Source organism: Enhydra lutris, unplaced genomic scaffold (assembly GCF_002288905.1).
Source record: "Enhydra lutris kenyoni isolate GAN:26980312 unplaced genomic scaffold, ASM228890v2 scaffoldscaffold89, whole genome shotgun sequence".
Taxonomy (NCBI): domain Eukaryota; kingdom Metazoa; phylum Chordata; class Mammalia; order Carnivora; family Mustelidae; genus Enhydra; species Enhydra lutris.
In genome coordinates, this window is record NW_019154173.1 from 3,012,070 (window position 1) to 3,084,158 (window position 72,089).

The 72,089-nt window shown below is 40.9% G+C and overlaps 2 protein-coding genes across 2 annotated transcripts in view; one reads left to right on the forward strand and one right to left on the reverse strand.

Moving 5' to 3' along the window:
- LOC111162144 (FERM domain containing 7) overlaps window positions 1-4,583 on the forward strand; it is a 32,360-nt gene extending 27,777 nt beyond the window's left edge. Inside the window, exons 9-12 of the mRNA XM_022526336.1 lie at window positions 657-820; window positions 2,176-2,244; window positions 2,352-2,427; window positions 3,501-4,583. Of these exons, the coding sequence (XP_022382044.1) occupies window positions 657-820; window positions 2,176-2,244; window positions 2,352-2,427; window positions 3,501-4,583 (1,392 nt within the window). The remainder of the gene's footprint in view (window positions 1-656; window positions 821-2,175; window positions 2,245-2,351; window positions 2,428-3,500) is intronic.
- Window positions 4,584-6,869: 2,286 nt separating this feature from the next.
- LOC111162159 (serine/threonine kinase 26) lies at window positions 6,870-59,339 on the reverse strand. The gene is made up of 12 exons (XM_022526351.1): window positions 59,223-59,339; window positions 58,972-59,122; window positions 27,432-27,662; window positions 19,365-19,421; window positions 14,767-14,875; window positions 14,526-14,683; window positions 13,147-13,332; window positions 11,674-11,822; window positions 10,525-10,618; window positions 10,027-10,089; window positions 9,808-9,944; window positions 6,870-8,670 (listed from the first exon to the last, which is right to left on the reverse strand). The coding sequence occupies exons 2-12, from the start codon at window positions 59,011-59,013 to the stop codon at window positions 8,646-8,648; spliced, it is 1,251 nt and encodes a 416-aa protein (XP_022382059.1). The 5' UTR covers window positions 59,014-59,122; window positions 59,223-59,339; the 3' UTR covers window positions 6,870-8,645.
- Window positions 59,340-72,089: the final 12,750 nt, after the last annotated feature.

Genomic DNA, 72,089 nt, shown 5'->3' on the forward strand with positions numbered 1-72,089 from the left:
AAGGAATGAGGGAAGGGGGGAATCAGCAGAAAACAGGGCTGCATGCACACATGCGCAAATGCGGGTCATAAAGTGGGTTGGGGTATGGGGAAAACTTAACCTTTAGGTCTGAAAGGCTAAGCTCCCCTGGAGCAGATGAAGACATGCTAAATGAGCAACACAGAGCATCACAGAACAAGGCAGCATAGGGAGGGCGAAGTGTTTCTAGCTGGTATGTTGGAAAGACTGCTATACATGTAATCATCCTATAAAGCCTACCATCTATAAGGAAATCGCCTCCTCCCCCTGTTTCCTGTTGGTCATTTATAACTTCTTGTCACCTTGAAACGATGTCCTTTGATGTTCATTTTAACCTAATTTACAACTTCATAAAAATGTTCCTGGCAGAGAAGAGGGGGTAAAAACGCATTTGAGGTGTGGGGGCTCCAGAGCAAGATTGGCTTCTCAGAGAAGGCTCTGTTTTTGAGCATTGGCCATGTCTGTTCCTCGGAAGGTTGCCAATCGTTTGGTTTTAGTAGGTGTGAAGACTGTAGGGAGCCAAGTGGAAAATCAGAAGCTGCATGGGCCCCTGAACCAATCGTTTGGAAAACATTAGGAATCGAAGTTCTTTGATAGTCTTGAAGGATGTTTGGCTTGATGGAAATTGGTTTACACAGGTGTTGTGCAAGGACACCTTGGAGTTCACCATGGCCAGCCGAGATGCCTGCAAGGCTTTCTGGAAGACCTGTGTGGAGTACCATGCTTTCTTCAGACTTTCTGAAGAGCCCAAATCCAAGCCCAAAACCCTACTGTGCAGTAAGGGTTCCAGTTTCCGCTATAGGTAATGAAATATTGCACATAAGCAAACGGGACACACAACTTCTTTTCAGTAGTGTGGAAGGCAATGGGAGCCATTAAATTCTAGAAGCAATAAAGAATCCCCTTTACTGCACCTTCTCTGTGTGACACCTGAGGTCCATATTTCCTAAGGGGGAGGCCAGAGGAGGGAAGCACCCTAGTTTAGGGGCTAGATCAGAATATTGGCAAGGATCGGCGGGAACTTACGCTGTTTGAGAAGATGTATTTAATGAACCTATAGTTTTCCTTATATCGCAACTTACATGCAAGGTATGGGAAGGAAAGCTCAACACCATCTGTTTGGTGATGGTTGGGCAAGAGAGGTGGGGAGACAGTCTTGGAGGAGCTCAGGGAGGCCAAACTCCGAGCTATATGGTGGTAGAGGCTCCTCGGCGCAGGTGACACTTTGGAGGAGTGGAAGCAAGGTCAAAATAAGATCTGATTTTTACGTGAATGCACCAGCCTAGGAATTCTTTGGAAGAAGCCTTCAAAACTCTTAGCTAAGATTTAAAACAAAACGAAACGAAACAAAACCCTCCTAATTGAATGTTTCCCATAGGGGATTTTCAAACAGTGGAATTGAGATCTCAAAAACATAGGTATTTTTTGATGGAATCTTTCCAAGATGTGTTTTACAAATCTCCACCTTCTTAAACAGATGATACTGGGCATATTTTGCCCTTTTCTTAACGACCAGATTTATTATAAACGTCACTTATGATCCTCTGCGGGCAGCTGTGGTCCAGTGATGGCCCCCGGCTCGGGGCGGGGGAGGCACGTCAGTCCCCGTACCTCAGTGATAAATGGCTCAGACTTGTTGGGTTTTATTATTTTTAGTAATATTTTTATTATTATTTTATTTTATTATTTTTCCTGATTTTTTTTGGCTCTTGTGTTTCTCCCAGCTGTCAGCTGGCTTTCTTTGCTGGTGTATGTCTCTCTGGAGCAAGAGTCTTTTACTATTTAGTTAGCTGTTTTTCTTCTGTCAGGAATTGGAGAACCAGCTAAATAGCTTTATTAGAAATTGTATGTAAATTTGCAGGTAGGGAAAAGGCCTTTATAGGAAAGTCAGTTTGTTTTCAAGGCCAGAATTTTTAACTGTGATATAGTCCTGTTCCAAAGCTTTTAAAAATCTTCTGGGTTCTGAGTAGTTGAGGTTGCTCTAGGCCTGATAGTTGAAAAAGTGGGTAGTTATCATTACTGTGATGGTCAGCCATTCATGGCATATGTCATTCATGGGGACGCTTGACTTCAATAGTAATTGAAGCTTTGGAGTTTTAGTAGTCTACTGGCTTATGAGTGGTGTTAATAAAATATCTATCTCATTCTTAATCACAGTGGAAGGACCCAACGGCAGCTTTTGGAATATGGAAAGAAAGGGAGGTTGACGAGCTTGCCATTTGAGAGGTACGGGATTTTCTCTCTCTCTCATGTTGATTTGAAGCCGAATGTAGAGATTTCTATGTATTCTCTATGTGCCTGTAGACCATTTCAATTCCTTTTCTGGATTACAGGAAACATTACCCATCTCAGTACCATGAGCGACAGTGCCGGTCCTCACCAGACCTCCTCTCTGATGTGTCAAAACAAGTAAGGTTTCTGAGAATCCCTTCTTCTTTAGATAAATGTACTACATCTACATGTGAAATGCTTTTAAGAATTGATTCTGCCAGAAACCTCCCGGTGTGTGAAAAGGTGACTCTGAGTAGGCTAGCCTCCTCAGGAGGTCTGTTAGCTCAATCTTTCCAGCCAATAGAAGACCATTTAATAAATTACCACTGGTGTGCACCTTATGGACTGAAAGCATCTGGCACATCTCTAAATTGCAACTTGTATTGCTAACGTCATGTAAAATGCGGATCCAAGTGAATTTCTATGGCTTTGAATTTTTTAAACTAAAAGCTCTTTTTTTTTTTTTTTTTTACCTAATGAAAAATTTTAAGGCTTAGAGGAAGCTTTAAGGTCTTGGGTTAACGTTTTAAAGTACTCTTGTCGTGTAATTTTGTCACTTAATTTACGAACAAAGTGCTATTCTCCTGGAACCGTGAGATGATGGCTTCATTTGAGTTTTATAAGCATTAACCATGTTAATTATTTTTCTTTTGCTCTCCCTAAAAAGAAAAAATTATAGGTCTCACAACCTCTCATGTCTTCGTTCAAATCATAGGCAGTTTTTATCTCAAAGGCCTCACGGAGGTATAATGCCATCTAACTATGTGACCCTCTGGTGCCATTTGTAGCCCTCCTTCCCACCATTTTACAGAGAATAGGGAGGATGCTAGAGCAGGGAGGTCAGGAGATCCACCTGAAGTCCCAAGGCAGAGCCAGAACTCGAAAGCAGAACCCCTGGCTCTTTTATAAATGAGCTACTGAACCATTCTGCCTGAAGTACCATGCCAGCGGAAGTACATGGAGAACTCAAGAGGCAAGGAGTGGGATGGCAGTGAGAAAGGAGACTGTCGTGGGTATTCTTTAGCACAAGGATTGGGATATGGTACAAGGTATTTCCCTTTCTGTATACATTCACCAACTTGGACTAGAACATGGAGTTGAGATGACCTTGTGAAAATACCTTCGTGAAATACAAGGCGAGTTGAGATCCCTGCCCCACCCCCAAGCAAATGGCTTTTCTCTTCTTTCACCAACGTGTCCTTTCTCTCAAGGTGGAAGATCTGAGACTAGCGTACGGCGGTGGGTATTACAGAAATGTGAATGGAGGGCACGCGTCGGAGCCCGTGCTCGACGGTAGGAGGAGGAACTCTGCAGTGGAGGTGACGTTTGCAGCGGAGCTGGAGCGTTCCAAACCAGAGGCGGATCCCACACTGTTACACCAGTCCCAAAGCAGTTCCTCTTTCCCTTTTATTTATACAGACCCTGTCTTTAGTACTGACCCGGATCCCAGAGACTACTTTGAGGAAAGGAGTCCTCTGAGCTCCTTCCAACCAAGCTGTAAGTTTGCTGACAAGCACATGAGCACATCTTCTGGCCTTGCAAGCAAAGTGAGTCCAGCAAGGCAGCTAACTTACACAGATGTGCCCTATATTCCTTGCACTGGTCAACAGGTTAATATTATGCCTCCCCAAGTCTTTTTTTATGTGGACAGACCACCCCAGGTGCCCAGACGGTCTCCAGTCATGGCAGAGGAAAGGGAAAGGCCAGACAGCTGTCTAGAGCCCACTGCAATGAAGCCAGCCAAAAGAAGCCCAAGGAATGTCAGAATGAAGAGCTTTCAGCAAGACTTTCAAGAACTCCAAGAAGCTATGGCCAGGACTAGTGGGAGGAGCAACATCAACGTAGATCTGGAAGCAGAAGACCCAAATTTAGAAGATTCGTTTGCATACAGCATTCAAGACCAAACCCCCAAGCGATCCCAGAGCCAGTCAGACATGAAAACGATCCGTTTTCCTTTTGGGTCTGAATTTAGACCTTTAGGGCCTTGTCCTACTCTGAGTCGAAAAGCTGACCTTTTTACATATATGTTTGCAGAGCAGGAGTTTCCAACAGTTTTAATGGATCAGGGAGCAGCAGAAAGGTACGTAGCTAGTGAATCCAGTGATTCAGAATCAGAAATTCTTAAACCAGACTACTACTCTTTGTATGGCAAAGGAATCAGGTCGCCCATGGCCAGAATCCGCTTGTCTTCTGGTAGTCTACAGCTTGATGAAGAGGATGAAGGTGTTTCTTTCAATACGCCAACTGCTGAAGACAGGACTTTGTTAAAACCATGTAATTACTTTTTAGCTTGAAAGTGTGAACTCAGTGAACGTTTCTGGGCCAGTTCCACGTTGCCAACTTAGGTAAAAAATAAGGAACCTTCTGCACAAACCATTTTCTTAGTTACCCTTCATTGGTAATGAGGGGATCGGCTATGTTTGGGCACCTAGCTCAGGAAAGACCCAGCTGCTGCCTCGTTCCTCAAGCTCCCCTCTTCAGTTTCCTCTGAAGGGGCTCCAGAACATACCCTCTCCTCACCAGCACTGTGGTGGGGCGAGGTGGCTACTTGTCATCTGCATTATACATTTCCCCATAGAGACATCGGTGACTGTCAACACTGTATGATGTTGACAGTATGGATTGGCATAGCATTGGCCTCTGATGTCCTTTAGTGATTTGGTAGATTGTGACTGTGTTGGTCATTTTGTTTTTAAGCCATACTGTGACTAAAGGTTCCTGTAAAAATGGTCCTGTTGTATGTTAAAGACTTCAATTTTTGTAACATATGTAAGGGGGAACATGGCCATCCTATACCTCAAGAACAAGATGGTGGCATAGAACCTCCCATCAGATGCATCTAGGACTTGGAAGCATTCTAAACCCTGGAAATTCATGAATTGGTCAATTTCTAAAGCCAGATAGATGCCCAATGACGATTATGACGTTTGACTTACTACTTCTCTACTCTTAACTATTATATGTAGTGACAGAAGTTTACATGTTGGTTTCTCTACTTTCTCCTGTAAGACTTTATTGTTTTGCCATCTCTTGCTGCATGTATGTAGGCAAGGAAATGAGATGAATGGCATTTTAATAAAGAGTGATGGAAATCCATTTACTAAAAAAATAAATTGCAAGTATGATCTTCATTTTGTTTTAGTCAATTTCAGAAATGACTGGTTCTGGTCTTTTATCAAGGGAAGGGACAGAGAACAAGAAAAAGGAAGGAGACAGGTGAAAATGTAGAGTTGGGGAAGGAGAAGTTGTAGAATTGGGGTAGTTGATGAGAAAAAGGATAGTGCTAAAACCAGACTGAGTTCATGAACCAAGATTCTATTCTTGACCCATTCAAAATTTCCCTACTATTCCCCCTGGAAGGTCCAATATTCCATTTGAGCACTTTTGTCCATTGATTTTAATGTTAAGTACAACATATTTACAAGATAATGGTAGGTACTAACTTCAAAGAAATGATGCAATTATATAAGCAGGCTATTTTTTAGAACATTTTATTTATTTATTTGAGAGGGAGAGAATGAGTGAGGGAGCAGGAGTGGAGGGGGAAGGGCAGAGGGACAGGGAGAAGCAGATGCCCCATTGAGCTGGGAGCCCAATGATGCGGGGCTTGATCCCAGGATTCTGGGATCATGACTTGAGCTGAAGGCAGACACTTAACCAACTGAGCCACCCAGGTGCCAAAATGCAAGCTCAATATACATTTATGTAATATATAAATAAATATTTAGAAATATAAATATATATGTAGCAATATATAAATGTATATATAGCTTGCATCATGGTTATTACTTTCCTAGTCCTTGTATCAGAAAAATTCCTTTTAATACACCTTTCTCTAACCCTTTCCCACACTCTAGCACTTTCTTCCCTGCTCCTACCCAGTAACATGAATATAAAAAAGTGATGTAAACATAAGAATATATTGAAGCCTAGTCACGTATATGTTAATCGTATAGATTCTTTTTTTTAGAAAGATTTTATTTATTTGACAAAGAGAGACACAGCAAGAAAGGGAACACAAGCAGGGGGAGTAGGAGAGGGAGGAGCAGGCTTCCTGCCCAAGCAGGGAGCCCAATGTGGGGCTTGATCCCAGGACCCTGGGACCATGACCTGAGCCGAACGCAGATGCTTAACGACTGAGTTGCCCAGGTGCTCCAATCCTATAGATTCTCAGAGCTACAGTTAAGTTCATCCTTGACTTTTTCCCTAGGAAAAACTCAAATTCCTTTAAGCTCTCAATTTCTGGAAGTCTTTGTGAAATTTCTTTTCCCCAGAGAACTGTAGGGTTCAAATCTGTGTATGACTTCCTAATTAAACTATAGTTGGGGTGACCACACAATGTATTGTCCAACCTAGGGCATTTCTGAGCGAAAGACAACTCTACCAATAATTGTGCCGGGACAGGGGGACAGATACGCACTGTAACTACCATCAGTGCTTCAGTGAGAAGAATACCTTCTAGTTTTCAATGGAGATGTTGGTGTTCAAGTTCCAACAACAAATTAAAAGGCAGAGGAGACAAAATTTCAAACAATAAAAATTCCGCCTCATATCCCCACCTGGAGAAAACAGACGCTAAGGACCATGAAATTTAAATATTTATTTTTAAATCCCCCACAACACTGGAGTATGCTTCACCTAGACACAGTTTATAGAACTAATAACTCTAATGAATAAGCAATATGATTCCTATCCATGATGCAGCTGTGTTGTAAAGTTTCAAATAATCCATTTATAAATTCACTGCTTTTGTTTTTACAAAAATATTCATTTAACCCACGATATGAGTTGCAAAATTATTTCTAGACCTCTAATAGATTACGAACTGAAACTGCATTTCAGTCACATAGAAGGTGAAAATTTCAACTGAACCATTACTTCAAAATACAATGTATTAAAAGTAATTGTTACAGTATCGGCACCAATGAAAAGAACTTTCTTGGCATATGACATGACCACGACTTACTCAAGTGTCTGAATTATTACAGAAAGAGAAGAGGTAATGGCCACTTTGAGTAAAAACGGTATTCTCTACTTGAAGAACACCTTTCTTCTAATATTTGGCAATTATTCAGATTTTTAGAAATGACTTCGGTGCAAAAACCAAACTGTGCAGATCCAAACAACAAAACGTTAACTACCAAAACTAATTAATATCAATAATTCTACAACTACTGAAATATAGCCCCAGTTCGGAACTTAGGCAGGCGTAATATATATACTGGGCTTTAAAGAAAAAAGGTATTACCCATGTAACAGTACCATAAATATAACTGAAAATTAACTGTACAGTCTAACAACTTCTCTATGGACATAGGTCATCCTGTACTATGGTTATTTTCATATGAACTAGAAAATGCTTATTTAAATAACCTTTCAAAAATGAACAAATGATGCTTTTTGTACTGGATAATTACGAAGAACAAAAATGTATAAATAGTTTATAGGACACTTCACTACCATGACGATAATATGCTGGTGTCTAAGGTATATTCATACCTGTTGATCAGGTACTTAATCACATGAATAACAGCTCTTACTTAAGCTCCCCAAATCCAAGCATATAGTATGTGATATGAGTTGAAGACTTTAAAAATGAAGCCTGACAAATTCCTCCAGGATTGCCAAAAACCCATCCTTGGTTAATTAGTATTGCTTGAAGTTTCCAACCATGTTAAATAAGGGTTAACTGCCTCTTCTGCAAGAGAAGGTCAATACTACACACCAAGAGGTACCTCCGCTGCTACATGTCGCCTAGACATGCTTCAAACACAGGGCTCTCAAATGCGATCATCACTGAGCTGCCTGGAAAATCAACCCAAGTTGGTAGAGGGAGTCAATACTTTTCAGGTTTCATTTCCAAGAGCTTATTAAAAACTTCAGTTTTAAGAAAATATGACTTGTTTCTACCTCCCCACCAATAGTCATTTTTAGAATATGCTTGTGTTTTTTTTTAAGAGTTTTGATGCTTGATGACTTGCAAACATTCGGTATTTAGGATGACTTTGAAAGACCTGTACGTTTCATGAGTGTACAGTTAACTAAAGATCAAAACTTGAAAGGTATTCATCCTAGTAACTTAAGTAATAATGATACCTAAAAGCAAAACTGTATCTCAACATTTAGTAGAATACAGGTGAAACTATAGTATTAAAAGTTATTCCTTACAAAATAATCTCTTTAAAATATAAAATGATAAACACCATCACAAAATAGTTGAAGAGCTTCTTCCAAATCTTCAATGTTGCAAAGATCCAAAAGGCACATGGAGCTCATGAGTTAAGCACTGTTAAGCTTGAAGTAGCTTTGGTGGGTTTCTCTGGGTCCGTATGAAATAGAAGCCAGTAAGAAGTTCCTTAGGGGGATTCATCTGCTGAACACCTATAAAATGAAGAAAAACTTAAACCTATATACAAATACACATTTGTATTTCTCATCTGTATGAACTCTGCAATAAAGGTACTGATTCAGCAAACTAAATTCTTTTACTGAATCTTATCAGGTAGATGTTAAAATATAAAGAAGTTCAAAAATCTCTTCTGTGGAGCACCTGGGTGGCTCAGGTGGTTAAGTGTCTGACTCCTGATCCTAGCTCAGGTCTTGATCTCACGGTTGTGAGTTCAGGCTCCGTGTGGGGCCCACTTAAAAACAAAATCCCTTCCGTTTCTGATTTGACAAATTCCAACTGACTTATCTAAGGGATTTTGAAGGGGAGCTCTAGTGTATGAGGACACATGGGCTTCATCAGATAGAAGCTCTATCAGAATGTGTGATTTTATAGGCCGTATAGTTTGTTCCAACTTGATCCCAGTGGCATCACAAATACAAGCAAGTAGAAAGATGCACTGAGAAGCAATATATAATGGGACTGAGACTAGAATTAGGGTTGCTTTATTCCGTTGGAGCTAAGGAAGTGTATGTATGTTTGTGCTTGCAAACAGAAGTCTGGTTTCAAAAGAGAACTTAAAAATTAAATGTATGAACTTTACTGAATGGGAACAAAGTTAAACCAACAATTTGAGACCGTGTGGAAAACTAAAGTCAATCATACGAACCTTTTGTAGGCTGTACTGACTTCCTCTACTTACAATCCTTCCCTTTTCTTATGGGGGCTAAATGTAAGAACTTCAGCACTGGAAACTACGTGAATAGTAGTGTGATGAGGGTACTGGCAAGAATGAAAGCATTCCTAAATGGTATTTATAAGGGCCCAAATAAAAATACGCTCCGTGACCTTTTGTCTGTACCCCTACTAGCGGGCAAACTAGCGGGCAAAGGAGAAAAAAAACAAAACAGGCCATTTCTTTCAGGGGGAAAAGTACCTTGTAATACCCAAACAATTCCAAAAGCTCGTGTTTAAGATGAGCAAGAAATAAAATAGTTTTAAGCATACGACTATTAAGAAGGGACTTAATAATTAAGAATAGCCGAAATGACTGAATCAAGGTAATCATATTGTAACATAAACATCCCAGAGAAAATGTAAAAATAATTTCTTAAATGACATTTGAAGCTTACTTTTGAAATTTTTCAATTAATTTCTTCACCATTTTATCTGTGATGCCAGGACAGGCGGCTTCGGCCACAGCAATACTTTTCTCAAGTTCTTCAATTGCCTGATTCCTGCTAGTGTTATTCTCATCCTGCTGTTTAAGCTGTGGAAGATCAATAGTAATAACATTTGAAATCGCCAGACTTCTTTACATAGATATCCAAAGCTAATGAATCTGTACTTACTTCAGCAAACGCAGGTGTGATTATCATAGACAAACAGCTCAGCGTTTGCACGAGATCTTGCTCCTTGGAACAAACAATATAGATTATGCAGATGAAATTGACATAAGTAGTCACGGTTTTCTTACTCTTTAACAAGTGAGGACTAACTGGAAACCTCTCTCCCAAAAGACCCAATATAAGGCACGTTTCCATGCTTCCTTCCCACCCATCCATCATCCAGAAGACCTTTAACCTCCAGGATTACAGCAGATACCCACGATTCCACTGGGTTTATGCATGTCTAGGTTGCATTTAAAAACATACCGATGGCCACTTAAATGACTCCCATGACCTTTACTTAATGAGCTCAAAACTAACGGCACATGAAGCATTCTATGAACACAGTGAGGTAAACGGGTTTAGTGGTATTAAATTCTAGTAATTTTTGGCCATCACAATCTCACTACATTAGTCCACAAGAGTCCTATCGAGAGAAAGTGATCACCGCCATGCACATACTGCCCCATTCTGGAGTTTCTTTGGATCAGGCTTCTTTCGCACGGTGGTAAAGCTCCATTCGGGATGAGTATTACTTTCTCTGCTGGTGGATTCCCTAAAGAGATGGCCCAAAATACTAATATAAGTTCCTAAATTATTCAGCTTGGTGAAGATACCAAATCAATGCAGCCAAGACTCTGAAGAGTTGTTCCGATATATAAAAAAATCACAGTATTTAAAAGCATCTGCTCTCAGTTTTGGGTGGAGACTATCTACTGAAGAAGGGCAGTGGTCCTCAAATCCTAAGCATGCATCAGAATGGCATGTGGAGACCTCTCACCACATAGAAAGGCCTGCCCCCATCCCTCCCCACTGACCAGATCAGGATCTCTTGGAGTGTGGCTTTTGCTTCTTTTTTAAAGTTCCATGGGCCACTTTCATGGACAGCCATGGCCAACAAACCAACAGGGGCACAAGAATCAGCCTGGTATTTTTTATTCTTTTCAAAAGTAGGGCAATTTCTCATAAACGCAGGACTCTGAGAATATTATCGTAAGAAACTTCGTGTTGCCTTTGTGCCGATTCAGCCAGTGGAAGAGTAAATTCTGGTGTGACCTACAGACTTCCCTGGTCTACATTAAGTACGGACTTAGAATCTTAGATGTCAATGTCAATGCTGCAGTTAGAAAAACAGTGGAACTTTTTTAGGGGGGTAGAAATCATATATAGATGAATATTTAAATGTATCAGTCTGATCACAGTTTAGTACGTGGCCAAGGGGTGGGAAAGGCCCAGAGGTCAGCTCTCCAGAAGGATTCTGCAGGTTCCCCCCCGCTAAGTATGAGAAGACATAGCACCTTATCACTTGAGGCAAACTAATGTAACACTTTTGATCGATTTTTTTCCCAAAATTTTGCAATATACTCAAGTATCCACTAGGGGTTAGACCGAGACCATTTAAAACAAGAGCAATTCACTTCTAAGAAAAAAAGTTTCCAAATTCATTGTACTCCACAGACTGTGATTTTGAAAGATTTCCACAGTTTCTAAAGTAAAACTCTAAAATAAGGTTTGTATTTTATGCTAGAGAAAGCACAGTGGATACTAGTTAAAAGACAGGCAATATTAGAATGAGCTACCTACATAAAAAATTAAATGATTTGTACATACGAATCAGAGCCCTCGGAATCAGATTCATCATCACTGTGGCCTTCTGCCTTCCATCTCTTAAATCGATCTATCAGTTCGGTCAGATAAGAAGTCTTCTTTGAATTTTTTACAATGAATTTGTGTTTCAGAAGTTCTTTTGCTGTAGGACGCTAGGGAAAAATAATAAGGATGCATGAATACTTCCAGGCTCTTTATGATTACAAGGGGTGGTAAAAAATTATTTCAATTATTAAGCAGAAAAGGTACACCTGGAAAGCAGGTCTACAAACATGAGGACAACTAAAATGCTATGGGCAATAAACAGCTAATTCTACTTTTTGAAGTGGTTCAAGGCAACCAAATTAAATTTACTACCTTGGTACCTATTTGTTCAAGCCCAGTGGGCAAAGCGGTAGCCTACCTACCAGCAAACTGGCAGGCAGGAATCTCTCAAAAGCAGAGAAACACATGGCAGGATTTTGAAGATAAGTTAAAAATTGAAAAACGTTTCCAAATAGTGCTTTCAAATACTCTTATTATATTTACTGTAAGTTGAAAAAAATGGATGACAACTAGCAAGGCTGTAATTTTATCATCAACTACACACATATGATCCCCAGATTAATCCTTTCTCCAACACCTGTTAATTCATTGAGCATCTAAATGCAAGCACCAGGGGCTGTAGGGGCTATTTCTCCCCTTGGGCTTTGTTAATATCAGAATATTCATTCTCAATTTAAAAACAGTTACATCGGGGCGCCTGGGTGGCTCAGTGGGTTAAGCCTCTGCCTTCGGCTCAGGTCATGATCCCAGGCTCCTGGGATCGAGCCCCGCATTGGGCTCTCTGCTCCGCGGGGAGCCTGCTTCCTTCCTCCTCTCTCTCTGCCTGCCTCTCTGCCTACTTGTGATCTCTGTCTGTCCAATAAATAAATAAAATCTTAAAAAAAAAATAAAAACCGTTACATCAAGAACTTAGTTCTTGTACAGTTCTAGCTTCTAGAAGTCACCAGGCAGCTTTATTTTAGAAACAGTAAAGCGACTGTGATCAATTCTGCCAGGTAAATGAGTAGAGTTCGCTAGACTTCAGTAAAAGCATATGACTGCATATGCTGGAATTTCTCAACATTAAATTCTTTAAAAAGTGAAATGCACACATCACTTTTCAAAAAAAATGAAAACACAGTTGAGTAAAAATCACTGTGGATAGTTACACGTGTACTTTAATAATGACTTCCTGTAACAGGAACTTTATTTCTCAAATTTCTTTCCCTTTGAAACAGAATAAAGGAGCTAGGGACCATGAGAAAGAGCAAAAGACACAGGGGAAGGAGAAAAGGAAGAACAGAACTAGCAAGAGAGAAGGAAGAATCAGGTTCCTAGAAGGATCTTAGGCAATTTTCACAGTCACTGTATTCCTTACTGCAGAAAAACCCCATTTGCTTATGCAGATTTAATAATCAAAACCAAACAGTAGTAATAGCAATATATACTCACAAATGACGGATCTTTGTTCAGGCAAGCATCAATAAACTCCTTAAAGGACTTAGTAAAGTCTCCAACGAGAGTTGGAGGATTGTTTTTTGGAATAAGGAACAGAACTCTCATCGGATGCATGTCAGAGTTAGGTGGCTCTCCTTTGGCTAGTTCAATAGCAGTGATTCCCAGTGACCAAATGTCAGCCTGATATAAGAGAGAGAAAAAAAAATTAGTTTGACTTTCCATTCCAACAGACTGCCATGAAATAGCCTATGGGTCACAAGACTTTAAGTGTCTTAAGAGGGGCACGTGGGTGGGTCAGTTGGAAGAGTGTGACTCTTGGGTCTTGGGCTCGTGAATTCGAGCCCCACACTGGGGACAGAGAGGAAATCAATCAATCAATCTTAAACAAACAAACAAAAAAAACCAAGGTGTCTCAAGAAATGTAATGTAAATGTAATAAATTTTTATTAATTGAATTAATTTATTTTTTAAAAAATGACCAAATTTCCTTATGGTTTGCCAGATACCACATTCTAAGCACTGAGAATTCAGGTGGTGAATAAAGCAGACAAAAAAATCCCTGCTCTCAAGGGGCTTGTGTTCCAACAGAAGAGACCGAGGAGTAAATAAATAGTATGATGTCAGATGGTGCTAGGTTCTGTGAAGGAGAGTAAAATTAGGGTAAGGGAATAATGAATGATGGGGTCAAGGGGCTGGAAATTTTACACAGGATGGCTAGGGAAGACTACTCTGTGAAGTAATTTTTAAAAAACATTTATTTATTTATTTTAGAAGGGAGGGACAGAGGGAAAGGGAGAGTATCTCAAGCACACTCCATACTAAGTGCCAAGCCCAACACGGGGCTGATCCCCCAACCCAGAGATCATGACTTGAGCCAAAACCAAGAGCTGGAAACCCAACTGACTGCGCCACTCAGGTGCCCCTACTGTGAGATAAGGTTTAAGCAGAGACCTGATTGGAAGGAAGGTTATTCCAGATAGAGGGAAGGGTGAGTGCAAAGGTCCTGAGGCCGGAGTGGTACTTGATATGTCTGAGGAATAGCAGTGAGGCCCCTGTGGTTGAAGGAGACAGAATATAGAGGAGAGTGAAAGGAGATGAGGCGGGAGAGGCAGACAAGGGCCAGATCATAGACCACTATGCATGTGATAGTAAGGACCTTGGATTTTATTCTAAGTGGGATGGAAGGCTACTGAAGGGAAGGAATAGAGTCCAAATACAGGAACTTATGATTTAGCAGAAGACTTGATAAAACACTAGCTTTTGAAATACTTTTAAAAGAAGGAAAATTAGGGCAGTTTTTTTTTACATAGAATAGCATGTAATATAAAAGCTATTATTAAAAACAAAACAGTTTTATACAGGTAACACTTTACTTTTGAGTCATAAGCTGACTGTTGAATAACTTCAGGAGCCATCCAAAATGGTGTTCCCACAAAGGTATTTCTTTTGATTTGTGTATCTGTCAGCTGGCCGGCAACTCCAAAGTCAGCCAGTTTAACATCTCCTTGTTCTGAGAGCAAGACGTTGGCAGCTGGGGGGAAAAAGAAACAAAAACCCCTCAGCTTCCTTAGAATATAGCTATGTTTCTCAGGGTCATATAAGATTTCTGTGTACCTTTTATGTCTCGGTGAATTTTCTTTTCTGAATGCAGATAGTCCAGACCTTTCAAAATTTCCTTTAGCATGGTAGCAATCTGGAACTCATCAAATGGACCAGCTCGAAGCTGAGGAGGGAAAACACACACACTTTTACACACAACTGAACAATCTAGTTCAAACTTGGTATTATCTGTGAAATCAGGGAATCACTTAGATATACAAAGCCATTCTGCTTACTAAGCCAACCCTGAAACAAATGGGGAAATAATTTAAAAGGTGAGGGAAGAGAGTAAATAAGATAAGTCGAAGGGAAAGTGTTTTTATTTTTTTTTCCCAAGATTTTATTTATTTACTTGACAGAGAGAGAGAGAGAGAGAGAGATCACAAGTAGGCAGAGAGGCGGGCAGAGAGAGGGGGGGAAGCAGGCTCCCTGCTGAGCAGAGAGCCCAATGCAGGGCTTGATCCCAGGACCCTGAGATCATGACTTGGGCCGAAGGCAGAGGCTTAACCCACTGAGCCACCCAGGCACCCCCTGAAAAGGTTTTTAAATGATTAGATTTAATCTCGAAAGATAATATAAGCAGTGTGACCTCTGTACTAGCTCCTAGTCCCAGGGTTCCTAAATATTTACCTCCAAGATTTAAGAAATAGGCTTCAACAATGACAGAACCAGGTTTCTTTTCTTTTTTGGCTACAAAAAAAGAAATCAGCTACTTAAATTTTGGTGTTGGCTATTTAAATGATTAACTATTTACACTGAACTGATTTTGAGGTAAGTCGGCCCAGAGTACAGTTCTTAACTTTTGTGTCTCTCAATCACTTTGGAAAGCAGAGAGAATTTTTGAGACTGAAATTTAAAAGTTAGCCAAGAATATGATAATTAATCTATTTAGACTTTCACTATAAAAAAAAAGATCAAATTGTGAAGGGATAGGGTTTTTCAAATAAGTGTAACACATTTGCCTTTCTTTCCCCATCCCTGTACCAAAGCCAATAGTTCCAACTGGATTACAAGGAAAGCAATGATTAGGTTTCAGGAGAACTTGTAATGGAATATCTGAAAATCTCTCTTTAAAATAAATGGTTATTTTAAAGTTCTGGTACCTCATAAAGCACAAACAGTGGACTGTACAATATTATTACAGGAAAGGGTGGGAATCTAAAGTCAGAGCTGAGGTAGAGTTCTGTTTGCTGGAAGGAGGGAAGAGGTGGTGAAAATCAAACATCGCCCACTCTGCCTCACACTGGGAGGGATTCACAGCTCTTTGGCACCTTGTGTATTTCATCTTTCATGAATACCATATTTATTCTGAATAAAGGGCACTTTCATGTTGAAATTTAACAGCTTAAAATAGATTCTGTACTTCAGTCTCACCACTGAATAGGAACCGTGGTCTGGATATACAGTATACTCCGGGGATGTCCACAGTTCAGTAGGTGCCTTTCCTAGGTAACATTATCTATTTACTTATAAATTTATCAACTTCCACCCCAGAAGTTTCTATTTAAACAGGAGTGATTAAAGTTGTTCTCAAAGGTGAAAATGGCATTTTACTGATTGCTAGCAATGAAATTCTGAGGGACTACCAAGGAAGTGAGAGACCAAGGTCATACTAAGGATTCGTAGTTAGTATCACTGATCGTTAACATGTTGATGGGGCCAGAAGAGGTATACCCTCAGTGAAAGAAATCAGGCAAGATCTGTAAGGGATACTACTTGTCATTCTGAAGGACTTCCAAAAGTGGCCTGGATAAGCCAGAGTATTAAGTAAGAAATTAAAAAATATATATTTCCATAAAAAAAACAAACAAACAAAAAAGGGGTCCTACAGACCCACTAGCTTATTGGGTATATTTAGGACCGGTTTAAAATACAGGAAACATAGACTCTCAATGAACGGGCTACTGGGGGAGGCTGAAAGGGGGAGACTCCATGGCAGGGAAATGGGAATGGGGTGCTGCAGCTGGGTTTTTCTGGTTCATTATCAGACATAAAACTATTTCAAGGCTTGTGGTTAAAATGTTTCCTTAGCCATGTTGACAACAATGAGAAAAGGAGAAAAAAAAGGGAGTCGGGAAAGAAACCGAAGGTAAAGTCTATGCAACAGAGACTTTTTTTTTTTTTTTTTTTTTGGCCGTATGACCTTGGGAGAGATAATGATGAAATCTTGGTTCACTGGCCTTGGAGTGCATAATTGAACTTCTCCTCAATGACTGAAGACGGTGACAATGTCTCTCACAGCTAATACCCCTGCCTTCCGGGCCGCATACTGGCCTTGGGTAATTTGCCTCTATTGTCCACTGAGAGCGTGCAAGAGAGGGACATCTGCTCTTTCACAGACTATATACTTGTGGGCCTGGGGCTCTCCCCACTCCTTTAGACTTCCAGCTGGTCCTAATCAGCCAGTCCTAAGGCAGTACATTGTATTAGGTCTTCTCTTAAGGCTGGCATATTGTTTCCAACTTTTTTCTTTGGTGCTCCTGTTTTATTCTATTAGCCTTATCGTATGAGTTTTTGTTGTAAGCCACCGCAATTCTTCTTGGAAAGAAGTCAGGTATGATCGATTCCATAAAATAACCTACAATAGGCACAAAGTCTGTTCATACACAACTCAGTTTTTTTTCAATGGGAGAGAATCTTGAGGTATACACTCTAAAATGTTGATGTCAGCTACAAGTCGTAATCATGCTCCTTTAGTTGGGCACCAGCTTAAAGTGAGAAATACTGTCTGCCCAGCATCCCTCTTATTTCCTCTTGTCCCTAATAGCAGTGCCCTCCCTCCCACCTAATCCTTTCTTCCATTCCCCAAATGCTAGCATTCGTTTGTACGGCACATTTTCTCATCATGCGCCCTCCTTACAAAGGCCAGTTACATGAACTTTATCATTCAATCACAGTGTTCTTGAAATTGAGAAACAAACCTCGAGCAATTATTAATTGAATTTCTTCTTTGAGTATTTGAGGAAATCAAGGCACAGAAGTTCAATGATGGCTTGTCCAGTATTAGCCAGCTAGTCAATGGTACAACGAGGACGAAGACCCAGGTCTCTTCATTTTTTACAGAATAGGGAAGGGATATGGTGAGCACCTTGGGGGACCAGATAAGGTAACTGTGATCAATTTGGAAAGGGCTCTTAACTATGTGAAAAGTAGAAGGAGGAGGATCATGGAGCAACTGGCAGGCTTCTTGTAGAGCTAATGAAAACACTATTGTGGAATAAAACTGTGACAAGACAAATGGAAATGGGGTCATTTAACTTCAAGAGAAGAATGAGATCTAACTCCATAAGCATGAAGGATTATTATATAAAGAAACACCAGTTGTGTTCTATCACTAGAGAGGAGAGAAAGAAAAAACGAACTCAAGCTTTAGGGTGTAAGAATTAGATTAGACACAAGGAGGGATTACCTAACTCAGCAACTGATTAAAATGAAATGAATTCCTAGAAGGAGATGAGACTCTCCGTCAAGTTTAATTACCATTTCTTTAGAATGCTTTAAATTTGGTTCTGTTTAAAGGACAGAAAATCTCTTACAGCTATTTCTGTTCATAGGATTATTTGAAACTTTGGAGTCACTGGCAGGGAGGATTAAACCCTTTTAGAAATATTTAATCACTCACAGTTGGGAAAACTCATCTCCACTTGAAAATAAGAGTTAAAATATTACTTGATGATCTTAATCATCAAAACACTTTATTTTTAGAAACAGCACACTCTATAATTTCAAAAGCAGAAGCATGCTAAGAAAATATAAGTCATATAATATTAAAGACAGAAGGGAACTTAGAAATAACTTCTTCGTTTTCTAGGATATCCAAGTCTAAGGAATTTATGTGTCTGGTTCACAGGCACAGATTTAGTTATGAAGACAGCCCCATAAGATCAAACTCCTATAGGCCAGCTCAGTGGTCATCTTACTACACAAAGGTGCCTTTAGTAATGCATACTGAATTTTAAATACAATGTCATATTAATAAAGATTTAAAAGGGGGAGACAGCAATGACAGAATCACACCAATTTAGGGAAAACCACCTGTGTTTCTCAAAGGGATTATGTGTGTGATCACAGCTTCATTGGGTGAAACTTCTCCTGCCCATCGGAGGATTTCAGCACCCTGCTCTTTGCCCACTAAAATGGCCCTAGCGCTTCCAAGTCATTATGACAATCAAAAATACCATCACATTTCCAAATGGCCTATAGAGGGGCAGAGAGAATTCTGTAGGGAACTGGGTCCGCAGGCCTCTTTGGTGAGAACCCAAGAACCAGTTTAATCACATTTTTAAAAATCCAAGAACACTCTGTCTTTTCACGGAAATCCTTGCGAAGTAAAACTCTAAACTGATAGCAATGGCCACATACACTGCTCATTTGCAGAGCTTTATGTCATGAAGATATTCATGCTTCATTCACATGCTAAGAATATCAGCAATAGGCTCAATCCTGCAATCTAGCTCAATCTACGTAAGGGCAGGGGTCCCGAAGTAAGAGCTTAACTTGAACATATTACCAAAGCAACCATTCAGCTCACCCAAAAGCCACTGCTTATGCCAGTTAAAAGAAAAAAGTTAAAGTATAGATATGTAAGTGTGTGATTATTTAAAAATACTTACAAGATCCAGTGCTGAACCACCACCCAGGTATTCCATTATTATCCATAATTTTGAACCCTGTAAAATCCATGAAACAATTTAATCATCGTAAACCTGAGCCAAATAACTAGCATAAAATGTTAAATCTAACATACTAATGTATTGGTCTTAAAACACAAGTTTAAAATTAGTTGTTTGAAGCCCAGCATAGATTTTTCCATAGAACATTACAAATAAAAGTAAAGTTCTGAGTCTTGACCTTCCTCCCAACCTTTTCAGCCTGCGATACGGCTAAATGAAGAACAAATTATTATTTTTTAAAATTTAAAAAAAAACTTTATTTATTTATTTGACAGAGCTCACAAGCAGACAGAGAGGCAGGCAGAGACAGAGGAGGAAGCAGGCTCCCTGCTGAGCAGAGAGCCCGATGTGGGGCTCAATCCCAGGACCCTGGAATCATGACCTGAGCCGAAGGCAGAGGCTTACCCCACTGAGCCCCCCGGGCCCCCCCCCCCCATTTTTTTTAAAGATTTTATTTATTTATTCGACAGAAATTATTATTTTTTTAACTGTTGAACTATTAGCAATTTTTATAAAACCCAGAATAAAGAAACCATAGCCTTAAATTATTATTTTGGATGATTTTGAAAGGAAAAGATAGTCACATTAAGGAACAAGGAGGTGTATGGAGACTTGTATAAGTTTTAAATGGAGCTTCTGGGTACCTCCCTTGTGATTTTAGAATTTGAGTACACTGGTTAGCTTGGCCTTATTACAGTTTTTGGCCTTTGTTCTCATGTACTGTACCACTTCTATCAGCCATGATTAATGGGCATTTTTGGGACACACGTGGAACCTAGAAAGGATATTGTCCCTCCTGGCCTCCAACTCCTACTGCCGAGGTACATGGCTAAGAGAAAGGGAGTGTGTAGCTTGAAAAGCATAAGATTACGTGATTATTCCAGAATTAACTTCATTCTAAGTTGTACAGAAGGAATGGGGCAAGTTACCTGAAGTATGTAAATTTCAATCAGGCGCACACACGTGTGCACACAGGCACCACTCAGCTCTGTCAGATAAAAATTGGAATCAACCATTAAACCTTTTCTTTCAGCGATAGCCTGAAATACGAGGGACACTTCTCTCCCCAAATCATTTCATGAGTGTTATTCTCTGCATTTTTGTGGGACCCCAGATTTGACTATAAGTGGAATGGTTGATTTTACTATCCTGGCAAGGGGCCAAGTTGTGAATGGCTGGTGTTCTAAAAGTCCATTCTAAGTAAGGTGTTTCAAATTTGAAAAGCAAGCACTTTTCCCATAAAAAATAATGTCAAGGTTCCTAGGGTAGTCCCCCACAAAACAGAGTTGAACACGAAGGTCTCCACAGTGTAGCAGAAAGAATGCCAGAGAAATGACTGTTTACACCCTCATAATGTTTCCAGGGGAAAAACACATTCAGTGTTGTGCTTCAACTTGGGATGCCAGGGACACATTTTTTACCCTTACAGCCTCAGCTGTGGGATAAAGATTCTCGAGCTACTGCCAGCAGCCATCAAACTCTAAACTCCCCAGGAAGTACTCAGGAGTTCCAATCAAAATGTCTACACATCCCCATGAGGCTGGGGCTTTAGCATGGCAAAAGAATGGACCCCATTAATAGGACGATGGGTGACACTACAGTGAAGGGACTGGGAAGAGGCTTAGTATTGGGGCCCGGGGAAGAAGGGCTCCAGTGAAATTAATATGCAAGGATTCCTCCTGTCTTTCTGGATGCTGACACCATGTAGGATGCACGGCGGGGGGGTGGGCGGCAACAATGTACCCCCTCCCACCCCTTGACAGCCACCAGCCACTCCCCTATCACAACCTGAACTGAAGTAAGAAGGAGCCAAGAATCTTTGCTGGTGGCGGTGTCTAGGGTAGGAAAGAGAGGAAATATGTTCTCTTAACAGTGGGGAAGGGGAAAGAGCTCTGGGAGTGCTTCAGGTAACTTGTTTTTATGTCTAGAATCAGGCCCTCAGAACCTGAAAATTGTCAACCTCATGTGTCTTTATAGTTGATTTTCGAGAGAAGAAAGAAGTGGTTCTCACAAGGCCGCAGAGCCTGAGAATTTTTTCTTTTGCCAGTTTGTTTCTAATCAGCCCTACGTTCTACCTCATGAGCTCAGAATGCTTCCCATTCACCTGATACTTACAAGGCAAACGAAAAGATCTTATTAAACACAGTTCTTCATGAATGAAAGCATCTGTTTTCCGAGTCTGAAACAACGTGTGTCCTTTTTGGGAGGGGGGGTACTGACTCAAAACAGAAACTTACCGTCTGTTCTCCACTAAAGCATATTCACAGAGAGCTCAAAATGCTATTAAAGTTGCGAGAAAGCAACTTCCAGATCTGAAAAAAGGCGGCTTCCTTCTCGCAAGCAAGCCACTGGGCGGGACCAGGACTCTCTGGAAATAGCAGGGAAGGAACCGGAGCTGCCAGACAGAATTTTCTGCCTGCTTCCTTCTGATTGCCACTTCTGGAGACAAGCCTCACTAGAAGATGGCCACAGGTCTGGCCCTTCAGAAGACTGCTCTGCAGGTGTGGGGACTGAAGTGAGGCTCGTGGAGCTCTTCTCTGCTCAAGGAAACTTCGTCCACAGAGCCTTTTCTGACAGGTTCCTTGTCCACAGCAGGCCTCAGGGAAAACACCAATTGCAAACCAAACAAAAGCCTAGACTCTATGTTTGTGTTCTTTTGGGGGACTACAACTTCTACCTTTGATTTCTGTGAAAAGATGTTTGTGTTGGAGAATGCAAATAAGTATGTTTGGCTTGCTTTTAAATAATTTAAAAGGCTGAGATGATATCTACATACCCGCTGAAAATTCCAAAAGAGCCAGGGACTGTAAACCATGCCCGTACATCCGGCACATTGAAGCAGAGGAAGTCCCTGAAGGAAAAATTCCACTTCTCCACTTATAAAGTGACCCACACAGTTTCACAACGGGTTGGAGGAGTAAGTTTAAAGTCCTGCATCAACATGGGTGGTCAGGGGTTAGGAAATGGCTCTCTGTTCCAAAATTCAGAATGCCTAAAGTGTAAGGACTCCAGAGTCGTACTATTTACTGGGGAGAACTTAGAGCCTAGTGTTAACAAGTTATCTCTGCCACCCCACAAGAAGGCCACCGAACCCCACTGTTTGCTGCTAAACAGACATTTGGCCAAAGCAGGGAGAAAGGCTACTGTGAAATTTGGGATTCATTTGTTCATAGAAAAATTTTTTTTGAATACCCATTATATGTATTTGAGAGATGATTATTGTACTATGTATTAAATACATGCTGAATTAAATGGGCTGGTCTATGAATCTCCTAGCCAATCATGACATTGACCACATAATCCAACATGGACAACTAAAGTCAGCCAGTTATCAAAGGACAAATGTTGTCTGATTCCACTTACATAAGGAACCCAGAGTCGTCAAATTCATAGGGACAGAAAGTAGAATGGGAGTTACCAAGGACTGTTGAGAGGAGACAATGGGAAATTACAGTTTAATGGGTACAGAGTTTCAGTTGAAGAAAACGAAAAAGTTCTGGAGATGGATGGTGGTGATGGCTGCACAACATGAATGTATTTCCTGCCACAGAAATGTACACTTAAAATGGTTAAAATGGTGAATTTTATGATGTATATTTTACCACAATAAAGAAGAAACAGCACATAAAATTTTATAGAACCACAAGGGACAGGAGAGATCGTCTGGCCACATGCCTTACCACCCTTGAGTTCTTTTTTTCCAAACTGGAAGACCTTCTCTATGCTCCACCCTCACCAAAATTATGCTCAAGTTCTTGTTCAAATGCTACTCCTCCTTGTCAGGGTTACTGTACTTCATGTACCCACAGATAAGTGGGTAATATGAAGCAAGTTAGATGTATCTATCTGGGGTTAAGGAGAGAGGCTGGAACCAGAGACATGAATTCAGAAGTTGTCGCCCTAGGGGCGCCTGGGTGGCTCAGTCGGTCAGGCATCCAACTCATGATTTCAGCTCAGGTCATGAACTCAGGGATGTGGGACTGAGTCCCACGTGGGGCTTGCACTCAGCATGGAGTCTGCAGGAGATTCTCTCCCTCTGCCCCTGCCCCCTTTCAAATCAATCAATCAATCTTAAAAAAAGAAAGAAGCTGTCACAACAGAGTGGATGAGACGGACCGTGACAAATATGCAGAATGAAAGGAATATACATCGTAGGCCATTTGAAAAGCAAATGTCTGCAAAACTGAATCTAATATGGGGCTCCTTAGAGCTGTGTTATCTCAAGTTTAAAGCTGTATTTGTTTTGAGCAAAAAAAACATTGCAAGAAGGAGAACATTTTTCCCTCTTCAATTTCCTTCAAGTTTTATAAGAAAACTCCAAAACACAATTTTTAACTAAGGAACATTCCAGAAACATTCACCAGAGGCTGGGAATAAACACACACACAAGTCTCAGGAAAAACAGTGAGAAGGCCACAAAACTGGACTCTGTTCTGGAATATTTTACTTCTATCATTTTTTTTTTTTGGTATCAAGGTGGTGGTGTGTGGGGGGGGCATATTTCCTTAACATAAACAGAAATCTAAAGGCGATTTTCAGCAGCAAATAAAGGCATGATTCAAATTCTATTCAATGCCTGAGTGAGCTTCATTTTAAGATTTACATCGAACTGGAAAAATATTTAAAGATTATAAAAGATTTTTCCAATATTATGAGATCAGAAGGGAAGGGTTTGCTTATTTTAGCACTCTTCATAAAGACCAACTTTGTCTCTCAAGAAAATCTGCAGTGAACTAAAATTAAAGGAAAATACTGTGGTCATACTGATGTTTGTCTGGTTTTTACTCTTGTTTTTAAAAATGAAGTTATACAGTGAGCTCAGTCAAAATGAATACCTTGTACATTTCTGCATGTTTCAAGGAAATCACTACAACTGCATACAGTTTCAGAGAGCATATAATTTTCTCTCAAATGCAGTAACTTTTCCTCCAGCTTACAGTGTGGTCTTGGTTATGTATAATATCCTGTGTAAAGACAACCTGAGAAAAACCCTTATCCTACTGTACTCAATTAACCTGACTCACAAAATCCCCCATGTCTTCTGAAATGGAAGGATGCGCCACAATAAACCCTAAGTCGATTGATAATGCAGGCCCCTGATGGTACTTAGAGGATGTAGCCTTGAGTTATATTGACTGCATTAAACAGAACCCTGTTCCATCTGATGTGATTTTAGTTTAAAGAAAAGCAGGCCTACAGACTCTCACTAGGTTTTAAAATAAATGGAAAATAAAGAAGTCAGTCAATTTAAGTTGGTCATTTAAATAAATATTACAAGGTTATAAAATCATAGGCTATTTCTGTGTGTATATATGCACATACAGAGAGAGACAATACACATGCATTTATTTACTCTAATGTGAATGAATTCAGGATACAAATAATCAGTATCAGCCGGCTGTGGATTTCTACAATTCTATCAAGAAGTGACACGTTTTTCAAAGTAGTCTTTCATATTGTAGACTTTAATTAATGATGGTAAAGGGGATAAAAATTATTCAGTTTAATCCTTTAAGAAGACATCATGGATAATGGCCTTGATTCATTCACTAGTCTGAGAACATTCTATAATCAAGATTTGGGCATGACAATCTGTTTTGTTTCTTTAAATATTAAGTAGTTATTGGGTGACTGGTACATGTACACTGTGAAGGGAATTTTTTAAGAACTTTTTAAAGTTTTAGAAATAAATAATACAAACAGAGCTATAATTCATTTTCCATAAGAGTACTGAGTCTGATTCAACAAACACTATAAACAACCAATGAAAACAGTCAATACCACGTTGGTACCCATTTTCAATATAATATAGAATAACTCATTTGGAATAAGGCTTATTTAATATTTTAAGTCAGTCACCAAAGGGAGCTTATCTGTTATTACAAGTGCCTAAGAATAGCAAATGTTTAGGTTTGCTCTAGAGTAGGTCTGGAATTACCAGAATCCAATCCAGAAAGAGTAAACCAGACATGCTCTAGAGTAGATCTGGAATCACCAGGATTCAATCCAGAAAGAGTAAACCAGAATCTGTAAACAACACACAACAACAACAACAACAACAACAACAACAACAGATTCCTGAGGCTGCCTCAAACCAAGTGTGCTATGGGAATCAGGAGGGAGACCTGAATATATTGAGACTGAGTGACCTTTCAGGATTCCTTAAAAAGAATCTGACCTGCTAAGTAAGTTTTGTAGGTAAGAATTCACAAGCAAAATATGCCACGAAGAATCAAATAATTGTGTATACAATTAGAGAGAGTAATGGCTAACACTGAGAGATGAATTGAATGGTACCATCTCCTCTTGGAACCGCCACCGCCCTCCCCTCCAAATGAAAAAAGTGACTACATGCTTATTTGTGCTGTCTGTACGTTGTACATAATCACAAAATCTGCACCCTGTTAGTGCAACGTGGGATCATGTGCTCTTTAAAGGCAGGGTTGAGTTATTCATTTTTTAAAAAGATTTTTTATCTATGAGAAGGAGGGAAGGAAGGGGTGGAGAGAGAATCAGCAAGCAGACTCCTGCTAGGCGTGGAGCCAGACGCAGGGCTTGATAGATTGAAACCAAGAGCCCAAGGCTCAACCGACTGAGCCACCCAGGTTCTTCATTTTTCTATCTCCAGCACCTAATGCCGTGAATGACACACAGTGACAGCCTGTTTAAGGATTTATTCTACTATGCATTCATTCCACATTCATCTAATTCATGTAATATTAGAATAAACAGGCTTTGTAAAAAGGCAGTGAAATTTTTGATTTCTAAATAAGTAATAACTAATATAGCTAGATTATTCTAGGGTTTATTCGGTCAGCAGAATATAAAAAGATAGCATTAATTCTTATTCAGGTCAGTAGCCTGATGAATTATAAATACACCCTTTTTGACCCAGAGATAGGTGAACAAAAAACCAACCAACCAACCAACCAACCAGACTCTTCCGCCCTGCCCCGTAAACCCTGAAAAGCAAAGAACTAACTACTACTGCCCTCCTCTAAAAAATTACAATATGGGGATACAAATTTTTAATTTTAAAGTAATTATATCTCTACCCAAAGCTAGATTTTTCTATTTATTCTTCACATTTCAATAGACACAGATCCTGACCTTTTTTTTTTTTTTTTAGATTTTATTTATTTATTTGAGACAGAGAGAACACAAGCAGGGGGCATAGCAGAGGGAGAGGGAGAAGCAGACTCCCCACTGAGCAGGGAGCCTGACATGGTACTCGATCCCAGGACTGTGGGATCATGACCCAAGCTGAAGGCAGATGCTTAACCGACTGAGCCACCCAGGCGCCCCCAGATCCTGACCTCTAACTCTGGAACCCAAGAATTCTTGGGTTTTACTAACCAGAGTATTGTGTTATGCAATCACATTTCCACCTGCTGTGACCTCAGGTGTCTGCTAATTCCATGATCCTGGAAACTAAAATCCCAACTTCTGTTGAGGGAGGGAGGGAGAACAGATAGTATTCCATTTGACTCTACTTCAACAGATATTTATCATGGACTTAAGATGTGCCATGTCCTGTGCTAAGTGATGTAAAAACCAAGCCTTGTTGAGCTAAATTCCCTGCCATCAAGGAGCTCATAATCCGGAGGGAGAGAAAGATGTGTATATAAGCACCATAGCTCAACGGAGTAAGTGACATACTTACATATTCCATCAATTCTAGGTTGAGACAGACTGGACCACTGAGAATTATGTGTGAAAGCCCAGGGGGAAAGCTCTTTCCTGACAAAGGATACGTCTCAAGGACCAGCTGCATTTCTGCTCCCCCGTCAACCCCGAGTTCAGGTGTGGAGTAGCGGTGCAGCTGATACAGCTGCTAAATCTAAAAAGTCTATTTGGCACTATAAATGGAGCTGGATTCTGCCTGGAGGCCAAAGACTGCCAAATCCTAATTTAAGACATTGCCTTTCAAAAAATAGAATGAAAAAAAGAAAGAAAAACTTCTAATGAAAATACCTTATGACTTAAATAATACAACACACACATTACCTTTAAATATGATCCGTAGTATTTGGTTACATATGAGCTGTCACACTGACTCAAAACAGTTATTTCTTGCTGAATGTCTTCAATTTCATCTTCGGCTTCCTCGAGGTCTATGATTTTAATAGCAACCACTTGCTGGGTACGGTTATCAATTCCTTTGAAAACTTCTCCAAAGGAGCCTTTCCCAATGCGTTCTAATTTTGTGAACAGTTCCTCTGGATCAGCTATGTTATTCTAAGGGGGGGTTGGCGGGGAGAGAAAGAAAGAAAAGAACACAAATGTTTTGCATCAAGTTTTTTTTACATGAAAGGAAAATAAATCACATAAGACAATAACACATTTTTAAAAGCATACAAACTCCCCTGACTCTCCGCATGTGCTTTGTTAGAGCAATTACAATCCCAAATAGCCAGCTAGTCCATATTCTACAGGGTCACCCACGCTAACTGGGCTTAGCTGATCCTTTTACCACAAACAGTCCCTTGTAACAAATGCTGTTTCTGCTGACTGCCAAAGGGCCAGGTACTTTTTACTTTGACAACGGGCCTTAGCAACATTTTTTTCTAAATACACGTCCTTAGGCGAGGGAAATAGAAATAAAAATAAACTATTGGGACTGCAACATAAAAAAGCTTTCGCACATGGAAAGAAACCATCAACCAAGGGACAAGAAACCATCAATCAAGAGACAAGGGAACCTATTGAACAGGAGAAGAGATCTGTCAATGATATGCCTAAGATAAGCGGTTAATACCGAAATTAGCATTAAAAAACGTATACAAGCCAACACCAAAAAAGAACAAATAATCTGATTAAAAATGGGCAAAGGTCCCAAGTAGACCTTTTTCTAAGATTTATTCATGAGAGAGAGAGAGAGAGAGAGAGCGCGCGCGCGCATGGATACACACACACACACACACACACACGCAAGCAGGTAAGAGGGGAGAGGGAGAGGTAGAGAATTTCAAGCAGACTCCCCACTGAGCTCGGGGGCCCAATGTCGGCTCTGATCCCAGGACCCTCAGATATTGACCTGAGCTGAAATCAAGAGTCTGATATGCTTAACCCACTGAGCTACCCAGGTGACCCCTGAATAGACATTTTTCTTTTTTTTTCCCCAAAGATTTAATTTATTTATTTATTTGACAGAGAGATCACAAATAGGCAGAGAGGCAGGCAGAGAGAGAGGAGGAAGCAGGCTCCCTGCTGAGCAGAGAGCCCGATGCGGGACATTTTTCTAAAGGCATCCCAATGGCCAACAGACCCGTGAAAAGATGCTCAACATCACTCATCATCAGGGAAATGCAAATCACAACTGCCATGAGGTATCACCTCACACCTGTCAGAATGGCTGACCCCAAAAATAACAAGTGTTGGCGAGGATGTGGAGAAAAAGGAACTCTTGTGCACTGTTGATGGGACTGTAAATTGGTGTAGCTACTGTGGAAAACAGTATGGAGGTTCCTCAAAAAGTTAAAAAAAAAATAGAAATATCGTATGATCTAGTAATTCCACTACTGGTTAATTACGAAAGAAAATGAAAACACTAATTCTAACAGATATATGCATCCCTCTGTTTATTGCAGAATTACTTACAATTGCCAAAATACGGAAGCAGCCCAAGTGTTCACTGATAGATGAATGGACAAAGAAGATGTTATATACGATAGAATATTACTCAGCCATAAAGAAACAGCCAAATCTTGCCATTTGTGATGATATGGATGACACTAGAGGGTATACTGCTAGGTGATATAAGCCAGACAGGGAAAGACAAATACTGTATGATTTCCTTTATACGTGGAACCTAAATAAAACAGAACAAAAAACAGACTCTTAAATACAGAGAACAAACGGATGGTTGCCAGGGAAGAAGGGGTTTGGGAAGCAGGGGAAAGAGATAAATGGGATTAAGAGGTACAAACTTCCAGTTATAAAAGAAGTAAGTCACAGAGATGAAAAGTCCAGCATAGGGAAGAGAGTCAGCAATACTACAGTAACACTGTCTGGTGACAGATGGCGACTACACTTACTGTGGTGAGCACTAAGTGATGAATGAATCATTATGTTATAAGCCTGAAACTACTATACCATTGTATGTGAATTATATACTCAAAAAAAGGGGGGGGCAGGTACTTTTTAGAATAAAGCAGCTGACTAGACAGAGTTTGTACATTAATGCAAGGGTAGTGATGGTGACACAACGGCTAACTTGAGCGGGAAGTACGTGAATTGCTTAAAATTCTAACATTCTGCCAGCAGAACATTACCGTTTCACTCTCTTCTTTCCAGCTCTGACATCCTAGTCACCCCACCTGTACCCCTGAACCACCATGTAATCACGGAATGCAAAAGACTCAAGAATCTAGGAGTCTTTTTTCTTAGCTTGGGATCCTATCTGTATGACATTGTCATCAATGGCTGAAGTGCTAAGTGCTCACTTGGAAATGGTAACACGCTGAGCTCCCACAAATCATCTTGCAGCAGAAATCCAGAATTTAAGTCAACATTTTGCTACAATAAAATCTGGAAGGAAGCATAGGTTTTTAGGTTAACCAATGCTTTGGATATTCAAAAATTCACTGTCCCTTCCTGATTCAGAAATATCCTGTGTCTTAACACAATTCAGAATTCAAACTTTCCTCTCACGAGATGGTATTTATATCCTTACCTAAAACTCATACAGGTGAACTTAAGACTCACAATATTTATATCCTTCCTTAAAACTCCTATAGCTGAATACGTACTGCTGATCAAGAAGAAAACACAGGATTTCCAAACCTCCCCTAAAAGGCACATTCTTAATTTGTACTTAAATGCTTCAAAATATAGAAGGATGCTATCTAGGTGTGGTAAGCCGTATATCCAATCTGTCAATTGGACAGACGTTATCTGTTCATTTACTACAATTTCACCTGATCAACAATTTCAGGAGACAATTATAGAGTTAGCACGGTCCCTTAGATTTTCTGTTACTAGACAATAAGATAATCGAAGTTTAGTTTTGTCTCTCAGCAAGTTGCTTGTAGCCTTGGCACCATCATGCAGTAGTTGCTTTGATACTGCGAGCTACTTGTTATCCCTGCCCATCTCCAGTACCCACACAGAACAAATGTATGTTGAGCTTCACATTCGGGCTTTTAAAAATAATTTAGGGGGCGCCTGGGTTGCTCGGTGGGTTAAAGCCTCTGCCTTCGGCTCAGGTCATGATCCCAGAGTCCTGGGATCGAGCCCCGCATTGGGTTCTCTGCTCAGCATAGAGTCTGCTTCCTCCTCTCTCTGCCTGCTTGTGATCTCTGTCTGTCAAATAAATGAATAAAATCTTTTAAAAAATAATTTAGATTTCCAGTAGGCTGCAAATGTGTCTTTACTACTTACATTTTATTATATACCTTCTCTAACACTTTAGTACCATCATTACTGATTTCCTTGGTGTTCCCTTAGCAAGACACTATACTTTGCTGTGATTAATATCACATAGTAGCAAAACCACCAGTTACCTCTTCATACTTTTGGTGATGGTTCTTGTCTTTCCAGTATCTTGTGGCAAAAATACTCGCCAAGGTCGGTGACAGATTCACCTCTCTGTAAGTTGCTAAATACAGTGGATTTGGAAAAATAAAAGGAACAAATCTTTCCATTTTTCTGATATAATCACAAAACAAATCTGGAAGTTGTAAGCATACCACTGATTAAAAACTACATAGTATGCACTCTCTGATAACATATTCTGGACTAGGACGTGTATTCGTTTACTTTGTAACAAGATTCTTTGTTGTTGTAAACAACAAAGATTAAATCCTAATCTCCTTAATTCAAGTTTTAAAAGGATTTCACTGAAACAATCAACCCCTGGGAGAATACAGCTGTTCTATAATAAAATGGGTTCCAGAAAGTATGTAAACAAAGATTTAAACATCAAGTCACATTTTGCATTTTAAACAAGCTCTGAAGTGAATCCTCACTCAGGGATAGTTTCTGATTTTAAATCAAGGAATACCAAATTGGAGAAAGGAAAAGAGAAAGCTTTTACACAAAGCTTGCACTTTCTACTCCTTTATTTTGGGATGAAAACTTGTCACGCAGAATCCCAATATCTAGAGTGGGGGAGATCATGAAAACTTTTCCCAAGTAGAACCTCACCTCTTTGACTTCAGAAGGATAGAGGTCCCCGCCCTGCTTATCAAGTCCTGAATCTTGGATAGATAATACCAAAGTTCCCATCTTTTCCTCTTCTATCTCACTAGCTTCTTAAGCCAAAGTATACCAAATCTTTATTAGGACAGGTATTCTTCCTGGGTGGTTTTTTTTGTTTTTTTGTTTTTTTTTGGTGCAAGGGCAAAATCGAGCAAATACATGGTAAGCATCTCAGCAATGCAGTAGGAAAAAAACCTATATGAAGAAATGGACTTGCCCACTTGTTCACATTCTTCTTCAGAGTCTCTAAGAAAACCAAGTCGGCTCCCTCTGCATCCCAATAAAATTTTAAGAATATTAAAATATTAGAGAATATTAAGAATTTCCAAAGAATATTAAAATCTCCTAATCTTCCTACCTCTACTGCAAAATCCCAGTTTACTACTAGATCCGTATTTGCATTGCCTTCTCAAAGCCATGGCACAGGACAGAGCTCTCAGGTCAGTAGCAGCAAACAGGAGGACTGGCTACGTTAACTCCACATGGTTTTTACAACTAATGGTAGACAATTCGTATATGGCCCCACAGAAACCGGTCTGGGCACATGGGAACCTCACAGGTCCACCTCAGGATTTTCAGTGAACTGTGCTTGGATCTGAACTCTTCGGCTCTAAGTACAGTGTTACATATTTAAGTCTTAGAAGTTGTCATTACTACTAAAACAGTAACTAAGGGCAGCAACAAGCTTTTAAGTATGGAAATACTCTTAGTATGTCAAAAAGGGACATCTTAACCGTGGAAAGTCAGGGGCAGATGAAGACAGCATGTCCAAAAGGGACATCTTAACCGTGGAAAGTCAGGGGCAGATAAAGACAGCATGACCAAAAGGGACGTCTTAACCATGGAAAGTCAGGGGCAGATGGAAGAAGGCTTCTTGCACACTTTAATCGCAGAATCAGAGGGCTGGAAAGATTCTTAAGGGTTCTCTAAGGGCTCTCCAGTCCTGGCTACGCAGTAGAGCTGGCAGTGTAACTTTTAAAATGCAGATACCTAGGCCTCATTCCCAAAGTACTGATTTGGGATCTCTGAACTTAGAGCCCAGCAATAAGTTCTTGTTTTAAAGTATTCCAAACTGCTTCCTATGCAGTCATTCTGGCACCAGACTTGACATCGGCATTGGGAACTACCGAGCAGACATCTGAAATTTCTATCCTTGATTATAGGGAACTCATCACCCCTATTTTTCCCAGGCAAACTCTGGCTCTCTTCTAACTGTGCACACTAAAAGTGGACAACTTAGAGATTAAAAGTAAACCAAAGGGGCTTTGGTATTTATATATACATAGCTGTATTTTAAAAATTTAGTCTGTAATAATTCTAAAGACACGTCTCTAAAATTAATGTCTAACCTCAAATAAGACCAGAAAAGTAGTATTTACCAAAACACACAAAATGTATCCCGTACTTTTTTTTTTTTTTTGGTAATTACTTCAGTTTATTCCTTTATTACCTGGAGGCCAGGGCCCCAGGAAGTGCCACAAAACTGAGGCAGGAAGCCCAGAGTGCAATCCCATACTCTTGGTGTATATTATCTTTGAACACTTTAAAGAAAAAAACACACAGTATGGTCTATGTAATAATAGGGTACGTAACAGGTTCAGATCTAATTGATGACCGTTTTGAGTTAATAGTCAACTCTGGCAAAGAGTAAAAGTTTAGCTAGTAGAAAATGGGTACACATTGTGGGGGGGGGTGGAGGGAAGGAAAACGGTTTCCTTGACCCTCTTAAGGTCCCTGGCTGGGTCTGAAAATTAAACTCACAAAGATGGATTCACAGAAGAAAAGCATATACATTGATTTAATATAAGTTTTACACGATACTGGATCCTCCCTAAGGAAATGAAGACTCAAAGAATGGTTAAACTGGTGGGTCTTTTTAAAAAGAATAAATAATTTATTTATTTGGGAGAGAGAGAAAGAGAGAGCAAGAGGGCATGAAGAGCAGAGGGGAGAGGGACAACCAGACCCCAAGCTGAATGCGGAGCCCAACACGGGGCTCGATCCCATGACCCTAAGATTATGACCTGAGCCAAAACCTAGAGTTGGATGCTGAACGGAATGAGGCACCCAGGCGCCCCTAAACTGGTGTGTTTTAATGCTAGGTTTGACAAAAGAGCAAAAACATGTGGAAAAGGGCAAAGAGTATGAACTAAGTGTAGCAAACTGGGGGAAACATAGCAAGGCCTGTTTGTTCAGATTCTTCTTGGCATCCCTTTGTCTTGGAGAAAAGGAAGCGCCTTTCTTCCAAGTACTATGAGAACACCCCCCACATGAGGGTCTTAAGACCCACTTCAGGGGAGAGGGGCAGGGAGGAATGGAAGGAGAGTCAGTCAGAGTAACCTTCCTGCTTCTATTTCCTCAAACTCCTTCAGCTTAAAATATTCAATATGCCAAGGTGCTGTATTTTGGGGTAGCATATCCTGAACCCCATCAGGGGCATTAAGAATAACTGAATCTGGAGAAACAAGAAAACTGTGGACAGAATTAGAATTAACCTTGAGGTTTTAACAGAATGGACACCTGGAAAGCCAAAGGTGCAGTAAAAAAAAAAACAAACAACCCAAAGGTGCGGTAAAAAACCCAAAGGTACCAAATCTGGTTTCTTTGAATCTAAGGTAGTCAAAGTAAAACCTCCAGTCTGCAGCTGAGAGTAAAAATGTAACAGATTTAGGGAAGAGAAGGTAGATTTCTCGGAGAATCTGACCAGGAAGGGTAGAGCTCAAGTGAAAGAACCTTCAAGAACTAAGAACCCAGCTGAGCAAAGCTGACCTCGACATAGGTTTTGCACTTGCCTCCCTACCTTAATAAAAGCCATACTATGGATGCTCTTGGTTATATGATACTTTCTGCACTTTACAAAGACTGATCTGTGTAGAGGCCTACCAAGACTCACGGATGAAGACAGGTATACAGGAAATAATGAGCAAAGAATGTGCTAATGATATCCGCTTAGAAAAGAAGACCTCTTACTCTCTTCAAAGTCTCAAGTGTTAACACCAGGAGTGACCTGCAGTGAACTCAGGATGCCTGGACAGTCACAGAGGGTAACTAAAAACTGTAGCCTAACAATATACTCAAGACTCGAGTCTACCTATTGAAATTGCTCAGGTTAGTTCTCCCAAGCTAGAGAGGAAACGCTTTTCTGGAATACTTCCATGTCTACACTATTACTTGTCATCTAACAAGTAGAATGCATAGAAATCATTTTCTAGGGGCTCCATGAGCCTCAAATGCTATTAGTTCTATGATGCCTGCCTATGTTAAGATTTGTCAACTACCCTATCAACATTGCCTCAAAAGTTATACTGAGTGCTTCCTAATCAAAATACTGCAAGAAACAAAGTATATAAAGATTTAAAATCAGCAGCCATACATCTCTTAGCACTGCTTGTGTTCAAGACCACAGGACACTACCTATCTTTTTAAAGTGCTATATATTATCCAGGCACAACTGACTTCTCCCTTGATAGAACTAGAACAGTCACAGGCTTTCACAGCTGGAAGGAAGTGTGTAGGTCATGCCCACCAACTCCTTATCACCAACATTAGTAACAAGCATTTACTGTATGCCCATTGTGTCCCAGGCTAATGCCACCAAATGGAAGCTATGAAATTTAAGGCCACTTAAGTCAAAATGATGGCACAGGTGGGGAAAGGTTAAGAAGGGAAACACAAATCCTGAAACTAAAAGAGTGACGGGATCTTTGAGATGAACAGGAACTTAGCAAACATCTGACCCAAAATCTATTCTTACAGGGGAAAAAACTCTGTAGCTTATGAAGGTTAGAAACTGTTCAAGGATGTAAGGTAGTTAACTAATGGCAAAGCCCCAACTTGAACCCAGGTCCCCTGACTCGTAAGTGTAAGGTTCCTTCACTACAGCTTGGACCAATTTGTAACTTAAATTATACTCTTCTGGTATAAAACCAAAATTATTTTCCATCACACACAGAGCACGTAACTGTTGAATGTCTACTTAGGAATATCCCTACATTTAAAAAGTCTGAAAACTTTTAAACCTAGAAGATTTTGAAAAAAAAAAAAGTAGAATTTTCCTCTCCTCCAAATGATACGATTTCTTACAATTTTGGAATTACTCTGCAATTGACTGATCCCTGCAGATATGCATGATTACCGAATATTTTATACTACAATTCCACAGAGAAGTAACCTGTATGTAATCTTGACTTTCAGGCAAGGGTACTATATTTGGCCCATTTTTTCCCATGTCAGTAACTAATCTGGAATGGGCTAGCCTCTGGAGTGTGGGAGGCAAGGTAGTGATGGTGTTCCATACCATGAGTCCCACAGGATCCAATGTCCGGAAACCAAGAGCTCCAATTCCAGCTTTATCAGTGATTTACTGTAACCCTTAACACTTTCATAACCCTTAACACTAAGGCTTTCAGTTCTGTTCCTTTAAAAAGACCCCGAGGTTGATGAAATGGTCCAAGAATAAAAATACTATTTTTGTGCTAGGTTTTATACAGGGCAGAGACTGTTCACATGACCATGTGAACACTCAGATTACTTTAATAATGAGAATAAAAGAAACTCATAATTTTTTCTAGACTTTAGAAGGATGTGATGTTAGCAGAGTGTTTTCTTCCTTTGTACAACCTCAGGTTCATATTACAAGTATCTGATAACAAAGTTGATGGAATTCTTAAGAGACCTCTGTGATTTAGATTTCTGGAGTAAAATATTTAGCTTCACTGTATTTTGTATGTGACAGAATAAGAACCAAGGTAATAACTGGTATGGCTGTATGTGTTTCAAATTAAACATGGAGAGCTGGGCTTGAGGTGGTCAGTCGTCTGAATTTTTATTTCCATGTCTGAGAGCTCAAAATATTTATCTAAGTGCATACAGAAAATGTTCCTAGTTTGCCTATTTTTATGCCACACTCACATTTTTTTCTCTCTCTCAAAGGTCATTAAGATTTGCTTTTGCAACATACTGCACATGTCAAACTGCCCAGTTTTACGTATATGCAATAAAATAAATGAACTGTAGTTAAAAAAAAAAGGTCGTTACGACAACCCTGGTCTTCCTTGTGGTCATCACACGGCATTTTATCACCTCACAGTGGCGTCTCCTTCTTTTCTTACCACTTAAAAGGAAGTTCTGAGACAGCTGAGGCAGCCCTGGTCTTATTGGTAAAAAGCAAGAAGTCAAAGGTCTCATACAGTATTATTTTGTACTCTTAAGCAACAATTTAAACTTCCAGCAATTTTGTGCACAACAAGAAGAAAAATGTGTTCATAAGGCAGAAATAAAATTAAGTTTATAAGTACTTTTTCATCCTTCCTTTAGTCTATTATTCCTATTTTTAAATGTACCTCATTAGCAAAAATACTTGGAAAATATTGTAGCAAAGGATAAATTCGTTGAAATTATTACAAAAGGTTTTGACACGGCAGCATGAATAACACAGCAGTTTGAGGAGTTTCTCCTTATTAATTTTGAGTCTACTTCACCTCTAAGAACAAAAGAATAATTGAAAATACTCCATCTGAATTCCTCCTACTCAAGAGAGGATAAGGGAAGAGCTTCCTCTGCCCTCCTAACGTGCTTTCTTCTTTGTACTTAAGCTCAGAGCAGAGGGAAAGAACAAAGGAGTAAGCGGGACATTCTGGGATGTGAAGAATGAAGTTCTTTACACATGTTGGTAAGACAGTTCAATTTACAATCGGGTAAAGAAGAATAAAACATCTCTTTGATTCCACTGTCACTTTCCCACGTACCACGTTTTTTCTAAAGAAAAAAAATTAAATGCAGAAAAGCATGAAAAGAAATTTCACTGTAGCCTCTCCCCTCTTCGAAATCCATAAGAAACAGAATCCTAGCCGGAGGTGCTTTTATGAGCTCTATTTCCTAGATAGATCTTGAAATTCCTGCCATCTTAACTGAAAGTAGAAACATCAGATTATTCTGTTCAGCCAGGTAAATCATCTTTGGGTCTAAGGCCACTTAAATGGAAGGAAATAACTAATTTTGTCTTTTGACTAACTTTCTGGGATTTGCAGTTCCCTTAAGCCTTTAATTATAACCACGGGTAAGGGGAAGGAGACATCCTGCAAACAATCACATTCTTTTCTCAATAAACCAAGAAGTCTAAGGCTATCATCACAATAAATGCTGGATGCAAAATGCCATTGCATCATTTAGCTAATTTCTCTCTGACCTTACAGCTATCCAGAGGAAAAAGGAGGTCTGGTTTCTTCCAAGTACTGCAGAGGTAAAGAAAGCAGAGAGGTCAGGCAAAATTGCCCTCATTTTGCTTATCCTGGAAATTAGGAGAACTCAGCGATTAGATGTTGGCTTCGCCATCTGTACAATGAGGGAAAAAGGTGGGCTCGGTGATCTCTAAATCGCTTCCTGTTTTGACACTGTGAATTTATGAGGTATTAAAGCCAAGTCGCTTTGTTCCCCTCCTTGTATCACTGGCAATTGCCAACTCTAGTTTTGAAGCGATCACGAAGGCAGGGGGTGAACTGGCAATTCTGTAGTGGTGTACGATGGCTCAAATGGGACGTTTACGCTACCCCATTGCTGCAGCCAGCAATTCAGAATCTCACTCGCAGACTGCATTCGAGTCCCAACTCTCTGATACTGTAACGAAGCAGGCTCAGAAGCCGAGGGCCGACGAAGAGCAACAGGGGGAGTTACTGTCCAGACTGCCCTCTCGCCCCTCACACTGACCAGGTCCCATTGTGTATGAGTGACTGCTCTAAGGAAGTCAGGGGAGCCAGAAGTTCAGCGAGCACAGGACCTAAGGTTACATTCGTCGCCTTCTCCTTTCATTGTAAATTCATTCCCAAAGTAATATTCAGAAAAGTAACATAATTGTACTTGCCCATATACAGAACTAGAACACCCAACAAAACTAAGTGCCCAAGGGGAAAACGTCAGGGATAGCTTCTCATATATCAAACACAATGCTTCAGTGAGTAGTAGCTTGGACATAAAAATCTGAAGGCAATGCTCCATTGGAGAACAATTTTACTTTCTTATTATTTAAGATTTTTATTTATTTATTTGACAGACAGAGATCACAAGTAGGCAGAGAGAGAGGAAGGGAAGCAGGCTTCCCGCAGAGCAGAGAGCCTGATGCAGGGCTCGATCCCAGGACCCTGGGACCATGATCTGAGCCGAAGGCAGAGGCTTTAACCCACTGAGCCACCCAGGCGCCCCTTACTTTCTTATTATTGAGCCTTTGAGTCATGCCATCTTCTCTGCCAACAATACTACCCTCACTCTCCCCCCATTTCTGGAAATACCACAACTCTTAAAAACAAACAAACATACAAAACACCTTCCCAACTCCCCAGGGTAACCTGATCACCTAACAATCAACTGCTTCATCCACTGCCCTCCCATAGCTCTTTGCTGGAGCCTCAGACTCAGCACACATTTTATTTTCTCTGCGTTCTCTTTCACTGCCATGATCATTCTTTTTTCAAATGAATAAGCTCACTAAGGATGGGGCTCTGTCTCAGTAAGCACCAGGTACCCTCACAGCACCCAGGGCAGCGCCTTGCATACTGGCTGTAGTCCTTGGTTATTTGCAAGGTGTTTACAACTTACCTGCAATCTTTGGCATGAAGCCATCCTTTCATCTGTAGTTTGATTTCAGACTTTTGGTGCAAGGGAGAGTGCATTCGGTACACTTGAAGGATGTTAAAATAGGTATGAAATTCTCTAAGTCAATCCCTATTGTTGCATGTGATTAACATAATAGAAACTTTCCAAAGTGACAACTTTGAGAGTTTTTTTTTTTCTACTTGGAGAGCTCTTTAGGTTGCAAAATAGCAGTTCTTAATTAATATGGAGCCATACCCAAAGGAGAGTAGGTAGTAGCCATACCCACAAGGATGCATATCACTAATCTATGCAAATATGATTCTGAAGCACATCCGCAATTACTATTAACGAGAGCCATATGACTGTGTGTCCTGGAGAGTAGCACAATTTCATACTCCAAGGCAAAGATTAAAGGTCTCGAAGAGTGGCAGTCGGTATATCATTCTGCTGTATATTTCTTTTAATTTACCTGGGCTAAACACATATAGAAATACACAATTCCATCAGGGATCAGGTTTAACCTTAAGCATGAATGTTAAAATAAAGGGATTATTACTTACTAAACAGGATGTTACATAAATATGGCCTGGGATTGATAACAAGCTCTTACTATAAAATATTCATTTGGAAAGGGGGATGAGGCCATACAGTGAAAGGAAGACAAAGATTCTGCTAATACAGAAATGATAAAACAGGTATCCTAATTTATTCAGGCCATTATTTAATCAAACCCACACACAGGGCACTTTAACATGATGGACGCTGAGAGCCTCATTTTACGCTATCCATCCTGGAGGTGAAATAAAAGGATGCCATTCAAGTACTTTCAGAAATACACATCTTTGGATAGAATCTAAGGCAGAGACACCTTATAGCAAATATCGAGCTACTGCAGATAATGTTACTGTGAATCTTTAGCACACTTATTAAAATGCATCAGATTAAAACAAAATTGATTTGTTCGCTGCCTATCTTCCTTCTAGATGGGGAACTCCAATTAAAATCAATAGGTTTGAAGCTTGTAAGCACAGTACTAAATTATTAACACCACGAGTTCTTTTAGAAAATTAACACTGATTGAAAAAGTGGAATTTTACATAGACTTACCTTTTCATTCTTAATGAGAAAGTGGCTGCAGTATCATTTCCCTCCAACATTTTTCTCTTTAATCAAATCTATACTTTGAACTGATTTAATCAAATTGTATTTGCAAGGAGTTACCCAATGGAATCTTAGGACTAAGGAAAATTACCTCTTAGGTCCTACTGGTTTTAACATTCTATGATCCCAAGAAAATGATACAGATGGCATGATGGGTGTCAACAGGAAAGAATTTTAAGCCTGGCAAATACAAAGACGAGAGAAGAGATTCTAGAATACTCTAAAAGAATGGTCTGTAATATTTTCAATAATCCACTCTGTAATTCCTCAAAGTGAAAAATATCATCAGAGCATCTGTTTATGTGTGTGTACGGGTGCAGGGCTACAAGAATAATGCTTTGTTATTTTTATGTCCTATCTACGTCCTTAAAGAATTTGAAGCAGTGCATTCATAAACGATACATTCAGGAATCAAGTAAAGTGGTGTGTCTTTGTGGGTCATAGTTGTACCTGAAAACCTTAGGCAAGAAGAGCTACTACAAATGAACATAAAAGTTAGCTCTGAGCTCAGCACTGTGGTGCACCCAACATATATGAGAAATTAGCTTATGGGAAGAAATCTGTTACACTAACAAAACAGAGGCTTTTGGGGCACCTGGGTGGCTCAGTTGGTTTAGCCACTGCCTTCGGCTCAGGTCATGATCCCAGGGTCCTGGGATCGAGTCCCGCATCGGGCTCCTTGCTCAGGGGGAGCCTGCTTCTCTCTCTGCCTGCCGCTTTGCTTGCTTGTGCTCTCTCTCTCTCTGACAAATAAATAAATAAAAATCTAAAAAAAAAACAACAACAAAAAAAACAGGGGCTTTTATTACCATTACTCCTTCCCCCTTGCATAGGGAATACCAGTTCATTTGCAAAAAGAAAAAAAAAAAAGGCCCTGATTATCACAGTAGTTCCATTTCTCCAAAGAATTCCAGCTTGGAGACCTCTTCTGCTTTTTGTTGTAAATTAATCTCCTCTTGAAGTTTACCAACTCTTCCGAAACTGAAATTTCTCAACCCATCTCCATCCTACCCTACACTCCACACTGTCAAAAGCCTGCGTGAATATCCTAATCCCTATCACTAAAGGTACAGGTTTACCAGTTTGATTTGTGCTGACAATGCTGAGACCTGTTCATGTTACCAAAGCAAAACATTTGACAAATTCAATACTCAAAGAGAGGTGGGACATGCTACTGACATAATGAGATACTACGAACATGAGTTGAATCTTTTAATTTTTAACGAATACCATTATAAACATAAGGCTATTTACGTGTTCTTGACACAGCTGTGTTTGGGATATTTTATTAGTTAAAATCTATAGCCTTTGTTCATTTACCAGTCAACGCTGCAATTCTCCAAGAAGGAGAATCAACATCCAGTACCAAATTTCAACACATGTACAAAATCTGAACGTTTTTCCTCCAAAAAAAAAAAAAATATGCTATAGGGTCTCTTTAGGAATGTTAAAGTGTCATTTTATTTTAAAACTGGGAGGAACCCTTATAAAATATTTAGGTTTTTTATTTTATAACGAATGATTTCCAGCTGGGGGCAGGGTGGGGAGGGACAATAAACAAACATATAACCTCAAGATGGAGACAAATGACAAAGTTCCTTAATTAGTTCTTGAACTGCCACAGCCAAAATAAGCTTGATGAGCAATTCAAGGTAATTAAAATGCTTTGAACAGTGTGCTACCCAAAAAGATCTGTGATCTACAACTTGAGCTGACTTGTACCCTATCATTTTACAGCCCTAACCAGAGAGAAAGTACCACTCACCAAACAAATCCTCACTGCCCACCCCGAAAGGACCCATAAAACATTCTGAAAAACACAACCTTAATCCCTTTGTCCTTTCTTGCCTTGGCGAATTTTTCCCTTCCTTTCCCTTCTTCCCACCCAGTCTTAACGCCAGCTCAGCTACCCAGTGATGCCTTTCCTGACCATCCCAGCAGGTTGGCTTGACACATCATTCCTAGGAATTTCTGGACAGGCTAGGACGGAGTCACCGAAAGCTGTCAGCAGACAAGTGGAAAAATCAAGTCTATGCTCCAGGTAGCTCCCTCATGTCTGCACCTAGCCCCAGAGCCTACTTTGTGACAAAGGCTAGAGTGCCATGATAAAAGAAGAGATGATGTCTGACACTTTCCGGGGGGAGGGGCGACGCCCTCATAGATCTTCATGATTAACTGAATATGGAGATAAAAGAAATCAGCAGCAAATTACAAGTAATGCCTGCTAGTCTTTTTCTCCCTTGATAATTCTGTGATTTACCAATATATATTTTATGGCCGATAGCACCTCCCCCACTAAATCAAGTAGTTAAGCGGCATTTGGTAGAGCCTGATTATTTCATATCCTACGATCTAATAATTTAAATGCATTTTTGATTAAGTACTATTCTCCTTACTGCTGACAAACCTGAGACGTTAATTGTAGGGTGAAGGCACTCATTCAGTTACAAGGAGGAAACAAATGTGATTATGTCTGACACTCAGCACTCTATTCATTTTTCTCTAACAGATACCACCCTTTAATTTAAAATAGTGATGAAAGCAATCAGTGCCCTCTACGATGTTCCTATATGAAATCCTCCCACTTTTATTTTCTTGCTTTAGAAACTAAGAAAAATATTAAAATCTATCTGTATACATACACACATATATATAATTTGTATTATCATTACCAATACAACTTTCCATATAATTCAACCACAAAAATTTCTGCCTAGAAAACAAACAAAAATGTCTATCTATTTAGCATCACAGTAATGGGACCAATACATAAGTCAGTTACTTTCATAAAGAGCAACTTTCCTATTATCTTACTGTATCCCTAACCTCCGAGCAAATGCTATAAAATGTTTCCTTTATTAGATCAGCAATTTCAGTGTGGTCCCATAACCTAAGACAGCGGTCAGTGTACTATTCTGTAAAGGGCCAACAGTAAATGTCTCAAGCTTTGTGGGCGAGGTACATTTTGTGGCCCCTGTCACATATGCCTCTTCTCGTTCAATGACTCTTTAAAAACATGAAAAAATATTTTTTAGGTTGGAGGCTACACACAAACAGGCTGGAGGTGGGGCTTGGCCCTTGGCTACAGTTCTCCCACAGCTGCTTTAAGGAATCCACTGGATGTATGTAATACATAAACTCTGCCCTAATACATCTAGAATGGTCTTAGCTTGAGAAAACATTAACTTAAATCCTTTTCTTGGCTTTGTGGTTCAGATGACAACCCTGGCTGAGAAAGGCTGCATTGGATTAACAAAGGTCCAAAAACACTACTGGAAGAAGATGATCGCTATTACTTTCAAAAGACACAGGCATTCAAAAATATTTAACGCAGGGAAGTTAAAATCCAAAAGTTTCTAGAAACTTTTGTCCAAAGCATAAGCCAAACACTACAGCCTCACTATAATTACACACAGAAGCGAAGCAATTATACATTAATTGCCTCAGTAGAAAATTAATTACATCTAATTCAAAATGTGTTTGGAACAGGTACCTGATCCCTTCCATATATACACAGTCACACATGCTTTATCTTTGTAAACAATAACCCTAGTCCAGCCTCCCGAGCAGAATCCCCCACATTCACAGTTTCAGATCTCACTTTACATTCGAGGACAGCCATGCAAGCATGGTTTCATAGTATAGAGGAACAGAATACACTACATTCCTCATTCTAGTACCTAGGAGGAAATGACTTAGTGTCTTAGCAGGAAAAAAAAATCATTAAATTCTCAAGCTCTGGAACCACCTGCCCATATTAAATAAAAATATTCTTTCACAATATACAGATCATCTTTCCAGTTAGAGGAGTTTTTCAAAAATCGTCTAAAACTGTGCTTCATCTTTCAATCAGGATCGTACTTATACCATCGCTGTGTGACACACTGTGCTCAAAAAAGACACACAAGAGAAATGAAAACGCTCCTAGTTACACGGATGGGACTCTCCCAAAGTACCTTGGCATGTGGGTGAACCAGGGAACCTGGGGTGGGGGAGGTTGTAAGCCCTGAACAGAAAACAATCTTCGTTGGGTTTTTAGGTATGAGAACATTTATACCCTTTAAACTCCTGAAGTTAAAAGCCAACAATAGAAACACATGGTATTCAGTACCAGTAAGTGTTCTTAGAAAAAAACCAACTGGACTACATACCACTTAGAACTCTTCTCTTAGCCAAGACATAAATCAAGTAGTGCTAAAAAGTCATTAAGCAAACTTATTTTAAAGTAAATCTGAGATGCCACTCAGCCTTGCAATGCTCCAAAGAACTGTTTTAATCATTCCCTCCCTGAAGGAGACTTTTAAGGCCAGCACCTACTGGAAAAGTAACAATAATATTAAACCCAGTCATTTGAAAGAAAGCTTCCTTCTCTTTAGCCTTGCTCCCCGCCCCACCCAAATAACAGTCCAAATGAGCCAAATATAACCCAGTGATAATCTAGTGCTTTTCCTTGTTAATGAAAGGTATTCATTTTGCCTACAGAAGGAAAAAAGTAAAAGGCCACGCAAAACGACTCCAAGTGTCTAGAAACAATTTATTGGCCCAGTACACATGCCATCAAAATTGCAAATCTTAAACAGAAAAGCAGCTGAACTCCCCATCCCTACGATGTCAGCTCTTCCCCCCCAGATCTTTCACAAGCTTTCTCCCGACCCAAAAGACTCTTTACATATGGTCCCTTGCCACAGCAAATCAATTATGTAAAAGTAACTTTTATCACAGAAGTCATAAGCAACAAGAAAGAAATGAATGACTATTACCTCCCCAATTTCCTTTTCTGTTAGCTTTTTCTCCTCTCTGCAGAAAGTAGAGAAGTTTCCCATTCTCAAAAACAGAGAGAGAATTCGAAATCTTTAAAGTGAGAGGCTACTTTTTTCCCCTTCCTTGGAAATACTGTCTTTCTCTTCTTCCAGAGTCCACACCTTTCCCCTCACCTACATTTTCTGTCTGCTTGTGAGGCAGCAGGAAGCCTCTGGTATTATGAAATTCTACCTTCCTCAAGCAGGGTTTGCACTGCAGCCTCCAAAACGATGTCTGAAACTCAGCAGATAGAGCCATAGCAACAGCAGTTAATAGTTTTGTTTTTTTTTTTCCACTTGCCATTACCAGAAATCACAGTCCAAAAGGACGACCATGGAGTGTCACTTATGCTAAATCCTCGAAACTGATTCATTATTTAACTAGTTAAATCCCACGTTTTCATTTTATGTGCCCTTTGGAAAGCTGTGACAGAGGAAAAAAGATCTTTCAGTGACAGCCACATTTTTCATGAGGAGATAAATAGTTTAAAAAAAAAAAAAAAGCAGCTCTCTGGGTACAAGATTTTATTGGTCCCTGAAACAGAATCTGAGGTCCCATCTCCTCCGTTCCCTATCACCTCAGAATCTATAGTGTAAAGGACTTATAGCAATTTTAGCTTCAAAATAAGAGCTTACACACAATGATCACAAGTTTCTGTTAACCAGAAGTCATTTGCATACTACCCACATGACTGATTTTACTCACAGGTAAACCGATTGGTATTTATTTATCCTAAGCAATTCCTTTGATGCAATGACGCTCTGTAAAACTATTCTATGGGAGAAATTAAGCAGAGAACTGAGAATCTTGATAAATATAATCCTTTGTAATGCTCAACTCAACCCTAATTCACTAAAACAGCTTAACACTGGTATTGGATTTCATTAAAAGTCACTTCCCATGATCTGTATCCTATATGGAACAGACTGCTGTGAGCCCAATGTCTTCAGGAATAATAATAGTTTAAGCAGTAAAAGCAGAAAGAACTAGCCATGATAAAAATGTAGCATGTGTTGCATCCCGATAACCCTGTTACATATTTAGACAAAGGCACACATATACATACGTATTTAGAGTAAATATTTTGAAAGACAGTAAAGAATTCTACATATTTTCTATCTAATAAAAATATTTAGCAAATCCATGGATATCATGTTAGCGAGCACATAATTTTTACATATATTTTACTGAATTCCCCTTATTTTTTTTAAATATTTTATTTATTTATTGGACAGACAGATCACAAGTAGGCAGAGAGGCAGGCAGAGAGAGAGGAGGAAGCAGGCTTCCTGCTGAGCAGAGAGCCCGATACGGGGCTCGATCCCAGGACCCTGGGATCATGACCTGAGCTGAAGGCAGAGGCTTTAACCCACTGCGCCACCCAGAAGCCCCCTAAATTCCCCTTATACACAGAACTTTTTTTTTTAAACAATTTTTTTAAAGATTTTATTTATTTATTTGACAGACAGAGATCACAAATAGGCAGAGAGGCAGAGAGAGAGAGAGAGGAGGAAGCAGGCTCCCTGCTGAGCAGAGAGCCCGATGTGGGGCTCGATCCCCGGACCCTGAGATCATGACCGGAGCCGAAGGCAGAGGCTTTAACCCAATGAGCCACCCAGGCGCCCCTACACAGAACTTTTTTAATTCTTTAAAGAAATTGTTTTAAGTAATCTCTATACCCAACATGGGGCTCAAACTCACAACCCTCAGATCAAGAGTCGCACATTCTACCAACTGAGCCAGCCAGGTGCCCCATACACAGACCCTCTTAAATGATACTGCCAAATAGTAATTTCCTGCTTTTTGACTTTAGTGACCATCCTGACATTTATTCATTTTTTATTTCAAAAATGCACTTTTCTACTTTTTACGTTTTAAAATTTATTGCCTATTTTTTTCCTTTTTTAAATTAACATATAATGTATTATTAGCCCCAGGGGTACAGATCTGTGAATCATCAGACTTACACTCTTCACAGCACTCACCATAGCACATACCCTCTAAAAAGATTTTATTTATTTACATGGAAGAGCGGGGCAGACAAGGGGCAGAGGGAGAAGGACAAGCAGATTCCCTGCTGAGTGGGGATTCTGAGGCGGGGCTCCATTCCAGGGCCCCGAGATTGTGACCTGAGTCGGAAGTCAGAGGCTTAACCAACTGAGCCACCCGGGTACCCCACTTTTCTACCTTCTAAAACAGTTATGTCTAGAATCGATAAAAAATTAAAAATTTTTTTGATTAAAAGTTAATTAATTAAAAATTAAACATTCCATGGCAAACACTGAGCCTCATCTTCTTGAAGAGAAGAATACACTTTGTGCACAATACAAATTGTGAGTGCATATATACAACCCCTATCAATTTTCTTCAACAAAAAGTTAATCTACTACCCAGAACCATGAAAAAAATGGGTCACAAGAGTAACTAAGTATCCTGGAAAAGAGACAGTTGGCACATAAGAGGTAAGAAGTATAAGGTAAAAGTACAGGAATTTTTACACCCAAAGAAACTGAATTCCCTCAAGGGGGAGCAAGTTACCTAGGGACCCAAGGAATTGATCTTCATGATAATCATGGCTTTAAATGTGTTCAGAGGTAATACGTCTTCTGTACATGCTTTTGAACATGGGCATTGGAGGCAAATCTTTGATTCTGAAGGATAATTTTGTTTCTGTTGGTTTTGTGTTCATTTTAGAAATTGAAAGTGATTTAGATCCAAGGCCACGGAATGAGGTGCACAATCAAGTTTGCTCATATTGTTTGGTGTTGGCAAACTCATTAAGCAGGCCCTATTTGCTTCTTTTATTTTCATTCCTAATCCTTTGTTTAAACTAAGCTCTGAGCTTCTCTACATGGTACCTGTTGGCAAATGGGAATATATTAATCTGACAGGTAGAGAGAACAATTTAGAGAGCAATAGCTGGACCCAGAAATGCCATTTAGGAATTGGTATTTCCTTAACGATTCCGAAGTAACTAACTTCCTCTCCCCACCCCAGGAATTTACATATGTAAGCACAAGTTGGCTTTGGACTGTCAGGACCACGAATGGGCATTTTTTGACATAACAGCAGCCCAGAGTTATTACATCCAGCAGAGTATTTTTGGGGAGGGGAGGGGGCAATAGCAGGGCGGAAAAAAAAGGGGGGGGATTCTGAACAATAAAAATTGATATGATGCATCAATATTCTTTTTTTTAAGATTTTATTTATTTATTTGACAGACAGAGATCACAAGTAGGCAGAGAGGCAGGCAGAGAGAGAGAGGAGGAAGCAGGCTCCCCGCTGAGCAGAGAGCCTGATGGGGGGCTCCATCCCAGGACCCTGGGACCATGACCTGAGCCGAAGGCAGAGTCTTTAACCCACTGAGCCACCCAGGCGCCCCTGCATCAATATTCTTAAGAATATAAATCTTTGGGGGGGAAATATCGCCATTTGCTAGCATTTGGGAAACTGGCATTTTATTTCACTTCAGACAAGTTGCATTTTCACAACTACAAGCATAAATAGGTTTCATGTTCTTGATAAACGTATTTGCATTTGAAGATAAGAGTACTGACTGAGTTTTCAAATCTACCTAGATCAAGGAAAACAGAAGTGATGGGTGACACTGAGATTTTGCCAAGTTTTAGCACTTCCAACACAAAGTTGCTTTCAGCTCCTCCCATCATGTTTCTCTCCTTTCCATACCAAATTACTCAAGGTCTGTTTGTCTTGAGTGGTGCTCAGAGTGGTCGCCAGATAAACGGAGCAACTAGGAATGCGTTAGAAATGGAAACACACAGGCCCCAGTGCAGACCTACAGAATCAGAAATTCTGGCCATGGGGCCCGGCAGTCTAGCAAACCCTCCAAGTGGTTCTGCTGCGTGCTCAAGTGGGACCATCACTGCCCTAAATCAAACCCTTGCTAACGAAAGCTTTCATCACTTCACTTTCTTGCTGAAAACGTCCTTGTTGTAGACTGAGTTTAAAAAAAAAAAAACAAAACTGTCTCAGTCTGGCATTCAAGGCCTATCACAGTTTGGCCCTAAGAGTTCATGCCAGTGGCACCTACCTCAAATCTATGATGGAGGGAACCTGGTGCGTTCTCCCTTTGTATCTTTTTCCTTGCGTTATCTCCTGTTCTCCTTTAATGGCATCCTATAAATGACCATTCCCTTCCTTAGTCTGCTCTACCCTGGAATGCTCCTGAATCAGTTTCTATCCCATTTGCGATTCATCGCCACTGTTCCACACTGCCAGCTTTCTAAATGTGTAGGTGTCTAGTCTCTCCAGGTACAGCAAAAACTTCTCCAAGGCCTGGGATTCTTTTTTATACTTTCTGTACCTCAAAGATAGGCTTCAAGTACCATGTCCTACGCAAAGTAGGCCTTCCAAACTTTGTTGCTGGTAATTTTCGAACTTAAATCACACCCAGTTGTTTCATGACAACTAAGGGCGGAAAAACATTAAACCTGGATCACCAGTGTCCAACTTGGGAAAGTCTAGTATGTTACCATTAACACATAGGAAAGCTCAGAGCTAAAAAGTTCGAACAAAGGATTTAAACTAAAACTACAGAAACAAACAGGACCCTAATTAATGAGCTTGCTAACTGTTCTTCCCATGGGGTCAGTAGCACTTTAAAAGCATATATTTGAAAAATGCTTCTTTCTCTGAGGCCGCCAGACACACTGAGGCCGCTAGACACGCTGACTGTAGTCTCCTTAACCACAAGAGGTCAAAGTTCTATTTTCTGTCACCATACTTAGTAGCATGTGTGCATGCTTTGCTGATTGGTTTCTTTTGTGTTTCTGCTCAGAGTGAAGGCAGGCAGCAGGAAATTGAGACCAGGGAGTCCAGAAACTTTCCCAGGTCTAGTAGGCAGTGACAACGAGGAGGTAGAGGCTCTGGGAAGAAATAATGACTTTATGGTTTCTACTGGCTTGGCTTCCCCAAATTTTCTTGCATTTATAAAAACAACTTATGCCCCACCTGATGATCTGTGTTGTCTATCCCTTCCCCGTCACCCACTGCTGTGTTATTCATACGACACTGCATCATTATATTAGCTTAATATAACATACTGTAAAGTGATATGTTGCAAAGCCAAAGGTTTAATGGAAAGCTGGGGGGAGGGGGATGAAACGGGCACTAACAGAGCAACTCAGAAATGCATTTTCAAAGAAAAAAATCTGGATGCGTCTAGATGTCCTTGAAGTATTTCCTCCACCTGCCAAAAATTCACTCCTAGGATTGTGTTACCAGGCACTATTGAAACCTGGTAGAGTAATTCACTAGTATGCTTTGAAATTCCCTAACATATCTAGTGTGGTATGGATTTCAAATCCAGTAAAACTTCATTAAGTTGGTACTGGTGAGCTGTTTCTGTAATTCAAAGCAACTGTTACTCTTCAGCTAGACACCCTATTGTTCTGTAATGAACAAACTGAAAATTCCAATGGTGGCTGATTTGAACACTACTTTTCTCTGTCCTTTGCACTTAAAATTGATAGGGTTTTACACAGGTTTCTTTTCCCTACGTACTTTTTAAACAGGTGAAAGGAGGAGAGGGCAGAAAAACACCACAAAGAACACACAATCTGCTACCAGGATCACAAAGAAAGACTGAAAAGTTTTTCTGTAAACATTTTTCGTGAGAAAAAGACAAAAATATAATGTCTTCCATTTCCTCAGCAGCACATTTTCGAAGTGACTTGACTGAAGAGGAGGAAAGTAGCCACTTAAAAAAAAAAAGAGTATTTCTGGGCACCTGGGTGGCTCAGATGGTTGAGCATCTGCCTTCAGCTCAGGTCATGAGCTCCAGGTCCAGGGATGGAGTCCCTGCGCACTGAGCTCCCAGCTCAGATAGGAGTCTGCTTCTCCTTCTCCCTCCACCTCTCCCCGTGCCTGTGTTCTTTCCATCTCTTTCCCTCTCAAATGAATAAATAAAATCTTTAAAGAAAGAGAGTATTTTCAACTCTTTCACCTAAAGCTGTCTGCAATTCTGCTTGCGTTAGTTTCTCAGGACGTATGAACCACAATTCTGTTCTCATTTTGCTAGAAGAGCCGAAGCTATGCCATACCAATGACTAATCTGATATTTCAGGGCACGGATCATTTTAATCCATGATGGTATGTATGATAAATGAAGGAAAAGAAAGGCCAGCAGGGTACAGTCAGGGAAATGCTGGAACAAGTCCAGAACAGGCTGAGGGGGGTGTGTAGCTCCATCCCCAGTTAGGTAAATGCTGGTGACAGGTGGTGAGGAGACAGAGGCAGGAATAGAGGAGAAGGACGGGATCAGGCTGCACTAGGTTTCCTGGCTTCTCTGAATGGGCATGTCAAGTAAACCGCCTGAATTACATGGGATCTGGGGGAGTGACATCAAAGAGGATGATGGGTAGAGCTGGCTAGCAATGTGTTTTGCTTTAAAATCCAAATGTAAAGGCATTTTCCGAGTGGATAGCTCTTCCTACCTCACAGGACTACTGAGAGGAATTAGTCAATATATATTTTTTAAAAGATTTTATTTACTTATTTATTTGAGAGAGAGACAGAGTACAAGGAGAAGCAGAGGGAGAGGGAGCAGCAGACACCCCAATGAGCAGGGAGCCTGACACGGTGCTCGATCCCAGGACCCCAAGATCATGATCTGGAGCTGAAGGCAGACACTTAACGGACTGAGCCACCCAGGCGCCCCAGATTAGTCAATATATTTTTTTAAATGTTTGATTTCACAAGCATTAATTCAAAGATGACCATGTAACACTGTAGTCTAAAATGGCAGATGACAAAATGAGAAACATACATAAGATGGGAGTCCAAATTTTAGTAGTGCCTATTTTATTGATTTTTGTTCTCTTAAAAGCGAAATTACCTCACGGCTTTCTTCCAGAGACATTTCTTTACATGTACCTGTGGTGAAAATTGTTTGGGTCTTAATTACAAGAAATGAAAAGCAGTTTGCCGCTGTTAAATTTGTTCTCCTAATTCCATTTTCTAGCAACAAATAAGATGAATAAAACCATCACTCATTCAGAAGACACGGTTTAGTCAAAAACAACCATCAAGCTATCTAAGGTGCTACTACTGGATTTCCTTTTTTTATTTTTTAGACATTATTCCCTGTAAAATGAGAACATCCATGGGAAAGGTCATTCACTGAGCCATTAATCAAAAATACCTTAATATGTAATTTATCAGATTCTTTCTAATGTGACAGCTGGGACAGAGAAGCAAAACAATTTCTTTTATTTATTTGTTTGAGGACGCTGGGGTGGGGAGAGGAACAGAGAGAAGAGACAAATGGTTAATTTCTCATAAAGACACAAATTTGTCTGCAATCAGCCCGAGTTACAAGAAAAGCAACGAGTTTCCTTTTTCACTCAAAGGCCCTGGAAAGAGAATTGAGAATTTCCTTGTGTGGACAGCTGATTAGTTAGAAGTATAGGTTGTCAGACATGTTACATATAATGTATTAAAATCATTTTAGTAAGTACAAAAAGTCTACATCGTATACACATAAATCAGCCTCCATGATCTGTTAAGAATTCAAGCATTACACAATATACTCAAAGACACAGAATGGAAAAAAAGTTAGAAAAGTTTAGTCTATATGGAACTCATGAGCCAACAATTTTACATACAACTCATGCCTAGTGACATAAATAAAAGTAAAATACAAATATAGTAAAGTATAATATAAATAAAGTATGAAAAAGTAAAATTCAAGAAATTTACAACCCCGTTTGAAAGACAAGTATGTTAGAGAAAATCTAAGGCAGTGTATGAAGCAAGGACTGGACTGCATACTACTGACAAGAGATATAATGGGTGCCTGGAAATACCAGAGATTTCTGTAGCCTGGACCACTCAGGCAAAGTTCACGGAGATAGTAAGTTTGCGGACCTTGAGAATCAGGTAGCATCTGGTCAGCCAGTAATTGCTAAAAGGTAAGTGGCATGGTGGAACAAAAGGGATTTCTTGCCGGAGAAATAGTTGTAATGCAAAGTTTGCATCCGTAGACCAGAGCCAGATAACAGAAAAGTCTGGAAAGCTGAGCAGAAGACTTTGGGTATGGTACTGGTAGTGTGGGGAAGAGAAGAGGAAGACAGGATTTCAACAGAAAAATGTGGGTTATCAAGTAGGAGAGAGATAAGATAATGAGAGTGTTTTCATGTGATTAGTCTAGCATTGTTTTGCAGGATGAACAGCCATATACATCATAACACCTTTTATAAAGGGGCTCGAAATATACCCCACAGATGACAGTTAATTCATCCTAATAACAGCTCATTGAAGCAAAGGAAATGCAGCTTTTATTATTCCCCATTTTGGAGATGATTTACTCAAGGTCACTGAATAAATAAAAGGCAGAATAAAAAACACAGTATCATGATGCCCATATGTTCCTAAGTACCAGTGAAATTATGTTCTCTTATTTTCTACGACTCAAGCAAGGGACGTACATGATGGACCTCTGTCCTCAAGTGCCATTTCCAGACCCTCATTAGTGTTCAAGACACGTATCCTACCATCCCCATTCCTGTTACTCTCCCTCTAGCCCCTGGCCCTCTAACTCCACACCTTTCACTCACCTCCAACTCTCCCAGCTAATAGTTGTTTCTGATTATTCTGTTCCAGTTGGTCTTAGCCAGTATCATTAGCATATTCAACTTTTCTGTATCAACCACTCATCAATAAGGACAATGGTATGGCTTTATCAATCCAAGCCAATGCTTTCAAAACTCTTTCCACCTCAAACTGCAAAGCTCAAATTACACCTTCGGAAGGTGTGAGGGAGGTAAGAACTACACATACTAGACTGTGGCACCAAGATGAATTCCTCTCCAACTTTCTTCAAGATCAGAGTTAGTTAAAGGATTGCCCCCAGTTAACCCCTTCTTGGTGCTGACACATTTTCTCATCCTCCCATGCATCTTGAAGTCACCCCTCCTTTTCTTACAAGCTAGTCCCCCACTTACGCTTCCTGTCTCGTGAGGGCCCACAACCACCACATACTCTCTCTGGCCTTAGCAACTTCTCCCTTCTTGGTGGCTCCTCTTCAGTTTCAAGTAGAGACTGGCATATAATAAATGCTCAGTAAATGCCTGATGAATGACTAAAGCTCCAGATCTGTATCTTCAAATATTTTTTGGACATTAAAAAAAATTATTTATTTATTGGGGGAAGGGGCATAGGGAGAAGAGAGAACGTTTCAAGCAGACTCCCCGTTGAGTGTGGAGCCAGATGCGGGGTTCAGTCCCAGAACCCCAAGATCATGACCTGAGCAGAAATCAAGAGCCGATTGCTTAACCAATTGAGCCACCCACGTGCCCCGGGACATTTTTTTAATAACAGCCTTATTAAGGTATATTGTGGTACAAAAAAATTGTACATATTTCATGCATACAATTTGATGAGTTTGGACATACATATACACCTGTGAAACCATCACCACAATCAAGGTAATAGACTACTGTTCCACATTTTCACTTCATCATCTCATTGTTACCTCAAACTTCCCAACTGTAGAACAGAAATCATTAACTTCCTACCAGACCTGGCTCTTCCTCTTGATTTTCCAATTTCTTTCATATATGTACTGTAACTCCCAGTTTCCCATATTCAACACCACAATACCTTTGATGCCTCCTTCTGTAATTAGCTAATTATTAAGTCTAGAAATCATATTTTTTTCTTCATAGTACTGGGCATATGGAAAGCAATCAGTCAATGCAAGGTCCACTGCCTGTGTACAGGTTATGATCATCCCCCTGAAACAGCCTCAGCAGATCCAACTGCCTCAAGACTCTCAAACCTCCATGTCATCAGTTCACCCCATCTTGGGATTTCTCTTTCTATATATAACTGTTCACTGAGCCTCCTTTACTTAGAGAAGTTTCACAGCCAGTCTAAAGGCCAGAGTCCTTCCTTAGCATTCAAGAACCACCATGATCTAGACCTAATCATGTTTTCCAATCTCAACTCTTATTATTCTAGAGGAATTCATCATAATCCAAATGATTTTATCTCGCTCCCAAAGATTCTGTGTGCATGCGCACTTGTGGGGGGTGCGCTTTTCCCTGTCTACATGCCTTTGCTCAGGGTACATCCCTGCCTGGAAACACCCTCCCCAATATGGACCCCAATAATCCTTAGTGGTTAGTTTACCTTCTGTAAGCCTTCAACTCCTCCAGTCAGTAAGTTCTATTCTAGAATAATTTTTATTATTTTATATTTCATGTACTAGATTTAACTCCTCAACATCGTAGGACCTTCAAGGGCTAGAGATCATGTAGTATAATTCTGTGTCCTTCCCAGAACCCAATAATGAAGTTCAGCAATGCAAGACAGTGTTTTCCATCTCTTTGATAAAAATCTTTAATAAAGTGTTCATTAATTCTTAAACTTCATTTCCATTTCACATCTCAATTAATAACCGCTTAAAAACTGTCCCACCTAGGGGTGCCTGGGTAGCTCAGGCAGTTAAGAATCTGACTGTTGATCTCAGGGTCATTGACTTCAAGCCCTACACTGGTCTCCACGCTGGGTGTGGAGAGGACTTAAAGACAAAGCAAAAAACCCCAAAACCAAAAACAAAACCATACCACCTTTATTATACTTAAGGATAGATGAAGGCTACTTTTAAAATTCTTTAATAGAAACTTTAAAAAGCTTTCACAAGAGACCTAACATAAAGCATAACATAATACCACTGAGTACTCCAAGTCAACATTTAACTTTATTCTCCCACCTACATTTTATGGAAGATTTAACAACCAATTTAGAATACTTGCCTAATAAATACTAATGCAGGTTCTAAGGAAAAATATCTTAAACTTAAGTGTAACTTATAACTGAAAACTTCAAAGAAAAATATGTTTTAAATCATTAAAGAGTAAATATTTGAGTGGAAAGAAACAGGTTTATTGGTTTATTATTTTTTTTAAAGTTGTGCTTTAAATATTTTTCAAGAGTTTAGCTCCTGGTATGGAAAATTCCTTTAGGTATACACTAACAAAGTAAGCACAAATTAAGTACAAAACAAATTCATACCCTCAACATTTGGTGTAATAGGGCAAAAATGTTCATTCCCACAATATTAAGAAACATCAACAATATGAGTTTGAATAACTAATTCATAAGGAAGAGTTTGAACTGGACCAAATCCTGGATTTTCTTTCGTCACTCCAAGTTTCTTTTCTATTTTAAACTAGTGGCAACAGAAATTTCTTTGTTCGAAAGTCAGGAATGCTGAAGTCTTAAGTGATAGAACAGGTAGCTCGGCTTCTACTTCATGTCTCTCCTCAGGGGGAGAAAAACACTGCGGATAAAGTAATTTTGTTTTTATTTCTGGAAAAATCATTTTTTCCATCAATCTTCATAATTCTCTAAAATAAACTGTTAAAAAGTTATAGGCCGGTCAACCACTTCACCCTGACTTGTGGAAATACTATACATTAATTTCAAGAACACATGGCTTACTCAAGTTTTCTTACTATTCTAAGGGTTTAAAAGTTGCTCCTAAGTCTTGAACAAAAGTCCAGGAGAATTTTACAAGCTCATGATATATTTCTGCATCTCATCTGCAGTATTTGGGAACAAAAGAATAGTCAAAGTAGTCTAGGCTCAAGAGTCACACTGAATGCCATCAAATTTATTTTTAGGGTACCGTACAATTTTAACAGTGGAAAACTTTTGTGTTGCTCAAATGCTTAAGAACTACATCTACAAATAAAGTAGAAATAAGCAGCTAAGAATTTACCATTTCATTACAATGGAGAAAGTGACAAATATCCCTCTCTTCTTTGCTAATATGGAGATGACTGCCCTCCCCAAATAATGTGGGACAAAGTAACCACAATCTTGAGAAGGCATACAGTTAACAGCAGAACTTGTAAATTGAAAGATGTGATTCACATTCTAAACTACCTTAATTAAGATTTTAAAGTTCAAGAGATAGGGAACTCCGATAATTAAAGCAGGGAACATTAAGAAATACTGAACAGCACGCAGGTCCTAAACCATATAAATCAAATAAACACAAATCAAGTAAGGACCAGAAACCATTTTCTCCTTAGCACACAGAGTTCCCCAGAATTGCAAACTTGATGAACGCGAGGCACTCTCTGTGCTGACGCAGGCGCACACAATGGAGACAAGCATGGAGACCCCCAGAGACAAACTTTCCATCTGTACCATTCTACTCTCCACATAAAGGAAAGCAGAGCAGGGTGAGAAGTTTTTTGCACTTCTTCCACATCAGACGGGGCAAAATTGGGAGTTAGTATTGCAAACGACTAATCTCTGGCTACAACCAAAGGCAGACTGAATGAATGGGGTGTGGGGCAGGGTGGATAGGGGAATGAGCCAGGCAGGGAGGGGGGTGGCCTCAGAAAAAAGTTTGAAGCATTCTGTAAAGCCTGAATGGATTAACCTTTTAAAAAGCCCCAATATTTCTCATTTCCCTTTTTCTTCTTCCCTCCCTCTCTCTCTATTAAATACACACCGACTTCCTGGGACCCAACACAGACATGCTCTATACTCAGCTAAAAGGCCTGGTGCTTAGTACACACGGGAGTCCTAGGATTGATGTATGTCCCACACAAATGGTCCTTTTGTGATTAAGTATTTTTAAAATTACTTTTTTGTGACCATGCATAAAATATGACCTATTGCTAAAAAAAAAAAAGGATGAATTCCATGCATCGATTAGTAAATTGAGTCCCCAATCCACAGCGCTTGATTTTTACTAGAAACATAAGGTGTCTATTTACTACTCTAAGCGTGTTTTTTTTTAATTTTTTTTTCTAAGCGTGTTTTCTGAACTTGAAAAAGTCTGCTTTCACATTTTTAAAAGATAATGAGGGACCGAGGCTTTAGGGTTTCTAGTCTCTGATCTGTTCACAAATGGGTTGTTTAGACTATTTAGCAAAGGGAAAAAAAGTGAATGCTTAAAAGTTAGTAGATCTGAGTAACATTTAGTAGATAGCTTGAAATGAACCAGTTTAAAAACCTAACCGCGTAAAAAGTGTAGGGACACATCGCTTATTTCTTCTTGAATAAAAATAAAAATATAACGGGAGGGAGGGGTCTGGGTAAATCTGGAGTAAGGAGATGGGACCCAATCATTAGTCCCTTGTCCAGGACAAAAAGCTTCCTTTAACCACATGCAACAGTCTCTTGTAGGAAAGGCGGGGGGGGGGGCGCTGGGGAGTCATCACCTTGGCCACTCTGACACAGGACCCTGCATTTCTCACGCCACACTATGGGCTAGGCCAGGTGGGGGGAGCAAGACAGAACTTCGCCCTTAAGCAACAGCAAAAGGGGAAAAGAAGCCACCTCGCTCTTCACTCTACGAACACAGGAAGAGCCTAATTCAATGCCGCCGCCACCGACACCCCCTTGTCTTGCTCCGCCCCGACGTGTGTGTGTGCGCGGGGGGGGGCACGACTTGCGTTTTACCCCCACAAATTCCGAAACATCTCCATCTCTCCCAGGTTAAGACCTCCCACCTCCACTCCCCAGCCGGACCAAGCTCTGCAGGCGCAGGTGTCTGGATTTGGCCTATTTTTATGCTCCCCCGCCCCCTCCCCCCGCACCTCGCCGCGCGCTGGGTCCCTCCCCACCCTCCCGGCTCAGTGCACCAGCTAGCCGAAACGCCGGGAAACGCTTCGAGCCCTACTCCACGGTCACCTGGCCCCTGCGCTCGGCCCTGCCTTCAGGAGAGTCCCGGGGCCGCCTGTGGCGGCCGGGGACCGCGCACGGGGCTCCGGGGCAGTCACGTGGTCGGCAGCGGCGGCCTGGGCTTCCTCACCTGCATCCCGGGAACTTGGACAGCCACCGGTGAGTGGGCCATGAAGGCGACGGCTGCTCCGCACTGCTCCTGCGGCGGCGGCGCCTGGGGCTCGGACTGGCTCCTCCTCCGGGGGTAGCTCGGCGGCCCTCCCAGGCTTTTCGACCGGGGCCTGGAAGGACACACAGAAGTGGGGTGACGGAGCTGGTGGCGCGTAGCCCCGGGCTGGGGGGTGGGCGGTTGGCGGCGCGGCTGCCCGGGACTCAGTCTACCTTTCTGGCGCCCGCCCGCCGCTATTGCCGCCGCCTCCGCCGCCGCCGCTCCTCCTCCCGAACGCGGGGCGCAGCGTGTGGCGGTGGCCGGGACCTGGGCTCGAGTGATGCCGCCCGTCTGCGCCTCGCCGCTTTAGGAAGAGGAGGTGGAGGAGCCCCAGCAAGCCGCCCGCCCGCCGGGCCGGGAGGCGGTTGGGGGCGGTTCCGCCATTGGCCCTGCCCCCGCCCTGCCGCCGGGCGGTGTCAGGAGGGCCGGGGCTCCTCGCGGTGCAGGGCTGTGGCTGGGCTCGCCGGCGGAGGGGCGGGCTCCCCCCGCGCACACGGAGAGGAGAAGCCGGGGGCTGGGGGACCCGGGACCCGGCTCGGCCTGGGAAGGGAATGGAGGAGTCTGGGTGACCCTGGGGGTAGGAGGGCGTCCCAGACGCGGCCACGTTGCAGGCAAGCGTTCGAAGCTGGGGCACACGCAGCTTCGGAGACGACTTGAGTTGAAAGTTGGGGAGTGTTGGAAGTCCTTCTGGGTTCCCCGATCTAGTCGAGGGTGGAGGCACGGAAAACCACCGAGTCGGTGGACCCCGACTCATTCCCGCAGTCGGGTCCCTGCCCCCCACCCCTCCGGGTGGGGCGGCGCCTCTGGACAGATTTGTAGCCGCTCGCTCGCGTTCTGGATTCCCCGCCCCCAGACATGCTTCAGGTGACTTGAACCTGAGGCTACCCCTGCCTCTTGGGCTGTCAGTTCGTGGAAGGCGGCCAGACTGGGGCTTCTCTTCCCAAGTTTGCACGTGGAACAGAGAGAGAGAGGGAAATTGGAAAACAGATAGTACATCAACAGAAAATTAATGAGGATGATAGAGGCATGGAAAACGAGACTGGATCATTAGCAATTGCGCCTTACTGAACTCGACATATACGCAGCCGTGGTTTCAGCAGTTCCTTGCCTCTGCTCGCTCTTAAATTCCACTCCAGCAGGGAGAGGACTCCTTTTGAGACTACCCTAATGATAATAACAGTAACAATGATAATAGTAACAATTACAGAAATCTCATCATGAAGGCACCTTTGCGGACCAACAGGGGTTAATTAAATTTTAAAATGTCATATCCAAGTGCCAATTTAAGACAAGGATGAAGTTCCTTACATTGCGGGTTGTTATAGGTCTATACCCAACACAGTGTTGGGGCTCTAGTAGACACTCGCTAAAAGTTTCTTTTGTTTTGTTGTTGTTGTTGTGGTTTTGGTGCTTTTGAATCTTTCTCAAAAGATAGCATCTTATTGTTATCAATATAATTATTATTAGTAGGTGTCATTTTCTTTGTGCCCGGACTGCCAAGTGCTAGATATGCGTTACCAGATTGAATCGTTACAAGGGCCCTCTGGGGTCATATTGCCTCCCCCACCATTTTACAGGTGATGAAAAGACCTCGGTGGGTTAAATAATTTGATCCAAATATCACACAGTTAAGAAGTGGTAGAGCTGAGAATCCAAACACAAGTCCCTCTAACTTTTAAGATTTACTTTTTTAGCAACTGTCAAGGATACAATAGATTGTTGTAAACTATAGCCACTATGCTGTACATGACATCCCAAGAACTTACTCATCTTCTAACTGGAAGTTTGTACCCTTTGACCACCTTCACTTATGTCCCCTCTCACCTGCCCCTGCCAACCACCAGTCTACTCTCTATACGTTTGGTATTTTTTTAGATCATTCAGTATTTAGGCTCTCTCTCTCTCTCTCTCTCTGACTTCTTTCCCTTAGCATAATGCCCTCGAAGTCCATCCATATTGTCACAAATGGCAGGATTTCCTTCCTTTTCAAGGTTGAATAATATTCCATTGCATGTAGAGCCATCACATTTCATTATCCATTCAGATGATAAAGGATATAATTGCATTTTCCTTACTCCTAGTTCCCCATGTCCAGGCCCTCACAACTTCTAACCTGATGATAGGCCCCAGTCCACTCTCCGTTTTCCACCAGCCCAGCTCACACTTAATGCCAGCCTGGTCAGAAATCTGTAGTGCCACCTAACTTTAATGTCCTTATAGTTTCTCTAGAATTCTCGGGGCACCTGGGTGGCTCAGTTGGTTAAGCATCTGCCTTTGGGGGTGCCTGTGTGGCTCAGTCACTAGGCGTCTGCCTTGGGCTTAGGTCATGATCCCAGGGTCCTGGGATGGAGCCCCTGCATCCTGCTCCCTGCTGAGCAGAGAGTCTGCTTCTCCCTCTCCCTCTGCCTCACCCCCAGCTTGTGCTCTCTCTCTCTCTCTGTCTCAAATAAATAAATAAAATCTTTTTTTAAAAGATTTTATTTATTTGACAGATAGAGATCACAAGTAGGGGGAGAGGCAGGCAGAGAGAGAGAGAGGAGGAGGCAGGCTCCCTGCTGAGCAGAGAGTCGAATGTGGGGCTCGATCCCAGGACCGGGATCATGACCTGAGCCGAAGGCAGAGGCTTAACCCACTGAGCCACCCAGGCGCCCCTAAATAAATAAAATCTTAAAGAAAAAAAAAAGTTCCCTAGGATTCTTTTTAAAGTGCAGAGTTTGATTTAGCACGTCTGGAATGGGCCCAAGATTCTGCATTGCTAACTGTTTTCCCAAGTGGTGCCAGTGCGGGTGATTCTCAGGTGATGCTTTGAGTAGCAATGGTCTAAATCTCAAGTCCCAAGTGGTGCCAGTGCGGGTGATTCTCAGGTGATGCTTTGAGTAGCAATGGTCTAAATCTCAAGTCCCAGCCCCACTGAACCTTCCTCATTGTTCCAGATCCTCCTTCGATACTCCTCTTGCATATTGGTGGAAGTAGTGCTCAACATTGTAGTTCTTTCTTCTTATTTCATGGATTTCATTTGTTTGGTCTGCCCAACAAGATGATTAACTCCCTGAGGCCAGAGATACAGCTTCTCTTACCTAGAAATTATTCAGGTAGAACGTCAGCTTTCTGAGGGCAAGATTTTTGTCTGGATTGTTCGGTGCTGTATCCTCAGAGCCTAGAAGAGTGTGTGGCACATAATAAGCCCTCAGGAGATATTTGTTGAATGAATGAGTGATGAATGAATGAATGAATGAATGAATTATTCCTTTGAATTGCTCACTGAGGTTAGTATAGTGCTAGGCTAGTAATGGGTCCACTGTATTTTTAATTGATGCTTGGCTAACCTCCAGGTCACTGCTCTTGTTGAATCTTTAAATTGTTCACTTTACTACATGTTACACTGTTAATTTTTTGTGTCCTAAATTCTTTCCAGTTACTTTAATTTCCCAACTGCCTAAGAGTGAGTTGTGTAATTTTAATAAATAAGTGAATTACACCTATCTGAGAAGTGACTTTCCCTGACGTCCTTCTGAGCCAGACTGTGGAAGACTGAATGCTAAATTTTGAGACCTGAACTATGAGACATTTCCTTAAAAACACTGCTTTTGAAATCTTAGTAAACTTTCCGACCCTTATTTAGGTCCACTGCTATTAAATAAATTATCTGTTGTCGTAATTATACTTGATCGTGATCACTTGAATTGTGACATGGAGTTCCTTGTGGTTCGGTTATGCTTTTTCATATATATGTATATATATTTCTTAATTTAAAGATTTTATTTGAGAGAGAGAGAGAGAGAGAGAATAAGATAGAGAGCACGAGGGGGGAAGGTCAGAGGAAGAAGCAGACCCCCTGCTGAGCAGGGAGCCCGATGTAGGACTCAGTCCCGGGACTCCAGGATCATGACCTGAGCTGAAGGCAGTCGCTCAACCAACTGAGCCACCCAGGTGCTCTATATTTCTTAATTTAAGTAAAATGACAAGAAATTCGTGTGTGCTTTTGTTACCCCCCACCAAAAAGGACACTTGAATACTTTACTTCAAAATGTCAGCCCAGAATCCAATGATACGTTACCATGTATTCCCACAACTCGATGGAAGAAGTTCCTTGAGGGGAGACACCACATCGTATGCTCTTTGGTAGCCTCATAGAATGCAAGATTGTGCCTCAGATTGGATTTGCTACCTGCTTGTCCGTCGGGGCCTGAGTGGCTATGAATACTTAATAACTGTGTAAGTAAAGTAAGATCCTATACAAATTAAGCAAAGTCAGTGAAGTTAGACATTGTCTTTGAGCCCACCAAAACTTAATAATTTAAATTTACAATCTGTGGTTTCAATTTCCTGACATGTGTCATACCCTCAATACTAAATATTTAACTTTACCCATGTTTATAAATATTTACTGAGTGAATTGGTTCATGGCTACAGTGTAGGGAGATAGAAATGGCCAGACAAACTTTGATGTAGGCCGTGGTGAGGTAATGATGTCTTAGGGCTCTGGTTCTCAACCAGGGGCAGTTTTGCCTGTTGGAGATGTTTTGGTTGTCACCAATGGGAAAGAAAGGATGCCATCGGGAGTGGGTAAAGGCCAGGGATGCTGCTACCCATACTCCAGTGGGCAAGACAGCCGTTAACAACAAGAGACTGCCCAGCCCAAAATGTCAATGGTGCCAAGCTTTGAGAAACCATGCTCTGTACTCTTTGCATTAAGGGTTACTAACCAAGAAACAGACTTGGGAAACACTGTTCCCTGAGCATTTCAGTTCAGTGTGGTGGCTGGGGCAGAAAACAAAAACAAAAGCCCAAAAAACAGCCCGAAAAGCCATCACCAACAAAAAACACTCCAAAAGATATTGGGCCCCATCAAGGGAGAGTACTGGAAACAAAGCAGTTATTTTTATGTTACCTTTGTATGAAACCATAGATCATCTTCCCCCAAAGAGTGAATACTACCTAGTAAAAAGTAATATTGAACAGAGAATAAGTTTAAGAAAAATTTAATGATTGACTTAAAAATATTTAATCATGGGGATGCCTGGGTGGCTCAGAGGAGTAAGCCTCTGCCTTCGGCTCAGGTCATGATCTCAGGGTCCTGGGATCAGGCCCCACATTGGGCTCTCTGCACAACGGGGCGCCTGCTTCCCCCTCTCTCTCTGCCTGCCTCTCTGCCTACCTGTGATCTCTGTCAAATAAGTAAATAAATAAAATCTTAAAAAAATAATAAAGTGGGAACCACGTATTAAAAAAAAATATTTAATCATGGAGCAGGTTGTAGTGCACTAGGCATTACCTAGGAACCTTCAAATATATGACTTTGTTGAGGTAAATTTGACCTCTTACTCCACTTGACAAAATTTAGAGGTAGGGTTTCACATTTGGGACTTCTAACAATTTGAGCCTTACTTAAGAACTACATCGAAATGTATGATGTGTGTCAATGTATGAAGCGCAAGGACGAGAGATTCAGTTATCTGAATTTCTTTCAATTATCCAAATATTGGGAATGAAAGGGAGTTATTTTGGTAATTCCAGAAGCTCACCATCCAGGCATAGGAAGATTTGGATTCAAGCTGCTAAACTCCGTACTGATATTTGGAAGGACGATGGTCAAGGGTCCTTTTTTTTTTTTTTTTTTTTTTATTTGTCAGAGAGAGAGGGAGAGAGAGCAAGCACAGGCAGACAGAATGGCAGGCAGAGGCAGAGGGAGAAGCAGGCTCCCGCTGAGCACGGAGCCCGATGTGGGACTCGATCCCAGGACGCTGGGATCATGACCTGAGCCGAAGGCAGCTGCTTAACCAACTGAGCCACCCAGGCGTCCCTCAAGGGTCCTTTTTAAAAAAAATACGTAAAAACATATGTGATGCCTCCAGTCTCCTCTTTACTGTCTGCGGGCATCAGATTGGAAACCAAGACATAACAGTTCTTGTAGGTGTTGCAGCCTTGCTATTGTTCCAGCCAAGTGTCCGGAGAAAAGCCTATAGAATCAGTTCTCGGTCGAGGAGCGTTAAGCCTTTGGGGGCTTGCACGGGAACCTACCACAGTATCATTTATAACAAACACTCGTGTCTAGGACCCAGCCCGGTCGAATTGTCTTGCTAACTTTACTTCCTGATGCTACTGAGGGGAATAGAGCCACAGAGGAGGTGGGTGGAGGCAGATGCTGCTTCAGCGGTTTCCTGCTTGTAATATCTCTTTACATGTACACGCACTCACTTCGAAATATTTGCATTTAGGTAAAGAATTGAGCTCGTTACCTCTTGCTCTCACTGATGAGTTAGAGAGCCGAGAGGTAAGTGCGGCCCAGACAATGTCATTCCCATGTCAAGGTAGGAGTCAAAAGATGGAACGATAAGAGGTTTCCTCCTGGTTCCAGTTGTGCTGGGTGCTGGAATTCTCACACAATTCCCCTGGGGATCTTTCTGGGCCTTGGACCTAAGGCAAAGGCCCTCAGAACCCAGCATGCCTTCACTCCCAGCCTCCTTGGGGGTGACAGAGACACTGCTTGCCGCACCAGTCATCCCATAATGAGAGTTTTGTGGTGCCATTGGGAACATGAAGACTGGGGAGTTTCTTAGGAGAGAGTCTTGGGGAGACTGGGCTCTTTGTAATGGAGTCAGGTAACTTCTCTGTGCACTTCAGATGCCGGTTTTAGCCACAGGAGAACCCTTCATGTGTTACCATGAAACGACGCTGAACAACCAATCGGGGTGATACTTTCCCCTCTGAGTTAACTTCTTAGGATGGATTGAATTGACCCCTTGTTCTTGAATTTGGAGGCTCCTCAAGAAAACAGTTCTAGTCAAAGGTGGCAGTTAAAAACAGGAAAAAAAAACTGGCAGTTGAGACCAAATAGGAAGTGACTATGCCATCAGCTCTCACTGAGGAAAAGGAAGTTGTCGCCAGGACCTCTAAGAAAGGCAGTTGTGTAAAATTACCACCCTTAAACTTGCTCGGTGAGGTTCTGTCACCCTGTGGTAAAAGCTCCCATAGTTTTGTTACTGCTGTTCTCAAGAGGACATGAACAGAGTCGGGGAATAACAGGCAGCCCTTGCAGGACTATTATCAGGGACTACCAGAAGTTTCTGGGGGCAGAAACTCAACATTGTAGACAAGCAAAGCTTCCACCCTACTCATTGTTTCTTTCCTGTGCCAAATTGAAAGTTGAAGATTAGTAAAAAGTCAGTATGTTATCCCATGAGGCCCACCACAGGGTCCAACTGTAGACTGTAATGGGGTTTTTGCTGAGAAATAGAAGACAGGATGTCTTTTTATGTTTGCACTTGGGCTCCAGAGCCAGTCGAGGCCACACAACCCTTCCCTTTTTCCTTTTCTTTCTCCTCTGTTCTTCTCTTTCTCACATATCTCTTGAGCACAGTTCTAGGAACTGTGCTAAGTGCTGAGAATACAAAGAAATGCAAGGAATTTGCTTTCTTGCAGGAGACCACCATAAAAAACAAGGAGCACTCAAAGTGATACATGATTATAATAACACTACATTTTAACGTTACGGCAGTAGGCACCAGAGAGAAGTACATTTGACCTGTGTAGATCCTGGAAGGCTTCACAAAAAAGGTGACATTTGAACTAAGCCTTGAAAAATGGCCAGGACAAGCCTTGGGGAGAGGGAGTAGAGAGAACATTCCAGATAGAAAGAATAGCACAAACAAATGCCTAAGCCGGGCATCATCACCTGATGATCTAGTTAAAATCTACATACTCCGCTCCATTTGTAGAGATTCTGGTTTTGTAGATCTGAGGTGGAGAAAGGGCTTGTGTATTTTATTAACAAAACAAAACAAAACACAAAAAAAGAACGGGGGGGTGCGGGCGGGGGGGGCTCCTGAGTGGTTCAGTTGAGTGTATAACTCTTGGTTTCAGGTCATGATCTCATGGGTTGTGGGATGGAGCCCCACGACGATTCTGCTTGAAAGGTTCTCTCCCTCTGCCCCTCTCCCCCAAATAAATAAATAAATCTTAAAAATAATTCCTTGGGTGATTATGATGTGTCCTCTTGGTTATGAATCACTAGCTTAGAGAAATGACAAGCTTTCTTTGAGGACTAGCTGGTAGTTTGGTGTAACAAGGCAAGAATACAGAGTACATGAAGCACCCTAGTAATGAGGTTGGAAGGGGAAGTGGGGGCCAGACAGTGAGCCTTGTGTGCCATGCTAAAGACTTTGGACTTGATCCTGTAAGCTCCTAGGGGTACTGAGTGGTTTTAAGGAAGAGAGGAATTTGCTCCAGATTTGAATGTTCAAAAAGCAAAAACAAAACGCCCCTCTGGTTAGTACATAAAGGATAGATTCGATATGGGAGAGACTGGAAGCAGAGGGACCTATTAAGAGGCCATTAGGAGGCCATTGTAATAGTACAGAGGAAGGACTGAGTTAAATTTATGGCTATGAGGATGAAGAGCAGGGGATAGATTCCAGAAACAATTTGGGGGTGGAATCAACAGCATTCAATTGATTGCAAGTGGCCAGGACCAGAGGAAGAGGTTTAAAAAATAAATAAATAAAATGCCAGAGACATCTAGCTTAGGGAAGTGGGTAAATGTTGATTCCTGGAGCTGAGCCAGGGAATACGGGAGGAGGACCAGGTTTGGGGAAAAGATAAGGAGTTCCGTTTGGGTGTGCTGAGTTCGAAGTGCCTGTGTGATATCCAAGCATGGATGTCCAGAAGCTGGTTAAAAATAACAAGAGGTCAGACTGCAAATATAGATCGAGAATTGCAGAGAAGAATCCTTTGTAACCTGATGGCAAGTTGTCAATAAGGGACATAAAAAATAGAAGCCAAGTTGGAATCATTCACTTCCTATTTAGAGAGTCACTTCTTGAATAATTGTCCCATGTTTTGGTCCAGTGAGATGCTGCCTGTGCCAACTGACATCAGATCTATCTGCAGAAAGCATACCATTTTCTTCAAAGTAGTGATTATTAATCTCATCTCTATAAGATTATGCTACTAAATATTTCTGCTGTGTCCCTTTGAATGCATGATAATGACAGCTAAGAAAAGAGTGGAGTAAAGAACAGGAGTGACGTGAAGAGATCTGAATGCTACGTTGCCAGGTTTTCTGGGACAGTTTTCTTGCGTGCAACTGTAAAACAGATTATTGTGCACCAGAGCAGTTTGTATTAGATTTCTCCTCCTACACTCAAAAGAAAATGAGGTGGGAGATGACATGCATGCCTCGTTTCATGAAGCCAAGTTAGTGTCTTCTACAGTGGAAAGAAAAACAGGAAGAATTTATTGCAATCTAAAGCGCAGATTACTGGCAAAGCCATGTTATTTGCCTGCTGCGAAAGTGCACAGCAACTTTAGTTAATATTTCTCCAACTTTTCAGAATCATTCATACTATTCTGGTTCTTCCATTCTTTCTGTGCTATTGACCTTTTGTGAAACTTCACACATCCCTGTAGTTTACCATATGTGAAGGTAAGCATTCAAGTGGCTAAATGCCAACTTGAAATTAACATAGATAAATCATGCTTTTCATATAAATTCGGAAAATAGGGGTAGACATTTACAATCTGAAATCATGAAAGTAGATACAAATAGATTGTATTCTAAATGTTTTGTACAATGCATTTTATTATGTGTTTGGGTTTTTCTCAGGTGTTATAAGAAACTGAAACATACTAGCTCTTAAATTTTAATGTTACTTTCACATCTGACGATATAGAGATTCCTGCTATGCAAATACAAAGAACTGGGTGCTTAGTATGTTGTGAAGGATGGATTTAATTCATGAAATATATACTAAAAAAAAGATACTTTATTTTTTTTCCAGACTCTCAAAGCATAAGAAAGTTATTGCTGTTTGGAAAGGTCATTTATATGAACAATAACAGAAGAAACAGTGTCTTGGTTGTAAAATGCTGAGTTATTGAATAGGTTTCCTAGTAAAAAAGTAAGGTATTCGATGTGAGTGTGTATAACAATACACTTCAGTATTGCTCTTCCACTCTGGTTCTGCACCTAGTAAATGAGATATAAAGTTATTCTTTCATTGTCCTTTTTAAAGCAGGAGCCCAAGCCCAACTTGTATTAAGGTAACTAGAAAATTAGGTAATTATAAGAGCTATCATTCATGTAATGCTTGCTCTGTGTCAGGCATGGTTCCAATTTACATATATTTCCATGTCATTCTCACAACGCCATGGGCTTGGTACTACGATCGTAACACCATTCCCATTTTATAGTGACAAAACTGAGGCACAGAGTGATGAAGTAACTCATCCAAGGTAGGAGTACCAGATAAAATACAGGTTGCCCAGTCAAACTTGAATTTTATTTTATTTTATTTAAAAGATTTTATTTATTTATTGAAGAGGGAGCACAAGCAGGGGGAGCAGCAGAGGGAGAGGGAGAAGCAGGCTCCCTGCTGAGCAGGGAGCCCAGTGCGGGGCTTGATCCTTCGACCCTGGGATCATGACCTGAGCCAAAGGCAGATTCCCGACCAACTGAGCCACCCAGGCCCCCCTAAACTTGAATTTTAGATAAGTAATGAATAATCCTGCATGAGACATACTTATACTGAAAAACATCATTTATCTAAAATTCAAATTTAACTGGCCATCCCGTATTTTTACTTGCTCAGTCTGACAACTCTTCAGGCCAAGGTCATATAGTTCTTAACTGGTAGAGCTGGAATTTGAACCAAGGGACTGTGACATCAGAATTTATGCTTTTAACTACTATGCTTCTACTGATTATAAGAAATGGGGGGTAGAGAGCTTCATTTTCTCTATGTGGAATATTGAAAAAAAAATCATGACTAATGAATATATCATGGGCAAGATCACAGGTCTATAAGTTTGAATTTCTTTTAATTTACTCAGATTGTTGATATCATTTGGGCACAGCATTTTTAATGGGAATTTTTGTTCTAAACATGGTAAGATCTATAACATTTTGAATGAATTTTTCCTTCCATGCTCTCCAGTAGGAGAGGTTAAAAAAAAAGTGTGCTTCACTACAATGAATGGAATTAACTATAGGTACTGTTGTTCAAAACCCATTTTTCTTCCTTCACAAAGCAGCTTTATGTTGTTTATAAAGAGTAAGGGCTTTCTAAAAGAAAAATATAGGATAATTTACTCACACCATTTCCTTCTTTTCTTTTTTTAAATTTTATTTATTTATTTATTTATGAGAGAGAGAGAGAGAGAGAGAGAGAGAGAGAGAGAGCGCACGCACATGCGCGCGCCGGCAAGCAGGAGGAGCCGCTGGCAGAGGCAGAGAGAGAAGCAGGCTCCCTGCTGACCAAGGAGCCAGATTCGGGATCTACCAAGCTGGGAGGGATCATGACCTGAGCCGAAGGCGGATGCTTAACCGACTGAGCCACCTAGGTGTCCCACCATTTTCTTCCTACTTTGAAATTTTTACTCTACAACAGAGTAAGTGGCATCTACTTTTTGAAAGGTAGTACAGTTTAATGGGGGAAAAATAAACATGGGCTTTGGAGCACAAACCTTATTAACTTTGTGAACTTGATGTCTGAGCCTCCTTTTCTTCATCTGCAAAATGGGAGTTATTAATCCTTTCGAATGCTGACAGGATTAAATGAGATGATGAACATAAACTGCTTTACAGAACTGACGGTCCATGAATAGTGGTACTTCTGTTCCCCTGTCCATTTGCCTCTTCCCCAGAGCCTCCACGGTGCTCAGCAACCCCCATGAATCTTTGAAAATCTAATGCTTATGTGCAAAAGTGTCTTCACTCAATCAGAAGTTACATAGCAATCTGTGGTTGAGTCAGCTGGAATCCAGTGCCTAAAAGGTTTTCTTTCATTTCATGATTTTTTTTGAACCCCTAAAATGTTTAGGTTCTAACAAAAAATTACAGTGTGATTTTTTAAAGATTTTATTTATTTAAAGAGACCCAGAGAGAGAGAGACCAAGAACACAAGCTGGGGGAGGGGCAGAGGGAGTTGGAGAGAATCTCAAGCAGACTCCAGTGCCCAGTGAGGGTCTCCATTCCAAAACCAAGAGATCCTAACCTGAGCCAAAATCAAGAGTCTGGGGGCGCCTGGGTGGCTCAGTGGGTTAAGCTGCTGCCTTCGGCTCGGGTCATGATCTCAGGGTCCTGGGATTGAGTCCCGCATCGGGCTCTTTGCTCAGCAGGGAGCCTGATTCCCTCTCTCCCTCTCCGCCTGCCTCTTTGTCTACTTGTGATCTCTCTCTGTCAAATAAATAAATAAAATCTTTAAAAAAAAAAAAATCAAGAGTCTGTCGCCCAACCGACTGAGCCACCCAGGCGCCCCTGCAGTGTGATTTCTGCCCTTAGAGATTAATTGCAAGGATTTTTAGGGTGTTTTTTTTTTCCTTTAATGATGAGAATATTCTTTGAGTTTCAGGTTAGGGTTTATATACTTTAGTCTCATGGGGAAATTCACCATGGACATCTCTGACAGACACAGAGGGGCATAAAAAGAGATGGCAAGGGCAGGGAAATTATGTCATCAACGCATTTTCCTGTGTATACATGCGTGCACGTGTATATGCATTGGAGCAAGGGGGTGACATATTATGAGGGGAAAATACAAAAGTAAGTGCAGTTAGGGTCAAATACAAAGTCACCCTCAGGAAGCCACTAACATTGCTGCTGAAAACAATCAGTTCTGCAAGGTGGTAGAGAGGGGGTGTGCTTATTAAGAACGTGGACTGTGGAGGTGTGCCTAGATGGTGCGGTCAGTTAAGCCGCGGACTCTCAGTTTTGGCTCCAGGTGTGAGATCGAGCCCCGGCTGTGATCGAGCCCCAAACATATTAGTGTGAGCCAAAGTAAGAATTTTTACTCCAATTGTTAAGAGACCGAGAAATGGAAAATGCATTTGGCAGAAGTTTTTTGGGCCTCAGTTTCCTCATTGTAAAAGGGAGAGAATTGGGCCATCTGTAAGCTTCTTTCCAGTACTGACATTTCATGATTATATAAAAAAAATTTCTTAAAAAGTAAAATCTGGAACTCTCTGAACAATTATTTTACAGCCAAATAATAAATCTAAAGTCAAAGTCAAACATGACCTTCAGAAAGAAGGCAGCAGGGCTT

What these genes read in the sequence shown, in the direction of transcription:
- LOC111162159 (XM_022526351.1), bottom strand. Translation starts at nt 59,013, where the DNA reads ATGGCCCACTCACCGGTGGCTGTCCAAGTTCCCGGGATGCAG. An exon ending in AGTCAGCTTATGACTCAAAA is followed by an intron (nt 13,333 to 14,525) that starts GTAAAGTGTTAC and finishes CTCTTATATCAG; the next exon opens with GCTGACATTTGGTCACTGGG. An exon ending in TCACACCTGCGTTTGCTGAA is followed by an intron (nt 9,945 to 10,026) that starts GTAAGTACAGAT and finishes GATCTTCCACAG; the next exon opens with CTTAAACAGCAGGATGAGAA.